The 56,390-nt window shown below is 47.0% G+C and overlaps 118 non-coding genes across 118 annotated transcripts; 47 read left to right on the top strand and 71 right to left on the bottom strand.

The window, feature by feature from the left end:
* Positions 1-11,218: 11,218 nt before the first annotated feature.
* Trnaq-uug (transfer RNA glutamine (anticodon UUG)) lies at positions 11,219-11,290 on the bottom strand. The gene has a single exon. It is a non-coding gene; the product is annotated as a tRNA-Gln (tRNA).
* Positions 11,291-11,452: 162 nt separating this feature from the next.
* On the bottom strand, positions 11,453-11,524 carry Trnaq-uug (transfer RNA glutamine (anticodon UUG)). Its single transcript has one exon. It is a non-coding gene; the product is annotated as a tRNA-Gln (tRNA).
* A 5-nt stretch (positions 11,525-11,529) lies between these two features.
* Positions 11,530-11,601, bottom strand: Trnae-cuc (transfer RNA glutamic acid (anticodon CUC)). Its single transcript has one exon. It is a non-coding gene; the product is annotated as a tRNA-Glu (tRNA).
* Positions 11,602-11,763: 162 nt separating this feature from the next.
* Positions 11,764-11,835, bottom strand: Trnae-cuc (transfer RNA glutamic acid (anticodon CUC)). The gene has a single exon. It is a non-coding gene; the product is annotated as a tRNA-Glu (tRNA).
* Positions 11,836-11,920: 85 nt separating this feature from the next.
* Trnaq-uug (transfer RNA glutamine (anticodon UUG)) lies at positions 11,921-11,992 on the bottom strand. Its single transcript has one exon. It is a non-coding gene; the product is annotated as a tRNA-Gln (tRNA).
* Positions 11,993-12,154: 162 nt separating this feature from the next.
* Positions 12,155-12,226, bottom strand: Trnaq-uug (transfer RNA glutamine (anticodon UUG)). Its single transcript has one exon. It is a non-coding gene; the product is annotated as a tRNA-Gln (tRNA).
* A 5,027-nt stretch (positions 12,227-17,253) lies between these two features.
* Positions 17,254-17,325, bottom strand: Trnae-cuc (transfer RNA glutamic acid (anticodon CUC)). The gene has a single exon. It is a non-coding gene; the product is annotated as a tRNA-Glu (tRNA).
* An 85-nt stretch (positions 17,326-17,410) lies between these two features.
* Trnaq-uug (transfer RNA glutamine (anticodon UUG)) lies at positions 17,411-17,482 on the bottom strand. Its single transcript has one exon. It is a non-coding gene; the product is annotated as a tRNA-Gln (tRNA).
* A 5-nt stretch (positions 17,483-17,487) lies between these two features.
* Positions 17,488-17,559, bottom strand: Trnae-cuc (transfer RNA glutamic acid (anticodon CUC)). Its single transcript has one exon. It is a non-coding gene; the product is annotated as a tRNA-Glu (tRNA).
* Positions 17,560-17,643: 84 nt separating this feature from the next.
* Positions 17,644-17,715, bottom strand: Trnaq-uug (transfer RNA glutamine (anticodon UUG)). The gene has a single exon. It is a non-coding gene; the product is annotated as a tRNA-Gln (tRNA).
* Positions 17,716-17,720: 5 nt separating this feature from the next.
* Trnae-cuc (transfer RNA glutamic acid (anticodon CUC)) lies at positions 17,721-17,792 on the bottom strand. Its single transcript has one exon. It is a non-coding gene; the product is annotated as a tRNA-Glu (tRNA).
* Positions 17,793-17,877: 85 nt separating this feature from the next.
* Trnaq-uug (transfer RNA glutamine (anticodon UUG)) lies at positions 17,878-17,949 on the bottom strand. The gene has a single exon. It is a non-coding gene; the product is annotated as a tRNA-Gln (tRNA).
* Positions 17,950-17,954: 5 nt separating this feature from the next.
* Trnae-cuc (transfer RNA glutamic acid (anticodon CUC)) lies at positions 17,955-18,026 on the bottom strand. The gene has a single exon. It is a non-coding gene; the product is annotated as a tRNA-Glu (tRNA).
* Positions 18,027-18,111: 85 nt separating this feature from the next.
* Positions 18,112-18,183, bottom strand: Trnaq-uug (transfer RNA glutamine (anticodon UUG)). Its single transcript has one exon. It is a non-coding gene; the product is annotated as a tRNA-Gln (tRNA).
* A 5-nt stretch (positions 18,184-18,188) lies between these two features.
* Trnae-cuc (transfer RNA glutamic acid (anticodon CUC)) lies at positions 18,189-18,260 on the bottom strand. The gene has a single exon. It is a non-coding gene; the product is annotated as a tRNA-Glu (tRNA).
* An 85-nt stretch (positions 18,261-18,345) lies between these two features.
* Positions 18,346-18,417, bottom strand: Trnaq-uug (transfer RNA glutamine (anticodon UUG)). The gene has a single exon. It is a non-coding gene; the product is annotated as a tRNA-Gln (tRNA).
* A 5-nt stretch (positions 18,418-18,422) lies between these two features.
* Positions 18,423-18,494, bottom strand: Trnae-cuc (transfer RNA glutamic acid (anticodon CUC)). The gene has a single exon. It is a non-coding gene; the product is annotated as a tRNA-Glu (tRNA).
* Positions 18,495-18,579: 85 nt separating this feature from the next.
* Trnaq-uug (transfer RNA glutamine (anticodon UUG)) lies at positions 18,580-18,651 on the bottom strand. The gene has a single exon. It is a non-coding gene; the product is annotated as a tRNA-Gln (tRNA).
* Positions 18,652-18,656: 5 nt separating this feature from the next.
* Trnae-cuc (transfer RNA glutamic acid (anticodon CUC)) lies at positions 18,657-18,728 on the bottom strand. The gene has a single exon. It is a non-coding gene; the product is annotated as a tRNA-Glu (tRNA).
* Positions 18,729-18,813: 85 nt separating this feature from the next.
* On the bottom strand, positions 18,814-18,885 carry Trnaq-uug (transfer RNA glutamine (anticodon UUG)). The gene has a single exon. It is a non-coding gene; the product is annotated as a tRNA-Gln (tRNA).
* A 5-nt stretch (positions 18,886-18,890) lies between these two features.
* Positions 18,891-18,962, bottom strand: Trnae-cuc (transfer RNA glutamic acid (anticodon CUC)). The gene has a single exon. It is a non-coding gene; the product is annotated as a tRNA-Glu (tRNA).
* Positions 18,963-19,046: 84 nt separating this feature from the next.
* Trnaq-uug (transfer RNA glutamine (anticodon UUG)) lies at positions 19,047-19,118 on the bottom strand. Its single transcript has one exon. It is a non-coding gene; the product is annotated as a tRNA-Gln (tRNA).
* A 5-nt stretch (positions 19,119-19,123) lies between these two features.
* Positions 19,124-19,195, bottom strand: Trnae-cuc (transfer RNA glutamic acid (anticodon CUC)). Its single transcript has one exon. It is a non-coding gene; the product is annotated as a tRNA-Glu (tRNA).
* Positions 19,196-19,280: 85 nt separating this feature from the next.
* On the bottom strand, positions 19,281-19,352 carry Trnaq-uug (transfer RNA glutamine (anticodon UUG)). The gene has a single exon. It is a non-coding gene; the product is annotated as a tRNA-Gln (tRNA).
* A 5-nt stretch (positions 19,353-19,357) lies between these two features.
* Positions 19,358-19,429, bottom strand: Trnae-cuc (transfer RNA glutamic acid (anticodon CUC)). The gene has a single exon. It is a non-coding gene; the product is annotated as a tRNA-Glu (tRNA).
* Positions 19,430-19,514: 85 nt separating this feature from the next.
* Positions 19,515-19,586, bottom strand: Trnaq-uug (transfer RNA glutamine (anticodon UUG)). The gene has a single exon. It is a non-coding gene; the product is annotated as a tRNA-Gln (tRNA).
* A 5-nt stretch (positions 19,587-19,591) lies between these two features.
* On the bottom strand, positions 19,592-19,663 carry Trnae-cuc (transfer RNA glutamic acid (anticodon CUC)). The gene has a single exon. It is a non-coding gene; the product is annotated as a tRNA-Glu (tRNA).
* An 84-nt stretch (positions 19,664-19,747) lies between these two features.
* On the bottom strand, positions 19,748-19,819 carry Trnaq-uug (transfer RNA glutamine (anticodon UUG)). The gene has a single exon. It is a non-coding gene; the product is annotated as a tRNA-Gln (tRNA).
* A 5-nt stretch (positions 19,820-19,824) lies between these two features.
* Trnae-cuc (transfer RNA glutamic acid (anticodon CUC)) lies at positions 19,825-19,896 on the bottom strand. Its single transcript has one exon. It is a non-coding gene; the product is annotated as a tRNA-Glu (tRNA).
* A 162-nt stretch (positions 19,897-20,058) lies between these two features.
* Positions 20,059-20,130, bottom strand: Trnae-cuc (transfer RNA glutamic acid (anticodon CUC)). Its single transcript has one exon. It is a non-coding gene; the product is annotated as a tRNA-Glu (tRNA).
* Positions 20,131-20,215: 85 nt separating this feature from the next.
* Positions 20,216-20,287, bottom strand: Trnaq-uug (transfer RNA glutamine (anticodon UUG)). Its single transcript has one exon. It is a non-coding gene; the product is annotated as a tRNA-Gln (tRNA).
* Positions 20,288-20,292: 5 nt separating this feature from the next.
* On the bottom strand, positions 20,293-20,364 carry Trnae-cuc (transfer RNA glutamic acid (anticodon CUC)). Its single transcript has one exon. It is a non-coding gene; the product is annotated as a tRNA-Glu (tRNA).
* An 85-nt stretch (positions 20,365-20,449) lies between these two features.
* On the bottom strand, positions 20,450-20,521 carry Trnaq-uug (transfer RNA glutamine (anticodon UUG)). The gene has a single exon. It is a non-coding gene; the product is annotated as a tRNA-Gln (tRNA).
* Positions 20,522-20,526: 5 nt separating this feature from the next.
* Trnae-cuc (transfer RNA glutamic acid (anticodon CUC)) lies at positions 20,527-20,598 on the bottom strand. The gene has a single exon. It is a non-coding gene; the product is annotated as a tRNA-Glu (tRNA).
* Positions 20,599-20,682: 84 nt separating this feature from the next.
* Trnaq-uug (transfer RNA glutamine (anticodon UUG)) lies at positions 20,683-20,754 on the bottom strand. Its single transcript has one exon. It is a non-coding gene; the product is annotated as a tRNA-Gln (tRNA).
* Positions 20,755-20,759: 5 nt separating this feature from the next.
* On the bottom strand, positions 20,760-20,831 carry Trnae-cuc (transfer RNA glutamic acid (anticodon CUC)). Its single transcript has one exon. It is a non-coding gene; the product is annotated as a tRNA-Glu (tRNA).
* A 319-nt stretch (positions 20,832-21,150) lies between these two features.
* On the bottom strand, positions 21,151-21,222 carry Trnaq-uug (transfer RNA glutamine (anticodon UUG)). Its single transcript has one exon. It is a non-coding gene; the product is annotated as a tRNA-Gln (tRNA).
* Positions 21,223-21,227: 5 nt separating this feature from the next.
* Positions 21,228-21,299, bottom strand: Trnae-cuc (transfer RNA glutamic acid (anticodon CUC)). Its single transcript has one exon. It is a non-coding gene; the product is annotated as a tRNA-Glu (tRNA).
* An 85-nt stretch (positions 21,300-21,384) lies between these two features.
* Positions 21,385-21,456, bottom strand: Trnaq-uug (transfer RNA glutamine (anticodon UUG)). Its single transcript has one exon. It is a non-coding gene; the product is annotated as a tRNA-Gln (tRNA).
* A 5-nt stretch (positions 21,457-21,461) lies between these two features.
* Trnae-cuc (transfer RNA glutamic acid (anticodon CUC)) lies at positions 21,462-21,533 on the bottom strand. Its single transcript has one exon. It is a non-coding gene; the product is annotated as a tRNA-Glu (tRNA).
* Positions 21,534-21,618: 85 nt separating this feature from the next.
* Trnaq-uug (transfer RNA glutamine (anticodon UUG)) lies at positions 21,619-21,690 on the bottom strand. Its single transcript has one exon. It is a non-coding gene; the product is annotated as a tRNA-Gln (tRNA).
* Positions 21,691-21,695: 5 nt separating this feature from the next.
* On the bottom strand, positions 21,696-21,767 carry Trnae-cuc (transfer RNA glutamic acid (anticodon CUC)). Its single transcript has one exon. It is a non-coding gene; the product is annotated as a tRNA-Glu (tRNA).
* Positions 21,768-21,852: 85 nt separating this feature from the next.
* On the bottom strand, positions 21,853-21,924 carry Trnaq-uug (transfer RNA glutamine (anticodon UUG)). The gene has a single exon. It is a non-coding gene; the product is annotated as a tRNA-Gln (tRNA).
* Positions 21,925-22,163: 239 nt separating this feature from the next.
* On the bottom strand, positions 22,164-22,235 carry Trnae-cuc (transfer RNA glutamic acid (anticodon CUC)). Its single transcript has one exon. It is a non-coding gene; the product is annotated as a tRNA-Glu (tRNA).
* Positions 22,236-22,320: 85 nt separating this feature from the next.
* Trnaq-uug (transfer RNA glutamine (anticodon UUG)) lies at positions 22,321-22,392 on the bottom strand. The gene has a single exon. It is a non-coding gene; the product is annotated as a tRNA-Gln (tRNA).
* A 162-nt stretch (positions 22,393-22,554) lies between these two features.
* Trnaq-uug (transfer RNA glutamine (anticodon UUG)) lies at positions 22,555-22,626 on the bottom strand. Its single transcript has one exon. It is a non-coding gene; the product is annotated as a tRNA-Gln (tRNA).
* A 5-nt stretch (positions 22,627-22,631) lies between these two features.
* On the bottom strand, positions 22,632-22,703 carry Trnae-cuc (transfer RNA glutamic acid (anticodon CUC)). Its single transcript has one exon. It is a non-coding gene; the product is annotated as a tRNA-Glu (tRNA).
* Positions 22,704-22,857: 154 nt separating this feature from the next.
* Trnae-cuc (transfer RNA glutamic acid (anticodon CUC)) lies at positions 22,858-22,929 on the bottom strand. Its single transcript has one exon. It is a non-coding gene; the product is annotated as a tRNA-Glu (tRNA).
* Positions 22,930-23,014: 85 nt separating this feature from the next.
* Positions 23,015-23,086, bottom strand: Trnaq-uug (transfer RNA glutamine (anticodon UUG)). Its single transcript has one exon. It is a non-coding gene; the product is annotated as a tRNA-Gln (tRNA).
* Positions 23,087-23,248: 162 nt separating this feature from the next.
* Positions 23,249-23,320, bottom strand: Trnaq-uug (transfer RNA glutamine (anticodon UUG)). The gene has a single exon. It is a non-coding gene; the product is annotated as a tRNA-Gln (tRNA).
* Position 23,321: 1 nt separating this feature from the next.
* On the bottom strand, positions 23,322-23,393 carry Trnae-cuc (transfer RNA glutamic acid (anticodon CUC)). The gene has a single exon. It is a non-coding gene; the product is annotated as a tRNA-Glu (tRNA).
* Positions 23,394-23,548: 155 nt separating this feature from the next.
* Trnae-cuc (transfer RNA glutamic acid (anticodon CUC)) lies at positions 23,549-23,620 on the bottom strand. Its single transcript has one exon. It is a non-coding gene; the product is annotated as a tRNA-Glu (tRNA).
* Positions 23,621-23,773: 153 nt separating this feature from the next.
* On the bottom strand, positions 23,774-23,845 carry Trnae-cuc (transfer RNA glutamic acid (anticodon CUC)). Its single transcript has one exon. It is a non-coding gene; the product is annotated as a tRNA-Glu (tRNA).
* Positions 23,846-23,929: 84 nt separating this feature from the next.
* Positions 23,930-24,001, bottom strand: Trnaq-uug (transfer RNA glutamine (anticodon UUG)). Its single transcript has one exon. It is a non-coding gene; the product is annotated as a tRNA-Gln (tRNA).
* A 4-nt stretch (positions 24,002-24,005) lies between these two features.
* On the bottom strand, positions 24,006-24,077 carry Trnae-cuc (transfer RNA glutamic acid (anticodon CUC)). Its single transcript has one exon. It is a non-coding gene; the product is annotated as a tRNA-Glu (tRNA).
* Positions 24,078-24,162: 85 nt separating this feature from the next.
* On the bottom strand, positions 24,163-24,234 carry Trnaq-uug (transfer RNA glutamine (anticodon UUG)). The gene has a single exon. It is a non-coding gene; the product is annotated as a tRNA-Gln (tRNA).
* A 3,469-nt stretch (positions 24,235-27,703) lies between these two features.
* Trnae-cuc (transfer RNA glutamic acid (anticodon CUC)) lies at positions 27,704-27,775 on the bottom strand. The gene has a single exon. It is a non-coding gene; the product is annotated as a tRNA-Glu (tRNA).
* Positions 27,776-27,914: 139 nt separating this feature from the next.
* Positions 27,915-27,986, bottom strand: Trnae-cuc (transfer RNA glutamic acid (anticodon CUC)). The gene has a single exon. It is a non-coding gene; the product is annotated as a tRNA-Glu (tRNA).
* Positions 27,987-28,125: 139 nt separating this feature from the next.
* Trnae-cuc (transfer RNA glutamic acid (anticodon CUC)) lies at positions 28,126-28,197 on the bottom strand. The gene has a single exon. It is a non-coding gene; the product is annotated as a tRNA-Glu (tRNA).
* Positions 28,198-28,336: 139 nt separating this feature from the next.
* Trnae-cuc (transfer RNA glutamic acid (anticodon CUC)) lies at positions 28,337-28,407 on the bottom strand. The gene has a single exon. It is a non-coding gene; the product is annotated as a tRNA-Glu (tRNA).
* A 139-nt stretch (positions 28,408-28,546) lies between these two features.
* On the bottom strand, positions 28,547-28,618 carry Trnae-cuc (transfer RNA glutamic acid (anticodon CUC)). The gene has a single exon. It is a non-coding gene; the product is annotated as a tRNA-Glu (tRNA).
* Positions 28,619-28,757: 139 nt separating this feature from the next.
* On the bottom strand, positions 28,758-28,829 carry Trnae-cuc (transfer RNA glutamic acid (anticodon CUC)). Its single transcript has one exon. It is a non-coding gene; the product is annotated as a tRNA-Glu (tRNA).
* Positions 28,830-29,179: 350 nt separating this feature from the next.
* Trnae-cuc (transfer RNA glutamic acid (anticodon CUC)) lies at positions 29,180-29,251 on the bottom strand. The gene has a single exon. It is a non-coding gene; the product is annotated as a tRNA-Glu (tRNA).
* Positions 29,252-29,390: 139 nt separating this feature from the next.
* Positions 29,391-29,462, bottom strand: Trnae-cuc (transfer RNA glutamic acid (anticodon CUC)). The gene has a single exon. It is a non-coding gene; the product is annotated as a tRNA-Glu (tRNA).
* A 139-nt stretch (positions 29,463-29,601) lies between these two features.
* Trnae-cuc (transfer RNA glutamic acid (anticodon CUC)) lies at positions 29,602-29,673 on the bottom strand. The gene has a single exon. It is a non-coding gene; the product is annotated as a tRNA-Glu (tRNA).
* A 139-nt stretch (positions 29,674-29,812) lies between these two features.
* Trnae-cuc (transfer RNA glutamic acid (anticodon CUC)) lies at positions 29,813-29,884 on the bottom strand. The gene has a single exon. It is a non-coding gene; the product is annotated as a tRNA-Glu (tRNA).
* A 139-nt stretch (positions 29,885-30,023) lies between these two features.
* On the bottom strand, positions 30,024-30,095 carry Trnae-cuc (transfer RNA glutamic acid (anticodon CUC)). The gene has a single exon. It is a non-coding gene; the product is annotated as a tRNA-Glu (tRNA).
* Positions 30,096-30,234: 139 nt separating this feature from the next.
* Positions 30,235-30,306, bottom strand: Trnae-cuc (transfer RNA glutamic acid (anticodon CUC)). Its single transcript has one exon. It is a non-coding gene; the product is annotated as a tRNA-Glu (tRNA).
* Positions 30,307-30,445: 139 nt separating this feature from the next.
* Positions 30,446-30,517, bottom strand: Trnae-cuc (transfer RNA glutamic acid (anticodon CUC)). Its single transcript has one exon. It is a non-coding gene; the product is annotated as a tRNA-Glu (tRNA).
* Positions 30,518-30,656: 139 nt separating this feature from the next.
* Trnae-cuc (transfer RNA glutamic acid (anticodon CUC)) lies at positions 30,657-30,728 on the bottom strand. Its single transcript has one exon. It is a non-coding gene; the product is annotated as a tRNA-Glu (tRNA).
* A 139-nt stretch (positions 30,729-30,867) lies between these two features.
* Trnae-cuc (transfer RNA glutamic acid (anticodon CUC)) lies at positions 30,868-30,939 on the bottom strand. Its single transcript has one exon. It is a non-coding gene; the product is annotated as a tRNA-Glu (tRNA).
* A 933-nt stretch (positions 30,940-31,872) lies between these two features.
* Trnae-cuc (transfer RNA glutamic acid (anticodon CUC)) lies at positions 31,873-31,944 on the top strand. The gene has a single exon. It is a non-coding gene; the product is annotated as a tRNA-Glu (tRNA).
* A 160-nt stretch (positions 31,945-32,104) lies between these two features.
* Positions 32,105-32,176, top strand: Trnae-cuc (transfer RNA glutamic acid (anticodon CUC)). Its single transcript has one exon. It is a non-coding gene; the product is annotated as a tRNA-Glu (tRNA).
* A 160-nt stretch (positions 32,177-32,336) lies between these two features.
* On the top strand, positions 32,337-32,408 carry Trnae-cuc (transfer RNA glutamic acid (anticodon CUC)). The gene has a single exon. It is a non-coding gene; the product is annotated as a tRNA-Glu (tRNA).
* Positions 32,409-32,413: 5 nt separating this feature from the next.
* Trnaq-uug (transfer RNA glutamine (anticodon UUG)) lies at positions 32,414-32,485 on the top strand. The gene has a single exon. It is a non-coding gene; the product is annotated as a tRNA-Gln (tRNA).
* Positions 32,486-32,570: 85 nt separating this feature from the next.
* Positions 32,571-32,642, top strand: Trnae-cuc (transfer RNA glutamic acid (anticodon CUC)). Its single transcript has one exon. It is a non-coding gene; the product is annotated as a tRNA-Glu (tRNA).
* Positions 32,643-32,647: 5 nt separating this feature from the next.
* Trnaq-uug (transfer RNA glutamine (anticodon UUG)) lies at positions 32,648-32,719 on the top strand. The gene has a single exon. It is a non-coding gene; the product is annotated as a tRNA-Gln (tRNA).
* An 84-nt stretch (positions 32,720-32,803) lies between these two features.
* On the top strand, positions 32,804-32,875 carry Trnae-cuc (transfer RNA glutamic acid (anticodon CUC)). The gene has a single exon. It is a non-coding gene; the product is annotated as a tRNA-Glu (tRNA).
* Positions 32,876-33,036: 161 nt separating this feature from the next.
* Positions 33,037-33,108, top strand: Trnae-cuc (transfer RNA glutamic acid (anticodon CUC)). Its single transcript has one exon. It is a non-coding gene; the product is annotated as a tRNA-Glu (tRNA).
* A 5-nt stretch (positions 33,109-33,113) lies between these two features.
* Trnaq-uug (transfer RNA glutamine (anticodon UUG)) lies at positions 33,114-33,185 on the top strand. The gene has a single exon. It is a non-coding gene; the product is annotated as a tRNA-Gln (tRNA).
* An 84-nt stretch (positions 33,186-33,269) lies between these two features.
* On the top strand, positions 33,270-33,341 carry Trnae-cuc (transfer RNA glutamic acid (anticodon CUC)). The gene has a single exon. It is a non-coding gene; the product is annotated as a tRNA-Glu (tRNA).
* A 160-nt stretch (positions 33,342-33,501) lies between these two features.
* On the top strand, positions 33,502-33,573 carry Trnae-cuc (transfer RNA glutamic acid (anticodon CUC)). Its single transcript has one exon. It is a non-coding gene; the product is annotated as a tRNA-Glu (tRNA).
* Positions 33,574-33,578: 5 nt separating this feature from the next.
* Positions 33,579-33,650, top strand: Trnaq-uug (transfer RNA glutamine (anticodon UUG)). The gene has a single exon. It is a non-coding gene; the product is annotated as a tRNA-Gln (tRNA).
* Positions 33,651-35,740: 2,090 nt separating this feature from the next.
* Positions 35,741-35,812, top strand: Trnae-cuc (transfer RNA glutamic acid (anticodon CUC)). The gene has a single exon. It is a non-coding gene; the product is annotated as a tRNA-Glu (tRNA).
* Positions 35,813-35,951: 139 nt separating this feature from the next.
* On the top strand, positions 35,952-36,023 carry Trnae-cuc (transfer RNA glutamic acid (anticodon CUC)). Its single transcript has one exon. It is a non-coding gene; the product is annotated as a tRNA-Glu (tRNA).
* A 139-nt stretch (positions 36,024-36,162) lies between these two features.
* Positions 36,163-36,234, top strand: Trnae-cuc (transfer RNA glutamic acid (anticodon CUC)). The gene has a single exon. It is a non-coding gene; the product is annotated as a tRNA-Glu (tRNA).
* A 139-nt stretch (positions 36,235-36,373) lies between these two features.
* Positions 36,374-36,445, top strand: Trnae-cuc (transfer RNA glutamic acid (anticodon CUC)). The gene has a single exon. It is a non-coding gene; the product is annotated as a tRNA-Glu (tRNA).
* A 139-nt stretch (positions 36,446-36,584) lies between these two features.
* Positions 36,585-36,656, top strand: Trnae-cuc (transfer RNA glutamic acid (anticodon CUC)). The gene has a single exon. It is a non-coding gene; the product is annotated as a tRNA-Glu (tRNA).
* A 139-nt stretch (positions 36,657-36,795) lies between these two features.
* On the top strand, positions 36,796-36,867 carry Trnae-cuc (transfer RNA glutamic acid (anticodon CUC)). The gene has a single exon. It is a non-coding gene; the product is annotated as a tRNA-Glu (tRNA).
* Positions 36,868-37,006: 139 nt separating this feature from the next.
* On the top strand, positions 37,007-37,078 carry Trnae-cuc (transfer RNA glutamic acid (anticodon CUC)). The gene has a single exon. It is a non-coding gene; the product is annotated as a tRNA-Glu (tRNA).
* Positions 37,079-37,217: 139 nt separating this feature from the next.
* On the top strand, positions 37,218-37,289 carry Trnae-cuc (transfer RNA glutamic acid (anticodon CUC)). Its single transcript has one exon. It is a non-coding gene; the product is annotated as a tRNA-Glu (tRNA).
* A 139-nt stretch (positions 37,290-37,428) lies between these two features.
* On the top strand, positions 37,429-37,500 carry Trnae-cuc (transfer RNA glutamic acid (anticodon CUC)). Its single transcript has one exon. It is a non-coding gene; the product is annotated as a tRNA-Glu (tRNA).
* Positions 37,501-37,639: 139 nt separating this feature from the next.
* Trnae-cuc (transfer RNA glutamic acid (anticodon CUC)) lies at positions 37,640-37,711 on the top strand. Its single transcript has one exon. It is a non-coding gene; the product is annotated as a tRNA-Glu (tRNA).
* A 139-nt stretch (positions 37,712-37,850) lies between these two features.
* Trnae-cuc (transfer RNA glutamic acid (anticodon CUC)) lies at positions 37,851-37,922 on the top strand. Its single transcript has one exon. It is a non-coding gene; the product is annotated as a tRNA-Glu (tRNA).
* A 139-nt stretch (positions 37,923-38,061) lies between these two features.
* On the top strand, positions 38,062-38,133 carry Trnae-cuc (transfer RNA glutamic acid (anticodon CUC)). The gene has a single exon. It is a non-coding gene; the product is annotated as a tRNA-Glu (tRNA).
* A 139-nt stretch (positions 38,134-38,272) lies between these two features.
* Positions 38,273-38,344, top strand: Trnae-cuc (transfer RNA glutamic acid (anticodon CUC)). The gene has a single exon. It is a non-coding gene; the product is annotated as a tRNA-Glu (tRNA).
* Positions 38,345-38,483: 139 nt separating this feature from the next.
* Positions 38,484-38,555, top strand: Trnae-cuc (transfer RNA glutamic acid (anticodon CUC)). The gene has a single exon. It is a non-coding gene; the product is annotated as a tRNA-Glu (tRNA).
* Positions 38,556-38,694: 139 nt separating this feature from the next.
* Trnae-cuc (transfer RNA glutamic acid (anticodon CUC)) lies at positions 38,695-38,766 on the top strand. Its single transcript has one exon. It is a non-coding gene; the product is annotated as a tRNA-Glu (tRNA).
* Positions 38,767-38,905: 139 nt separating this feature from the next.
* Trnae-cuc (transfer RNA glutamic acid (anticodon CUC)) lies at positions 38,906-38,977 on the top strand. The gene has a single exon. It is a non-coding gene; the product is annotated as a tRNA-Glu (tRNA).
* A 139-nt stretch (positions 38,978-39,116) lies between these two features.
* On the top strand, positions 39,117-39,188 carry Trnae-cuc (transfer RNA glutamic acid (anticodon CUC)). Its single transcript has one exon. It is a non-coding gene; the product is annotated as a tRNA-Glu (tRNA).
* Positions 39,189-39,327: 139 nt separating this feature from the next.
* On the top strand, positions 39,328-39,399 carry Trnae-cuc (transfer RNA glutamic acid (anticodon CUC)). Its single transcript has one exon. It is a non-coding gene; the product is annotated as a tRNA-Glu (tRNA).
* A 139-nt stretch (positions 39,400-39,538) lies between these two features.
* Trnae-cuc (transfer RNA glutamic acid (anticodon CUC)) lies at positions 39,539-39,610 on the top strand. Its single transcript has one exon. It is a non-coding gene; the product is annotated as a tRNA-Glu (tRNA).
* Positions 39,611-39,749: 139 nt separating this feature from the next.
* Trnae-cuc (transfer RNA glutamic acid (anticodon CUC)) lies at positions 39,750-39,821 on the top strand. The gene has a single exon. It is a non-coding gene; the product is annotated as a tRNA-Glu (tRNA).
* Positions 39,822-39,960: 139 nt separating this feature from the next.
* Positions 39,961-40,032, top strand: Trnae-cuc (transfer RNA glutamic acid (anticodon CUC)). Its single transcript has one exon. It is a non-coding gene; the product is annotated as a tRNA-Glu (tRNA).
* A 139-nt stretch (positions 40,033-40,171) lies between these two features.
* Positions 40,172-40,243, top strand: Trnae-cuc (transfer RNA glutamic acid (anticodon CUC)). The gene has a single exon. It is a non-coding gene; the product is annotated as a tRNA-Glu (tRNA).
* A 139-nt stretch (positions 40,244-40,382) lies between these two features.
* Trnae-cuc (transfer RNA glutamic acid (anticodon CUC)) lies at positions 40,383-40,454 on the top strand. Its single transcript has one exon. It is a non-coding gene; the product is annotated as a tRNA-Glu (tRNA).
* Positions 40,455-40,593: 139 nt separating this feature from the next.
* Trnae-cuc (transfer RNA glutamic acid (anticodon CUC)) lies at positions 40,594-40,665 on the top strand. Its single transcript has one exon. It is a non-coding gene; the product is annotated as a tRNA-Glu (tRNA).
* Positions 40,666-40,804: 139 nt separating this feature from the next.
* On the top strand, positions 40,805-40,876 carry Trnae-cuc (transfer RNA glutamic acid (anticodon CUC)). The gene has a single exon. It is a non-coding gene; the product is annotated as a tRNA-Glu (tRNA).
* A 139-nt stretch (positions 40,877-41,015) lies between these two features.
* Trnae-cuc (transfer RNA glutamic acid (anticodon CUC)) lies at positions 41,016-41,087 on the top strand. Its single transcript has one exon. It is a non-coding gene; the product is annotated as a tRNA-Glu (tRNA).
* A 139-nt stretch (positions 41,088-41,226) lies between these two features.
* On the top strand, positions 41,227-41,298 carry Trnae-cuc (transfer RNA glutamic acid (anticodon CUC)). The gene has a single exon. It is a non-coding gene; the product is annotated as a tRNA-Glu (tRNA).
* A 140-nt stretch (positions 41,299-41,438) lies between these two features.
* Trnae-cuc (transfer RNA glutamic acid (anticodon CUC)) lies at positions 41,439-41,510 on the top strand. The gene has a single exon. It is a non-coding gene; the product is annotated as a tRNA-Glu (tRNA).
* Positions 41,511-41,650: 140 nt separating this feature from the next.
* Trnae-cuc (transfer RNA glutamic acid (anticodon CUC)) lies at positions 41,651-41,722 on the top strand. The gene has a single exon. It is a non-coding gene; the product is annotated as a tRNA-Glu (tRNA).
* A 140-nt stretch (positions 41,723-41,862) lies between these two features.
* Trnae-cuc (transfer RNA glutamic acid (anticodon CUC)) lies at positions 41,863-41,934 on the top strand. The gene has a single exon. It is a non-coding gene; the product is annotated as a tRNA-Glu (tRNA).
* A 139-nt stretch (positions 41,935-42,073) lies between these two features.
* Trnae-cuc (transfer RNA glutamic acid (anticodon CUC)) lies at positions 42,074-42,145 on the top strand. The gene has a single exon. It is a non-coding gene; the product is annotated as a tRNA-Glu (tRNA).
* A 4,877-nt stretch (positions 42,146-47,022) lies between these two features.
* Positions 47,023-47,094, top strand: Trnae-cuc (transfer RNA glutamic acid (anticodon CUC)). Its single transcript has one exon. It is a non-coding gene; the product is annotated as a tRNA-Glu (tRNA).
* A 139-nt stretch (positions 47,095-47,233) lies between these two features.
* Trnae-cuc (transfer RNA glutamic acid (anticodon CUC)) lies at positions 47,234-47,305 on the top strand. The gene has a single exon. It is a non-coding gene; the product is annotated as a tRNA-Glu (tRNA).
* Positions 47,306-47,445: 140 nt separating this feature from the next.
* On the top strand, positions 47,446-47,517 carry Trnae-cuc (transfer RNA glutamic acid (anticodon CUC)). Its single transcript has one exon. It is a non-coding gene; the product is annotated as a tRNA-Glu (tRNA).
* Positions 47,518-47,657: 140 nt separating this feature from the next.
* Trnae-cuc (transfer RNA glutamic acid (anticodon CUC)) lies at positions 47,658-47,729 on the top strand. Its single transcript has one exon. It is a non-coding gene; the product is annotated as a tRNA-Glu (tRNA).
* The last annotated feature ends 8,661 nt before the right edge of the window (positions 47,730-56,390 follow it).

Here is a 56,390-nt window from a genome sequence, read left to right as displayed (position 1 = left end):
GTATGCTAGAAAATGCGGCTTTGCCCTCCTTGCGACGGTTGCAAAAAGGAACATTGCATACAAAGACTCTCTATGACTTACAGGAACGAAAACAAGTACCTGTGGCCCAACGTCACCCCCCCCCCCCACCATTAATGATGAGCGTAGGCATATGAGCTCTAATGCTCTAAAGCCTGGAAAACACCTGAAATGGCGACCCGATCACATTCCCCGGAAGTATTTTGCATGTGGACTCGAGAAGTGGCGCTTTCATATTCCATAGCGCCTATTTTCATTTCTTTGCTCCTTTGGGGTAGCATTCTGCTCAATGAGCGGAAGTCATCCCCATATTATCGTCATCATGTATTTCTCTCTCTCTCTCTCTCTCTTTGCTCCTTTAAATAACCTTCAGCACGTCAGGTCAAATTGGCGAGTCTTCGAGAACCGGCGCGGTGCGTACGATCGGTCTGTCGGTTGCTGCGTGGTACAGTACCGGCAAAGTACCGGTCGTTATCGTTACAGTTAAAGTAGCACAGAAGTCATTTTTAACACCCTGTTTTCTTTCTATAAAACTATTAAGTAGGCCAGTAAAATACACCACGCGAAGTAATTCACACCACAGAGTCATGGTTATCGCAGAAATTGAATTTAAAGCACGCCGCACAAAGCGACCGTGCGCAATATGGTGGTGAAGAGCAGTACCAGACTGTGATCTGCCGGGAACCTGGCGTTGACGCTATAAGGAGAACACTCGCTGTTTGGTCCAGAGAAATGTTGTCTGCTACTCGGCTGCTCGGGGATCTGAAAAGAGCCTTTCTACTGGCTCGGTAATGATTCAGCCGCTCCTTCTATCCCCTGTTCTCCGGGAGAACTGGCAAAACGGGTTTACGGCGGCAAAGAGACAAGGCGGGGGCTAACCCCCACTAACCGGCGAACGAGAACGAGTTCTCCTTATAACGTCGTCGGTGACGTGGCATCATACCATCTCATCCTCGTTATACCTGGAGTGGCGAGTTAAGGGTGAACGCGCGGAGCCATATTTATGTGAGTTTTTTTTCTGGGAAACAAATTGCACACATCAAAACCTTTCACGCAATCTGGTAAAATGACACACACACTTTCATGAAACGTCTTAATCTGATTTTTTAAATATTTTTTGATAGCCTTCCGTCCTTTTTTAAAGTTCGCGCGCTCCATAACCATTGTGGTTGTCTCGTGGAAGAGTTCGTGGCGAATCACGCGTCGAAGTGATGCACTAGCTCGCGAAGTTAAGAGGGCATACCAGCTCTCCGTCCCAATGTATTTCCTATGGAACAGTTTTTATGCTATCTCTCGGTAACCGCCGCGCAGATTTTGACGCGGGTGCTTTTATCATAAAGAGGAAGACGAGATGAAACTAGTTACGCTACAGGATTTCTCATATATGTCGTATGTATTTTACGGCGACGTCACGAATGCGAAAAAATACACAATTTTTCTCCTCCCTCTTTGAACAGGTTTTATTAAACTTCTATAGCCATTTCGAAAAAAAAACTTTGCATTTACTTTCTCTGGGATTATTTCAGGAATCGATAGACATCAAATTTATATGTCTACCACTTTCCGTTTTTATAAAAAAGCATGAAACGTGAGTACGGATAAATACCGTCTCAGAGCCCCGTAAACCGCGTCAGTCTGTGTCGCCCTCTAGCCGTAGCACAGGAAAAACCGCGCGGAACATTTTGACCGTATCCATCTGCCGACCATGCGGCGCGCACGCGCACTGTAGTGCTCCCTCTCTCCTCTTTACTTTCATGGACAGCGGACTTAGAGCATGGTCTTGGAGACCAGAACAAAAGCTTACGTAGCTGCTCGTAAAGGGATTATCGTCAGCCAGCATTGTCGGGGGGGGGGGGGGGACGTTGGGTAGACGAGCCAGCATTATCGCGGCCCGTGTAAGAGACCACCGAGACCAATAAACCTCTTCTTTTTTTCGGTGCGCTTATAGAGAAGTGAGATGAGTTTATTAGCTTGACATGAAACGTCAATTTGCTCGATTTTGCCGTTTCGGGTTTGTGCTTACTCAGTCAACTGTCTCATAAGGCCAACGAGAATCCCTCGTATTTACGGTTAGTGGAAGGCCGACTTCACAAACATTCCAGTAACGCTCAACAGGACTGGCCTGTAATGTTCGTAATGTTGAAACAGTCAGCAAGCGGATTACACACAGATAAATGTTTCTTAGGACAACGGTACTTAGAACTGCAGCTTTATTTGTTGTTTCTCTTTCTTTTATTGATCGATATATTTTTATTTTTATCTTTATTATTTTCTTTCTTTTTTTTCATGAACGTTCCACGTGAACCAATAAGAAAAATCGATCAAGCGGTCGCTGCACAGTTATTTCCGCCCACGCAATGAGCAACAGTCTTTTCCCGAATCCGAATTCACGTTCGCGAAGCAAGGAAAACCAACGACAACCAGCGACAGCGACGGGAGAGGGGGGATATATTTATTAGACGAAAAAAAAAAACAGGCTAAAGGTCAGCCAAACGGGACGTCGGCTTGCTATTCCAGAAATACATAAATAAATAAATAAAATCAAGAAATATGAGATAAATGAAACGAACGCGACGGAACAGCACGTTCGTTAGTTGATTATAAGGTTAGTAAAAGTTCGGTGTTTGCATTTTCATGCTACATCCACAGACGTAGAAAAGTGTGGGACAGTGGTTCCAATACCAGCGCAAAGAACGCAGGTGTCGCTGAATATAGACGCCTGTGTCAAACCTAGACGCCAACGCGGTACCTCACGGGTACTTCTTTGAATAGGAAAAAAATAACTAAATGAAAAGAAGTGATCTGTAATACGGATTAACATTGATTTGTTCATAGACAGCTGCTATATTGGTACAACCACAAATCGTTAGGGTATGAAGCATGTTGCTGAGTTCCCTATTTCTCTCTATTATTTTTTTCGTCAACATCAACATCAATTAGTTCTAAGCAATGCGCATGTGTGGAGCAACGCGCATATTAATAAAATGTTAGGTGTACAGCAGATGTTTTTTTTTTGTATTGTCAACAGACAGCACTTTGAAAATAGAAAAAATCGCAATGCTGCGTCTGCATTCCGGGAAGTTATCTTTGTCGCTGCTTTGTTGTCACTTTTATCATTGGCTGCCTTCGCGCCATTCGTTGTCGTAAAGCCGTGTTGGTGCTTTCTTACTTATGCCCAGTCCGGCCGTGCTGCCAGGACGTTTTGCCTGGGTTTTCCCCGACGATCACATGACGGTACGGTTTGCTTGGAAGTCGGCCTAGGACGCGCGCTGTTGCGTTGGTCGTGACGAGCGGCCCGCCCTTAGCGAGGCCAAGTACGTACAGCAAGCAGAACATGACACACACGACCAGCAGCTTTTTTACCTAATGCGCTTTTGCCTTTTTTACCTAATACTATATTTTTTCGTGAATGTTTTGAGATTTGGGGATTTCAACTTGTGGACCAACCTCGTAATTTAGAACCTGACTAATTTATTCTCTCACGACAGCAACTCTGTCCGTAACTTGTGAACATATCAAATCATAAAACATCGTAATTTGACGGACTCTCACGAAAACAAAAATCATCATCTCTGTTTTTCATCACTCTCATCATGTGTTTGTATAAGAGTACTGGGGTAGCCAGTTCGACGTCGTCGAAACTCGCATCCCCATTTTTTTCCTTATCACATCACATCACATCACGAAAACAAACAAACAAAAACGTTCCGAGGATACGCCGCGAAATATGTGTTATGGAGTGGCTGATTCAAAAAAAAAAAAAAAAAAAAATCGGTGCCACATTAGTTCACGGCCGACATATCCTGAAGCCGCTTATCCATCGAGCATTTACATCCAAAAGATCACCATGTCCACCGTGCGGTTACATCCAACGTGTCGGTACATCCATACCGTGCCGTTATAGCCAACGAGCCGTTGCATCCAATGCGCCGTTAAGGCGGGGCCCCATAACAAGCGATAAGCGACACGCTACAGATTTTGCCGCTGTCGCGGATGCTGGGTCTGCTATTCCCCTACTCATTTGACAGGCGACAGGGACGTCCGTCGAAAGATCGTTTCGGAGTACAAATATATATTCTCAAGTATAAAACATACAAAAGTCGAGTAGTTTTTGTTTATGAACATCACAAAAGTAAATGGGAACGAATTACGGCTCCCATACTCATATATACTCATGTGTATAATTTTAGGTTTCACCGATTTCTCGCAGATGGTGGCGCTGCGGTTTGCGCGGTTGTCTTGACGGCTGCTCCGAAATGGCGAAAGCGCGCGCGTTGTCCGTTAAACGGTTCCGCGACCGGCAGATAAATATTTTGAGAAGAAAGCAACTGATTCTTCGGTTGCTCATATACCTGCTTTTGTGGCGGAAGACTAGCGAGCCGTCTGCGCGGCGATGGTGGGTTCGAGAAGAGTGGCGGAACCGAGAGACCGAAGGAGCCTATGGCACGATGGTTAGCTGCTGTTTTCAATCAAATTCACGAACTTACGAACATATTCAATGATTAAGGTGAGAAGAATGCAGTCCAGCGGTTCCGAGCTGCACTACACCGTCCTCAGGATGTCCCCTGAGAGGTTCAACCACCTGTTGGGACTCGTGAGGGAGAAGCTGACAAAATGTCCGTGGGGACGGAAGGCAATTTCACCAGAGCAAAGGCTTGCCATTACACTGAGGTATGTCGACTGGCATGAGCTTCTTGCGGATATTCGGCGTATATGTATGCACATCTGTAGCTCTGGCCACGGCGCAGGTACCTGGCTACTGGGGACAGCGTAAAGTCGATGGCCTTTTTGTTCCGCGTTGGTTTCGAGACTGCGAGGCGCATCATCCTGGAGACTTGCAATGCTCTGTGGGAGACTCTGCAGCCAGTGTACATGCCTGTATGAAGTTTACCCAGATTCAGCTAACACAGATTGCAAGAGGCATGATGCTGATCCCTCTTAATTCATGTTGCACATTTTGACGGAATTGCTTATGCCTGCTCTTGTAGGAACCTACTCGGCAATTGTGGGAAGGCTCTGCACGGGATTTTGCAACTAGGTGGCAATTCCCCAACTGCATTGGAGCCGTTGATGGCAAACATGTAAATATCCAGGCGCCACCACTTAGCGGATCAATGTACTATAACTACAAGGTGAATGATCAAACAATCAAAACAATCAAATCATCAAACAATCCCCATTTCTTTTTCCTTGGGTTGGTACTCGTCGTGCCCCGTGAGGTACTTGGTTCACTGGCGACGTGGTTGCTTTCAGTACACTGTAAACTTTTTAACACCTTTAAAGGTGTGCGCTATGAAGGTGTGGTTGCGTAACATTGCGTCTCCAGGATGATATTTTACAAACTTTGGAAAGCATTGCTAAAGATCAAGTGTCAGTGCAAATCTTGCTTTCATTATGTCTTGGATATCGTAGGTACGAGCTAATGCATATATGCATCGCTATCGATAATCGAGCACGCGCAAGTGTCTACAATATTGTTGAACAAGGTTGAGATGTTGCAAGACTGAATTTTTGGAAGACAGACAACACTCGAGTAAAGAAAATGTGTGCGAAATCGTGCTCCATTATGATGTTACCAAAATTACACCTAAAGAGGCGTGCGCCATGCACGTTGTTACACCTTTAAAGGTGTGAAAAGATTTAGAGTGTAGTCTCGTCGTTTGCAGTGTCAGTGACAGATACTGCGCTGAGGACGTCCAGGTCTTCTTGCTCAGCAACCTGAGTACTGGCAACAGAAACTGCAGGTGCAGACTGTGGCACTGTTTTCCTTTGGGCCATGTTGCAGTGTCCCCTACAGGAAGTCCACCACATGAAATTCATGCAAATGAACCAAAACATCTGGGATCATGTCACATCTGGAATGTATCGTGAGGTACAGTCAGGGATTTTCAAACCGTTGTTATTGAACCTGCAAAATCTCATCCGTTTGAATCTCACAAAACTTTCATCTGAATTCGTTAACTGTGGCCTCGAGAAATTTCAATGTCTCATCAATTTGCAACAAGGTTTAAATGAAAAACCCCTGTGTCTAGCTACAATTTGCAGCAAAGCTGGGTGCTACCTACACGTTGTGATCAACGCTGGGCTTCACAAACATCATCAGTTGAAAGTATTTCCACTTGATCGCTGCCAATGATGATGCGATATCAGCCTCACCAGCACCACTTTTCTGTCTGTTCGCCTCTTTAAGGCATCTTCTGAATTGGTCGACAAGTGCTTTCCACATCTGTCGGCATTTACTATCTTTGTTGCACATGCAAAGAAATCAAGAAATGAAAGAAGATACAATGAAGGTAAAAAGGTCGTACGTGGATATACAAGCAGTGCTCAAGTTGTACCGTTTCGTGCACGAGCAATACATACAGTTTTAAGTAACTCGCAGATCATCTTCACTCACCTTCCGCCTGCATGGCGTCCGCTATTTCGGCCCACAGCCCAGCAAACCAGAGACGTCCCCTGAACATCCATGTCATATCCTGACTCGGAGGTTGGAACGTCCCTGGGAACACGCCACAAATCCCATAGACATCATCTGTACGTCCAGGGGACAATAAAATCTTCCCCTGTTGCACATTCCACGAACATCCCACAAACGTACAGTAGACGTCCGTGGGATATTGACAGCTTTGAGATCGAGACGACGCATGGATGTTTATTGGGAGCTTGAAGTTGCTTTTATCATCTTCAAATCATATTTTGAAACATTTTGCGAGAGTTGTGTGCAGGGGACTGGTGTCGGCACCATTAACGGACCCGTAACTATAGAGAGTGGCCACCACATAACTATTTCATTCCCTGTTGCCCCACTGTACCCGTTTCTGGTAATTCCCATAACGGACACAGAGCGCGGCGATTTAAATAAAGCAAACAGAGAAATGGAAAAGCTCACAGTCCAAAAAGCTTCAAAAGGTACTAGCATTCCCTTTCCAAGAGAAAACAAATACTATATTGCTTGTCGCGCGAACTTCCGCGAATTCGAGGGTACTCCTCGCCTCTGAAACAAAACGGATGGTGAGCTGTCTAAGTATAATCCGATTATGCACAAAAACAACAGTCAAGTGACGAGTTGCGTGGTGTATTAACTCTGCAACAAGGTAACGCCTGTATTTCTTACTGCTCTTGGTCTGAGACACTCAGTATAGGTTCATCGAAAGTCAAATTTGAGAGTGCCACAGAATTCCGCATCTCTGCCTCTTTCGCAATAAGTGCTCAATGTAACATAGACAGTCAGTTTTGGAAGGAGCAAAATCTTGCAATCTTGCACAGGACCGGCCTTTGTTTCTGAGAAACGTCATTCAGCCCCTGTTTGCACGTACTTTTTGGTTCGTGATGCGATCACCTCAGAATATCCAAATCTCGATGTACCCAAGATATTCGCTTTAGGACGTACAGGGGCTGTACAGAATTGGATATCCCCAAGAACTAAAATATTTTGAGGAGACAGACTGGACGTCCGTGTGACGTCCATGCAACATAGCTACCGTTGTGACATCTGCAGCATATATAGTTTGGATCCAATCACGAATATCCCTGGGACGTACATAGGATGTCTCGACATATCTTGGACGTCTGCGACACATTTTGGACGTCTCCAGGATATTCGTGGTTTACTGGGAGTGCACGGTTAATGTTCCTGTTTTTATGCTCACGATGGGCCTTGTTCCATAGAGGCTCCCTACGTTCGACGAGGTTGATCAAAAACTCCCTTTCGTCCAAAGATTCGCCTGCAGGCTGGCTGTCTGGCGGCGCAGCAGACATGTTTCACAACGAACTACTTTCGATTTCAGTCCTCCCGCGTAAATAGCGCCTCCTCGCGATCCTCCTCCCCCCCTCACCCACGCCCTTTCCATCTGCCGTCAGATCTGACGGATTTCAGCAAACGACGGGCAACAGTTTCTGGCGACACGCGACAAATATCTACTTCCAGTAGATGCAAAATTTTGAAGCCGCGACAGAGCTTTTTTGCCGCTGGACAGGGGGCGCAGACGTCGATTTTGTCATTTGTAGCGTGTTGCCGCCGCTTGTCGCTTGTTATGGGGTCCCGCCTTTATGTCCACCGATGGATGTAACGGCGCGTCGGATGTAACGTCTCGTTGGACGTAGCGTCCCCAGACCGGTTAGAGCCGGGTCCTAGGTTAGTTTCCAGGGTAGGTTAGTTTAGGCTTGCTTTTTACAGTTCACCGTCCACAGTTCATCGCATCTTCCTCATCACATTATAATTGGATATTCTGAAATCCTAAGCTGTTTGGAGAAGGATCGAAGACCGCTTGGTCGAGAGCCGTTCGATCGAAAGGCGGTTGATCGACGCCGTTTATTCGAAAGACGTTTTCTCGAAGGGAGTTCGAAGGTCGCAGCGTGTCCTTAGCACCTCTTTTTCTGTAACTTTTGACTCGAGCATATGGGGCATGAGGCAATCAGTGTCCTCTCCTTTTTGTTTGTTTGTTTGTTTCTTGCTTTTTTTTTCAGAGAAAGGAGGCCACTGGTTATTTGCAGACCTTTGTCATTCACGAACATCACAGCCGTTTCGGATTTGTGCTTACTCAGTCAACTGTCTCATAAGGCTAACGAGAATCTCTCGTATTTACGATTAGTGGAAGGCCGACTTCACAAACATTCCAGTAACGTTCAACAGGACTGCCCTGTAACGTTCGTAATGTTGAAACAGCCAGCAAGCGGATTACACACAGGTAAACATTTCTTAGGATAACGGCACCTAGAACTGCAGCTTTATTTGTTGTTTCTCTTTCTTTCTTTTATTGATCGATTTATTTTTATTTTTATCTTTATTATTTTATTTATTTATTTTCATGAACGCTCCACGTGAACCAATACGAAAAATCGATCAAGCGACCGCTGCTTTGACAGTTTCCGCGCAGAAACAGCCAGATAACATTTATTTACAGTAGTTTATTTTGCAACGGGGACTTCGATCACGTTATTTTGAGATACGACCAATTTTTCGAGACCGGTTCCCTGGATTTTCCATCTTTCGACAATCCTTGCTAGTTGCACGTTGGATTACCCAAAACCTATACCCGTCTGTCTTTGGACGGCGAACAAACGGAGGCCTTCTGAGGAAGATAAGGAAAAGCTCCGGGTCACTGGGGATTCTCCGCTGAACTAGTGTCTACGCTGAACGAAAGGTCTGGTGTAATGTGTAGTACCCTGTGAAAACCAAGGAGTGTCTAAAAATATAGTACTGAAGTTTCCGGGTAATAATCAGAGCGTTATGACACGGAAATCGTGCTCTGAGACCTCGTCACGCGTCAAGTTCCTTTCATTTTATCTTGTCCATTTATCCATAAAGATTGAGTTCAAGGAGTTATTCCGAAATCCTAAGCTGTTTGGAGAAGGCGTTTGATCGAAGACCGCTTGGTCGCAAGCCGTTCGATCTAAAGCCAGTTGATCGATGCCGTTTGTTCGAACGACGTTTTTTTCGAAGGGAGTTCAAAGCTCGCAGCGTGTCCTTAGCACCTCTTTTTCTGTAACTTTTGATTCGAGCATATGGAGCCTGAGGCAATCAGTGTCCTCTCCTTTTTTGTTTGTTTCTTCTTTTTTTTTCAGCTAAAGAGGGGAGACCACTGGTCATTTGCAGAAACGTTTTATTGGTCATTCACGAACACCACAGCCTTCCGGCTTTTTACTTTCTCCCATCCGAAAGGAAATAAAATTGAATAAAACTGAATTGAATTGAATAGAACAATGCGGTAGCATCCCCCGTAGCTGTAGGATACATACCGAAGAAAATGTCCAAGTTGGGAGCAGCCAATAGTCTGTGCTTCTTCTGGGCACCCTTTTCATTGCTGGGATCCGAAATGGGATAGTGATATGTGCACGAAAGGCACTCGAAGTCTGAATGCTAAGAAGGAAATTTCGCCATAGTATAAAATACAGATATTGTATTAACAGCCATATAAAACTTTACGTCAATCTTGTTTAGAGTATGCATCTGCTCCAAACAAAGCAATAAAAAAAAATCTACCAACCGACCGCTGCCGTTTCGATCAAACAGTGTTCGATCGAATGACTTTCGACCAAATGTCCTGCGTTCGATCAAATGGCTTTCGTTCTTGCGGAGACGATTTCTCCGGGGGTCATTTTTCCCTGGGGCGGTTCTGCCTGGGGACATTTTCTTCCGGGGAAGAAAATCTGGCATCTCGTGCGAGCTTTGATGATATGAAACGACTTCTCCGTGATCATTCCTTCATTTGGCAACTAGCGCTCATATTCATCTCTGGAAACCCCAATTTTGTAATTGCATCTGTGTTGCCCTTCAAGAATAGTGATTTTCCTAAAATACGCATAAATTTGGCTCACATGGTGTCCAGTTCTTCAGCTTTTCCATGACCGAATTTCACGTTTTCAAGTTTGGATTGAATTAACTGAGACCTCAGCATTCAACACAACGAAATCTGGAGTAAAACTTTACGCTTCAGAAATTATTCTAAAAAAAAGAAAAGAAGGCATATATTATCCTGTCCCACATAATAAGGAGGCCGAACTGTACTTTTTTGCCACAGTCAAACAAGAACCGGTTATGTTGTCAGGTGACCATAGTTATTATTTTTCTACAATGTGTCCTTTTATTTTTTGTGAAATCGTTCCTCTTGGCGTTCAGGAAAAAAAAAAAAAGAGACTGTGTTGGGAATATCGCGACTCCCGCTGCAAGGCCTTGCCGATCGACCTTCCCATATTTTTTTTTGGTTTGTTTCCGTGTGTCGACCCGAAGCCTTTATCGCCCTTCACCTCGAGGTGAAGGCGAGGTGTGTGATGACAAAGTGGTGTACCACATTTTCTCGCTGACTGGACCGAACTGGATGTCTGACTGATGCTCTCTCGGTAGTGTTGAAGCCACACGCACAGATTGTCCACGGCATAAAACCTCAACACTTTGTACGGTTTTGCAAACTCGTACACCAGAAGACAGGGAGTCCCCTGTCACTGGGGTTGTCGACTGCATCATTTTTCTGAGCGGGTATAAGGTGAAAGAAAAAGAAGGGAGAACATGGAGGAAAGGAGCCTTTCAAATATGTTACTGAGGTTTTCGGATAATAATAAGAAGTCTGAGCCAGACTGGGTGAGAGCCAGATATCCTAGCCACTAGACCACACCGGAGATACTTCTAAGCGAATGATCGATAGAAAAAAAGTGATTGTATCTAACAGAAGCAGTCACATATAAAAAAGCAATATCAGCAGAGAGGTCCCACCGAGATTCGAACTCGGATCGCTGGATTCAAAGTCCAGAGTGCTGACCATTACAACCTGGGACCTCATATTCCGATGCATGGAATCGAACCCGGGCCGTCTGGGTGAGAGCAAGATATCCTAGCCACTAGACCACACCGGAGATACTTCAACGCAAATGATCGATAGAAAAAAAGTGATTGAATCTAACAGAAGCAGTCACATATCAAAAAGCAATATGAGCAGACAGGTCCCACCGAGATTCGAACTCGGATCGCTGGATTCAAAGTCCAGAGTGCTGACCATTACACCATGGGACCTCATATTCCGATGCCGGCAATCGAACCCGGCCCTTCTGGGTGAGAGCCAGATATCCTAGCCACTAGACCACACCGGAGATACTTCAAAGCGAATGATCGATAGAAAAAAAGTGATTGTATCTAACAGAAGCAGTCACGTATCAAAAAGCAATATCAGCAGAGAGGTCCCACCGAGATTCGAATTGGGATCGCTGGATTCAAAGTCCGGAGTGCTGACCATTACACCATGGGACCTCATATTCCGATGCCGGCAATCGAACCCGGGCCTTCTGGGTGAGAGCCAGATATCCTAGCCACTAGACCACACCGGAGATACTTCTAACCGAATGATCGATAGAAAAAAAGTGATTGTATCTAACAGAAGCAGTCACATATCAAAAAGCAATATCAGCAGAGAGGTCCCACCGAGATTCGAACTCGGATCGCTAGATTCAAAGTCCAGAGTGCTGACCATTACACCATGGGACCTCATATTCCGATGCATGGAATCGAACCCGGGCCGTCTGGGTGAGAGCCAGATATCCTAGCCACTAGACCACACCGGAGATACTTCAACGCAAATGATCGATAGAAAAAAAGTGATTGTATCTAACAGAAGCAGTCACATATCAAAAAGCAATATCAGCAGAGAGGTCCCACCGAGATTCGAACTCGGATCGCTGGATTCAAAGTCCAGAGTGCTAACCATTACACCATGGGACCTCATATTCCGATGCCGGGAATCGAACCCGGGCCTTCTGGGTGAGAGCCAGATATCCTAGCCACTTTTTTTTTTTTATTAAAATCTTACATCGAAAAGTCTATACATATAAAACACTTCAACATGACTGCCTTGTCATGCTACTCTCATGTTGCTCTGTACCGCCTCCGTATGACGCAGCCAAACGTTTTTGGGTCCATGTTCTCAATTACTGCGGCTAACCTCTTCCATTCGAGCTTTTCCCTCAACCTGTTCTGTCCAACCAGGGACAATGTCCACATCAATTTCGATTTCAGGTATGCCACCGGCGATAGTGCTCGCACGTCGCACTCTACGCGCGCAGTTCGGCTTTTCCATAGAGCATGCAAGCCCGCTGTGGCAACCACACTGACGAGTTCAGGGAACCTGGCCCGTGGGAAAAAGAGGAACTTGAGTTCCTCGTATGAGAAGTCGATCGACAACTCCAGCGTTGCACGAAGGTCGCTCCAAAACAGCACGGCTGACCTGCAATCGAAGAGTGCATGCCGGAGAGTCTCTTCTTGGCCGCATACATGGCACATACCAGCTCGTGGCACGTCGAAGCCTTTGCCTAAGAGCCATTGCTGCACCGGAACCACTTCGACATGAAAGCGTACAAAGAAGTCCTTTGTGCTGGTCGGAATGGGGAGTCTTCGCACGCGTCTTAACACATCCTGCCCATGCTCTCCGGGTGTTTCATTGTAGCTGCGGCGATAAAGGGGAGGAGGGAAGGAGCTGGATACCGTATCCCAGTATAGCTTCTTCTTCTTCACCTTGGACAGGTAGTCCCAGGAAAACTTCTCGCAGAAAAAGGTGATGCTTTTCTGAATCTCCCTGTAGAAGCCAAGCACCTTGGTGTTGGGCACGCCGCCTTTCGTGCTAACGATCCACTGCAGAAGATGGTGGGTTCCTAGGGTCTGAATAGCAGTTCGAAGCTGGGGTCTTGCTTCGTCTCGGAAATATATGAAGCGTAACACTTTTATTTTGATCTCAAGGTTGACGACACCGAGCCCTCCCGCTTGTAGTGGCCAGAAGATGTTGGTTCGCCGCATTCTTTCGAATTTGGACTGCCACAAGAATACGGCACATGTCCTTTCAAAGCGATGTGCTGTCGCTGCGTCAATGGGCGTTGCCTGGGCCGGGTACAAGATTACTGGGAAGAGCACCGTGTTGCATATGTAGCTCCGGCTTATCAGTGACAGTTTTCTGCCTTGGTACGGTTTTAGCTTCGCCTGAAGTGCGTTGATTTTTGGCTCCCATTTTGCAGTGTCGGCAGTTTCCCAGTCTAGGCTTACTCCCAGGTACCTTCCAACTTCTGAGGTCCACTGTGTCTCGAGATATTGCGTAGGCTTCTCTTCCCAGTCTCCTATCCACGCTCCTTTCGATTTGTTAATGTTGAGGCGGGCTCCAGACGCATCACAGAAAGCTTCAATAATCGCAAGGGCGACCTTCACTTGTTCCTTACTTGAACAGATTACCGTGACGTCGTCCGCATACGCTACAAGTTTAACCTCTTGATAAGGCACCCTCAGCCCACTTATTAGGACGTTGTCAATTATCGCACGGCACAGCGGCTCCAGGTAGAGTGCGAACAAAATTGGTGACAGGGGACATCCTTGCCGCACTGACCTCGAAACTGAGAAGCGTGGACTCAGACAGCCGTTAACCACTAGCTGCGCCGAGATTTCCTTGTAACATATTTCCACCCATACTTCCATGTCCTCCCCGACTTCGATCCATCGCAGAAGGTCGAAAAGGAAGCCGTGGGATACCCTGTCGAAGGCCTGGTTCAGATCCGCTTGAAATACTGCTAGTGGAGGGCCAACTGTTTTTGCCACCTCGCATACTGTCCTTATCAGGTGAATATTACTTGAGATTTTCCTCCCTTTGATTCCATAGGTCTGATGGGTGCCAATGATTTTCCAGAGCACGCTGTCCAGTCGTCGTGCTAGTATCTTTGCTAGTATTTTATAATCACTGCAGAGGAGGCTTATTGGGCGGAAATCAGACACGGTTGGGACTCCCTTCTGCTTCATCTTCTTCGGAATGAGAACTGTGTTGCATTTCCTCATTGTCGGAGTCATCAGTCCACGATTTCTAATATCCTCAAAAACCACTTCTAGAACGGGAGACAAATCGTCCACAAAGGTTTTGTAGAAAGCTGAACCGAGGCCGTCGGGTCCAGGTGCCTTGTTCCTGGATAGCTTCTTGATTGCCGCCCGAATTTCTTGCTGAGTGATTGTTACACGGCCTTGTTGCCTGTCTTCGGGGTTCACCTTTGGCACTCCTTCGCAAATATCCGCGCATTTCGCACGTGTGTTTTCTTCCGCGCTGAAATGTTTTTTGTAGTGCTTCTAAAGCTCTTCCTCTACAGCCTCCGTCCCCTCCACGTCGGTGGCGTCACTTCGTATCCTTGATATGAATTTCTGTTCCTTTCTTTCTCTTTCCCGCACCAGGAAAACTTTCACCATGGTCTCGTCTCTCTCAATGGCTTCTACCCTGCTGCGCACTTGTGCGCCACGGTACCTCTCTCGCATAATTTCCAGTATCTTCTTCTTTATTCCTTTTATGTCTTGTGTGAAACACCCGGGTGTTTTCTCCTCTGCCGTAATTATGGTACTCAAGCTTCCCATTAGCACCTTCATCTCTTTCTTTTTTTCCGCTGCCATTTTCAGCCCGTACTCGATTGCACTGGCTCGTACTTCCTCTTTGAAACGTTCCCACGCTGGGGCGTCTATTCCTTCCTTATTAAGCTCCGCAAGCATCTTTTTTATCAGTGACACGAATGCTTCGTCGTTCAAAAAGCTCTCGTTCATCTTCCATGGGACCACCCCTTTTTGCTTCTGTGGCACCTTCGACGGCTTAAACTGCGCAATGACAAGTGCGTGATCAGTGAAAGCCACAGGCTTAACTTGGTATTCTGCTCTGCTAGGGCTCAACTCCCCCGAAACGTAAATCCGATCTAATCTGGCATGTGACGTGCCCTGCCAGTGCGTAAATGTGACCGGCAAATCGTCGTTGCCTGTTGAAACATCTTCTAAGTCATTTCCCACCAGTATATGTTTTAGTGCTGTTACACCGCTATCTTTGCTTTGCTTCTTATATGTGCAATCACGTTGGTGTTCCACGCAGTTAAAATCGCCGGCCACTATCACCTTGCTATCTGTACTCACGAAGTGCGCTAAGCTGCTTTCAAAAAACAATTTGCGTTCTGAAGACTCGTTCGGGGCGTACACGCTTATCACCCTCACGATTTCGCCTTGCCATATCATATCAACACTGGCAATGCGGCCGTTTTGTTCCAAATCACAGTCAATAACTTTCATCTTGCTGCTCTTTCTTATCATGACGGCAGTTCCTGCACTTCTGTTCACCCCGGATGCGTGGTATACGAAAAACCATTTGCTGAAAGCATTAACCAGTTCAATTTCATCTTCAACAGATGAAATCTTCGTTTCCTGTATGCATATTACGTCAATGTGTTCATCAAGAAGTATAGTCAGGAGCCAATCTTTCCTTTCTCGTCGAAGTAAACTGTTTGCGTTCAATGTAGCGACTTTTAAGTGGATTCTTCTCATTGTGATGTATCAGTACAGCACTTACGACTTGTGATCTTTCTTGAGGCGCCGTCTTCGTTCTTCAGGTGTTATGAAAGGCGCTGGGGTATAACGGGACTTTTTGTGACCTGGACCAACTTCTTTCCATTTGCCTCTGTCAGAAATGTTTCCAGTTCCATCGGTGGCAGCAGTAGGTGGCATCCCCAGTATATCTTCGGTGGTGCTCATCCTGGTTTTGTCGTTGTCTTCGTTGTCAACGTTCATTTCAGAAGCGCTGCTGGTGGTCGCCGTGGCTGGATCCACAGTATAGGCAGCTTCTGCAACGGAGTGGTGGTGCCCTTCTGCCTGTATGTCCGTCGCTTCGTTGGCTTGAGGTTGTTTGGCCTGAGCTTCGTTGCTCCCTCCGGACCTCTCCTCCCCAGTCGCTCCTTGTTTCAATGCTTCCCCCTCAGCACCAGAGCTCAGCTGGGCCGGGGCTGTATCAACGCTTCCAGGCACTTCGCTCATCGCCTTTGATATCTCGGCCACGTCCATGAGTTCGTCAACCACTGTTTGTTCCATTCTGGCTTTGGTCTTAGACGCGTATGTGGTGATGCAATCTTCGGTTTCATGACCGAAGCTTCTGCACGACCGGCACCATGGGGACCTGCACTGTTTCCTGATGTGCCCCACTTTTTTACACCGCAGGCACAATGGTGGCCTTCCGGGTATGTCAACGAGCACTTGCCCGCCCAGGACGTTTATGATGTGCGGAATGCCGTCCACCGTTACTCCCCCATGGAGTTCTATGGTTACTTTCCGAGTCGTCGTCTCAACGCCTGCGAAAGCCGTTGCCTTCCACTTCTCTCTTTGGACGTCTTTGACCTTTCCGAACGTACTCAGCACGTTTATCAGGGCAAGGTCAGGAACATGCATCGGCAACCAGTGCACCGATAATTCCACCTCCTTCTTATTGGGATCCAAAATGACGCATTTTTTCCCCTTCACCAGAAATTCTTTCTTTTCCACGAGTTTCCCTTTCGCTAGCCTCGTGTGCAGTGTCAAGGCCCATACGTGGTTGTACAAATAGGTTCCTAGCTGAGCCACATCTTCTTTTTCGATGACTGATAGCACTCCGTCCGCAAAATCGTCAGCCTTGTAAGGCCTGCCGGATGGGTCCGCATGCAGGAAAATAGTATTGAAAACAGTACTACCTGTCGGCAACGTAGGCAAAAGAAGCCGGTAACTGTTTGTAGACCCACTCAAAGATTCAGTGACATTCTCCCGGCTAGAGATATCCTAGCCACTAGACCACACCGGAGGTACTTCAAAGCAAATGATCGATAGAAAAAAAGTGATTGTATCTAACAGAAGCAGTCACATATCAAAAAGCAATATCAGCAGAGAGGTCCCACCGAGATTCGAACTCGGATCGCTGGATTCAAAGTCCAGAGTGCTGACCATTACACCTCATATTCCGATGCCGGGAATCGAACCCGGGCCTTCTGGGTGAGAGCCAGATATCCTAGCCACTAGACCACACCGGAGATACTTCAAAGCGAATGGTCGATAGAAAAAAAGTGATTGTATCTAACAGAAGCAGTCACATATCAAAAAGCAATATCAGCAGAGAGGTCCCACCGAGATTCGAACTCGGATCGCTGGATTCAAAGTCCAGAGTGCTGACCATTACACCATGGGACCTCATATTCCGATGCCGGCAATCGAACCCGGGCCTTCTGGGTGAGAGCCAGATATCCTAGCCACTAGACCACACCGGAGATGCTTCACAACGAATGATCGAAAGAAAAAAGTGATTGTATCTAACAGAAGCAGTCACGTATCAAAAAGCAATATCAGCAGTCAGGTCCCACCGAGATTCGAACTCGGATCGCTGGATTCAAAGTCCAGAGTGCTGACCATTACACCATGGGACCTCATATTCCGATGCCTGGAATCGAACCCGGGCCTTCTGGATGAGAGCCAGATATCCTAGCCACTAGACCACACCGGAGATACTTCTAAGCGAATGATCGATAAAAAAAAAGTGATTGTATCTAACAGAAGCAGTCACATATCAAAAAGCAATATCAGCAGAGAGGTCCCACCGAGATTCGAACTCGGATCGCTGGATTCAAAGTCCAGAGTGCTGACCATTACACCATGGGACCTCATATTCCGATGCCTGGAATCGAACCCGGGCCTTCTGGATGAGAGCCAGATATCCTAGCCACTAGACCACACCAGAGATACTTCAAAGCGAATGATCGATAAAAAAAAAGTGATTGTATCTAACAGAAGCAGTCACATATCAAAAAGCAATATCAGCAGAGAGGTCCCACCGAGATTCGAACTCGGATCGCTGGATTCAAAGTCCAGAGTGCTGACCATTACACCATGGGACCTCATATTCCGATGCCTGGAATCGAACCCGGGCCTTCTGGGTGAGAGCCAGATATCCTAGCCACTAGACCACACCGGAGATACTTCTAAGCGAATGATCGATAAAAAAAAAGTGATTGTATCTAACAGAAGCAGTCACATATCAAAAAGCAATATCAGCAGAGAGGTCCCAGCGAGATTCGAACTCGGATCGCTGGATTCAAAGTCCAGAGTGCTGACCATTACACCATGGGACCTCATATTCCGATGCCGGGAATCGAACCCGGGCCTTCTGGGTGAGAGCCAGATATCCTAGCCACTAGACCACACCGGAGGTACTTCAAAGCAAATGATCGATAGAAAAAAAGTGATTGTATCTAACAGAAGCAGTCACATATCAAAAAGCAATATCAGCAGAGAGGTCCCACCGAGATTCGAACTCGGATCGCTGGATTCAAAGTCCAGAGTGCTAACCATTACACCATGGGACCTCATATTCCGATGCCGGGAATCGAACCCGGGCCTTCTGGGTGAGAGCCAGATATCCTAGCCACTAGACCACACCGGAGATACTTCAAAGCGAATGGTCGATAGAAAAAAAGTGATTGTATCTAACAGAAGCAGTCACATATCAAAAAGCAATATCAGCAGAGAGGTCCCACCGAGATTCGAACTCGGATCGCTGGATTCAAAGTCCAGAGTGCTGACCATTACACCATGGGACCTCATATTCCGATGCCGGCAATCGAACCCGGGCCATCTGGGTGAGAGCCAGATATCCTAGCCACTAGACTACACCGGAGATGCTTCACAACGAATGATCGATAGAAAAAAGTGATTGTATCTAACAGAAGCAGTCACATATCAAAAAGCAATACCAGCAGTCAGGTCCCACCGAGATTCGAACTCGGATCGCTGGATTCAAAGTCCAGAGTGCTGACCATTACACCACGGGACCTCATATTCCGATGCCGGGAATCGAACCCGGGCCTTCTGGGTGAGAGCCAGATATCCTAGCCACTAGACCACACCGGAGGTACTTCAAAGCAAATGATCGATAGAAAAAAAGTGATTGTATCTAACAGAAGCAGTCACATATCAAAAAGCAATATCAGCAGAGAGGTCCCACCGAGATTCGAACTCGGATCGCTGGATTCAAAGTCCAGAGTGCTAACCATTACACCATGGGACCTCATATTCCGATGCCGGGAATCGAACCCGGGCCTTCTGGGTGAGAGCCAGATATCCTAGCCACTAGACCACACCGGAGATACTTCAAAGCGAATGGTCGATAGAAAAAAAGTGATTGTATCTAACAGAAGCAGTCACATATCAAAAAGCAATATCAGCAGAGAGGTCCCACCGAGATTCGAACTCGGATCGCTGGATTCAAAGTCCAGAGTGCTGACCATTACACCATGGGACCTCATATTCCGATGCCGGCAATCGAACCCGGGCCTTCTGGGTGAGAGCCAGATATCCTAGCCACTAGACTACACCGGAGATGCTTCACAACGAATGATCGATAGAAAAAAGTGATTGTATCTAACAGAAGCAGTCACATATCAAAAAGCAATACCAGCAGTCAGGTCCCACCGAGATTCGAACTCGGATCGCTGGATTCAAAGTCCAGAGTGCTGACCATTACACCACGGGACCTCATATTCCGATGCCGGGAATCGAACCCGGGCCTTCTGGGTGAGAGCCAGATATCCTAGCCACTAGACCACACCGGAGATACTTCAAAGCGAATGATCGATAGAAAAAAAGTGATTGTATCTAACAGAAGCAGTCACATATCAAAAAGCAATATCAGCAGAGAGGTCCCACCGAGATTCGAATTGGGATCGCTGGATTCAAAGTCCGGAGTGCTGACCATTACACCATGGGACCTCATATTCCGATGCCGGCAATCGAACCCGGGCCTTCTGGGTGAGAGCCAGATATCCTAGCCACTAGACCACACCGGAGATACTTCTAACCGAATGATCGATAGAAAAAAAGTGATTGTATCTAACAGAAGCAGTCACATATCAAAAAGCAATATCAGCAGAGAGGTCCCACCGAGATTCGAACTCGGATCGCTGGATTCAAAGTCCAGAGTGCTGACCATTACACCATGGGACCTCATATTCCGATGCCGGCAATCGAACCCGGGCCTTCTGGGTGAGAGCCAGATATCCTAGCCACTAGACCACACCGGAGGTACTTCAAAGCGAATGGTCGATAGAAAAAAAGTGATTGTATCTAACAGAAGCAGTCACATATCAAAAAGCAATATCAGCAGAGAGGTCCCACCGAGATTCGAACTCGGATCGCTGGATTCAAAGTCCAGAGTGCTGACCATTACACCATGGGACCTCATATTCCGATGCCGGCAATCGAACCCGGGCCTTCTGGGTGAGAGCCAGATATCCTAGCCACTAGACTACACCGGAGATGCTTCACAACGAATGATCGATAGAAAAAAGTGATTGTATCTAACAGAAGCAGTCACATATCAAAAAGCAATACCAGCAGTCAGGTCCCACCGAGATTCGAACTCGGATCGCTGGATTCAAAGTCCAGAGTGCTGACCATTACACCATGGGACCTCATATTCCGATACCGGGAATCGAACCCGGGCCTTCTGGGTGAGAGCCAGATATCCTAGCCACTAGACCACACCGGAGATACTTCAAAGCGAATGATCGATAGAAAAAAAGTGATTGTATCTAACAGAAGCAGTCACATATCAAAAAGCAATATCAGCAGAGAGGTCCCACCGAGATTCGAATTGGGATCGCTGGATTCAAAGTCCGGAGTGCTGACCATTACACCATGGGACCTCATATTCCGATGCCGGCAATCGAGCCCGGGCCTTCAGGGTGAGAGCCAGATATCCTAGCCACTAGACCACACCGGAGATACTTCTAACCGAATGATCGATAGAAAAAAAGTGATTGTATCTAACAGAAGCAGTCACATATCAAAAAGCAATATCAGCAGAGAGGTCCCACCGAGATTCGAACTCGGATCGCTGGATTCAAAGTCCAGAGTGCTGACCATTACACCATGGGACCTCATATTCCGATGCCGGGAATCGAACCCGGGCTTTCTGGGTGAGAGCCAGATATCCTAGCCACTAGACCACACCGGACATACTTCAAAGCGAATGATCGATAGAAAAAAAGTGATTGTATCTAACAGAAGCAGTCACATATCAAAAAGCAATATCAGCAGAGAGGTCCCACCGAGATTCGAACTCGGATCGCTGGATTCAAAGTCCAGAGTGCGGACCATTACACCATGGGACCTCATATTCCGATGCCTGGAATCGAACCCGGGCCTTCTGGGTGAGAGCCAGATATCCTAGCCACTAGACCACACCGGAGATACTTCTAAGCGAATGATCGATAGAAAAAAAGTGATTGTATCTAACTGAAGCAGTCACATATCAAAAAGCAATATCAGCAGAGAGGTCCCAGCGAGATTCGAACTCGGATCGCTGGATTCAAAGTCCAGAGTGCTGACCATTACACCATGGGACCTCATATTCCGATGCCGGCAATCGAACCCGGGCCTTCTGGGTGAGAGCCAGATATCCTAGCCACTAGACCACACCGGAGATGCTTCACAACGAACGATCGATAGAAAAAAAGTGATTGTATCTAACAGAAGCAGTCACATATCAAAAAGCAATATCAGCAGAGAGGTCCCACCGAGATTCGAACTCGGATCGCTGGATTCAAAGTCCAGAGTGCTGACCATTACACCATGGGACCTCATATTCCGATGCCGGGAATCGAACCCGGGCCTTCTGGGTGAGAGCCAGATATCCTAGCCACAAAACCACACAGGAGATACTTCAAAGCGAATGATCGATAGAAAAAAAGTGATTGTATCTAACAGAAGCAGTCACATATCAAAAAGCAATATCAGCAGAGAGGTCCCACCGAGATTCGAATTGGGATCGCTGGATTCAAAGTCCGGAGTGCTGACCATTACACCATGGGACCTCATATTCCGATGCCGGCAATCGAACCCGGGCCTTCTGGGTGAGAGCCAGATATCCTAGCCACTAGACCACACCGGAGATACTTCTAACCGAATGATCGATAGAAAAAAAGTGATTGTATCTAACAGAAGCAGTCACATATCAAAAAGCAATATCAGCAGAGAGGTCCCACCGAGATTCGAACTCAGATCGCTGGATTCAAAGTCCAGAGTGCTGACCATTACACCATGGGACCTCATATTCCGATGCATGGAATCGAACCCGGGCCGTCTGGGTGAGAGCCAGATATCCTAGCCACTAGACCACACCGGAGATACTTCAACGCAAATGATCGATAGAAAAAAAGTGATTGTATCTAACAGAAGCAGTCACATATCAAAAAGCAATATCAGCAGAGAGGTCCCACCGAGATTCGAACTCGGATCGCTGGATTCAAAGTCCAGAGTGCTGACCATTACACCATGGGACCTCATATTCCGATGCCGGGAATCGAACCCGAGCCTTCTGGGTGAGAGCCAGATATCCTAGCCACTAGACCACACCGGAGGTACTTCAAAGCAAATGATCGATAGAAAAAAAGTGATTGTATCTAACAGAAGCAGTCACATATCAAAAAGCAATATCAGCAGAGAGGTCCCACCGAGATTCGAACTCGGATCGCTGGATTCAAAGTCCAGAGTGCTGACCATTACACCTCATATTCCGATGCCGGGAATCGAACCCGGGCCTTCTGGGTGAGAGCCAGATATCCTAGCCACTAGACCACACCGGAGATACTTCAAAGCGAATGGTCGATAGAAAAAAAGTGATTGTATCTAACAGAAGCAGTCACATATCAAAAAGCAATATCAGCAGAGAGGTCCCACCGAGATTCGAACTCGGATCGCTGGATTCAAAGTCCAGAGTGCTGACCATTACACCATGGGACCTCATATTCCGATGCCTCGAATCGAACACGGGCCTTCTGGGTGAGAGCCAGATATCCTAGCCACTAGACCACACCTGAGATACTTCAACGCAAATGATCGATAGAAAAAAAGTGATTGTATCTAACAGAAGCAGTCACATATCAAAAAGCAATATCAGCAGAGAGGTCCCACCGAGATTCGAACTCGGATCGCTGGATTCAAAGTCCAGAGTGCTGACCATTACACCATGGGACCTTTCCGATGCCGGGAATCGAACCTGGGCCTTCTGGGTGAGAGCCAGATATCCTAGCCACTAGACCACACCGGAGATACTTCAAAGCAAATGATCGATAGAAAAAAAGTGATTGTATCTAACAGAAGCAGTCACATATCAAAAAGCAATATCAGCAGAGAGGTCCCACCGAGATTCGGACTCTGATCGCTGGATTCAAAGCCCAGACCATTACACCATGGGACCTCAGATTCCGATGCCGGTAATCGAACCCGGGCCTTCTGGGTGAGTGCCAGATATCCTAGCCACTAGACCACACCGGAGATCCTTCTGAACGAATGATCGATATAAAAAAGTGATTGTTACTAACAGAAGCAGTCACATATGAAAAAGCAATATAAGCAGACATGTCCCACCGAGATCGAACTCCGATCGCAGGATTCAAAGTCCAGACCATTACACCATGGGACCTCAGATTCCGATGCCGGTAATCGAACCCGGGCCTTCTGGGTGAGTGCCAGATATCCTAGCCACTAGACCACACCGGAGATCCTTCTGAACGAATGATCGATATAAAAAAGTGATTGTTACTAACAGAAGCAGTCACATATCAAAAAGCAATATAAGCAGACAGGTCCCACCGAGATTCGAACTCGGATCGCTGGATTCAAAGTCCAGAGTGCTGACCATTACACCATGGGACCTCAGATTCAATGCCGGGAATCGAACCCGGGCCTTCCGGGTGAGAGCCAGATATCCTAGCCACTAGACCACACCGGAGATACTTCAACGCAAATGATCGATAGAAAAAAAGTGATTGTATCTAACAGAAGCAGTCACATATCAAAAAGCAATATCAGCAGAGAGGTCCCACCGAAATTCGAACTCGAATCGCTGGATTCAAAGTCCAGAGTGCTGACCATTACACCATGGGACCTCATATTCCGATGCCGGGAATCGAACCCGGGCCTTCTGGGTGAGAGCCAGATATTTTTTTTTTTTTTTACCAACTGAGCTTTTATTGTGTTAAAAGTGGATTATTTACAGATCACGTCACGACAACGCTTTGCTGGCGCCTACTTTGGCACCACGTCATCCTTGAGTGTAAACCTTCACGAGATCTACCAAAGCAAGGTGTCACCGGCACTGACTGGGTGTATGGAGAAGTATACAGGATGTACGGCAACTTCAGCAGGACATACAGGGCACATGTAACATCTACAAAAGTCACACGGCTTGTGACTAAAACAAGGAAGAATAACCAACATATACGATAAACAGTCACGTCTGACAGTGAATGTGGGCCCACATCAGAAAATCGTTACTAGCTGTTGAAGCAATCTAAACTGAACACAAAGACAGCATGATTTCAGTCCTCGCATCACCTCCACCGCATATAGTGATCTAGGTGTCCTCGTACAGCGACCAAGTTAGACCGCGTAGTTGACTATGCAAGAACCATCACTACCTCAGGAAGGATTGTTGCATGCACTCTCAAAGAACGTTGTCCAAAACACCTCTTACGGTGCTGGCAGCATGTTGTGCAGCGCATACGAAGCACTTTGATGAAACGACACTGGCTTTAGATATTTTTCTAGCTCCTTGGCGAAAGCGTTCCTCAATGTATCCCACGTATTCGTTGTTCTTCGCAACAGCTCACCGTCTGGCGCACCTTGCTCTTTGAGGGCACTGACCGACCAATCCAATTTCGCAGCAAGTAAAACTAGAGGAATCCGTGGTGGTGTCTTGCAGGCGGCAACATCCATCCTGTGTTGCCACAAAGCATGTAGCCCACAGATATAGAGGAGCCTCAAGGAAGGACCCTTGTCCTCACGGACGTCCAAGAACTTCAAACGGATCCAAGTTATGTCTTCTTCGATGTCAAACACTGCCCTGAGAAATCCCCAAAACTGTATTGCATTCCTGCATCCGATGAAGGTGTGGATCAAGGTTTCTTGCCCTGCGAAGCACATGTCACAGGTACTGCCGCGTGGTACCGGGAAGCCTTTACCTGCGAGCCAGGTTTTCACTGGTAGTGTCTCCGTGTGAAACAACGTGAAGAACCTTTGCGTACCAGTAGGAACAGGTAGTGTCTTCATCACTTTCAGAACCTTGTCATTCCCTCGTCCTGGGGATAGACTTCGATATAATGGCACCGGAAATAAGATGCTGATAAGGTCCCAGTACAATGTGCGCCTCTTAACTGTGATTAGGTAGTCCCAGGAGAACCTGCTCGTCAGGAATGTCACGGATTCAGCCACTTCCTTGTAGAATGTAAGGGTCCTCTTGCGCATAGGTGACATCCCTGTCGTTACTGTGAAGGCTGGCATGAAAACGGAACCCAGCACTTGTAGGGCCCATTCCAAGACATTGTGCTTTCTCTGGCGAAAGTAGAAAAAACGGTGAACGACTACTTTAACTGCCACGTTGATCAGTCCGAATCCGCCGTTCTCAACACTATGAAAGATGTTCGTTCTTCTCATTCTTTCCAATGGCGAGTTCCAGATAAAAGTAGCAAAAATCCTATGTACTCGGTGCGCGCTGGAAGCAGGGCATGGGGTAACCTGTGCACGGTAGAAGAAAATGGGGTACACAGAAGTATTACAAACGTATGCTCTCGTTAAGTAAGATATGTTCCTGCCGGACCACTTGAAGATCGGGCCTCGAAGATGATCCACATGAGGACGCCACTGCTCGGTGATTGGCTTAGCTGACGCGAAGGCAATGCCGAGGTATCTGCTCACCATCTTGTCCCACTTGATCCCGAGAAACCACTCTGGTGTGACATCCCAAGGCCCCAACCAGGAACCAGACGTCTTATCTAAGTTAATGGAGGCACCAGATTCTTTGCAGAACATTTCGACGTGTTTCAGTATGACAGGCACTTGCTCTATTGCAGAGAAGATGATCGCAATATCGTCCGCGTAGGCCAGTACACCCAGATTCCCGTTAGGCGTTTCGAGCCCTGTTAGCAGTCCATCAGCGATGAGGTTCTTGCACAGAGGTTCCAAATACAATGCAAAAAGTATAGGAGAGAGAGGACACCCTTGCCTGACTGAGCTTAACACGGGAATAGGTTCACTTGGGCTACCATTTACCAGAAGCGTAGCTGATAAGTCCCGGTAGCATAGCCTAACCCAGCCTTCCAGGTAATCGCCGACATCACACCAATGTAGAAGCGCAAACAGGAAGTCGTGTCGAACCTTGTCAAAAGCGCGCCTTAGGTCTATTTGAAGTACTCCCAAATGTTTCTCAAAGCCTCAGCCACTTCGTACACGGTACGCATCAGGTGTAGGTTGTTTACAAGCGATCGGCCCTTGAATCCGTAAGGCTGATGCACACCGACTACCGAACTTAGAGCCAGCTCAAGTCTTCGCGCCAATATCTTTGCAAGGATCTTATAGTCGGTGCACAAAAGACTAATCGGTCGGAAATCGCCGATTTCGTAAACGCCGCTGTTCTTTGCCTTTTTCCTGATGAAGATCACGTGTGCTCGTCTCATCGAAGGAGGAAGGACCTCCCTTTCATGGATGTCCTTGAAGACAAGTTGTAGAATGGGCGCGAGGCGTTCAGAGAAAACCTTGTAAAAGGCGGTGCCGAAGCCATCTGGCCCCGGAGACTTCCTCGGTTGCAGCTTTTTAATGGCCCAAGCCACTTCTTCTACAGTGATTTCTTCTTGCATCCTCTCCTTTAACTGCACAGGGACTTTGGGTATATGTTCGAACACAGTTGTAGACGAGACGCTCATCGATCGCCCAGATGGCGCAAAAAGCGCCTTACACTCTTGTACAAAAGACTCCTCTATCCTTTTCCTACTACGTATTATGCTGTCTCCAATGTTTATAACAGTGATGGCATTATCCGCAACGTGCTTCCTTTCCAGTGCAGCAAACACTTTTGCTGGACGTTCTTCTGTCTGGATAACTTTTACTCTACTCCGTATCATAGCACCAGCGTATTCTCTGTTCAACAAGGCTTGCAGTTGTTCCTTGCATCGTCGAATATCGTCTATAAAGATGCCGGGAGTCCGCTCCTCTTCGCGAATTAAAATCTGGAGGGTACTGACCAGCTGTTTCTTCTCTTGCTTGGTCCTAGAACTCAATAGTTGGCCAGCCTTAATCGCAGCTGCCTTAAGGCGGCACTTGAGAAACTCCCAGGAAACGGCGTCAACTTTCTCCTGTGCGACATATTCGTTCAGCATATTGGCGGTCTGCATGCGAAACTCTTCTGTATCCAAAAGGGCTTCATTGAATCTCCAGGGTGTATCTCTCTTAAAAGACTTGTTGTTTCCAGCTGTCCAGGCACACGTAAAGAGCACCAGAGCGTGGTCCGAGAAGCTACTTGGCTCGACCACATATCGGCCCCTTGAGGTGTCGATCTCAGCAGAAACATATGGAGCCTAAAAATTCCGATGCCGGGAATCGAACCCGGGCCTCCTGGGTGAGAGCCAGGTATCCTAGCCACTAGACCACACCGGAGATGCTAGGACGGAAATGATCGGTTGAAAAATGAATGCATTCCAAACAACCTGTGAAAAAGCAAGGCTTAGATCAACCAGCACTCCAGCTATAACTGCTCGATGTAGAGTTCTAACGACATACCATAGGAGCCTAAAAATTCCGATGCCGGGAATCGAACCCGGGCCTCCTGGGTGAGAGCCAGGTATCCTAGCCACTAGACCACACCGGAGATGCTAGGACGGAAATGATCGGTTGAAAAATGAATGCATTCCAAACAACCTGTGAAAAAGCAAGGCTTAGATCAACCAGCACTCCAGCTATAACTGCTCGATGTAGAGTTCTAACGACATACCATAGGAGCCTAAAAATTCCGATGCCGGGAATCGAACCCGGGCCTCCTGGGTGAGAGCCAGGTATCCTAGCCACTAGACCACACCGGAGATGCTAGGACGGAAATGATCGGTTGAAAAATGAATGCATTCCAAACAACCTGTGAAAGAGCAAGGCTTAGATCAACCAGCACTCCAGCTATAACTGCTCGATGTAGAGTTCTAACGACATACCATAGGAGCCTAAAAATTCCGATGCCGGGAATCGAACCCGTGATCCAGGGTGAGAGCCAGGTATCCTAGCCACTAGACCACACCGGAGATGCTAGGACGGAAATGATCGGTTGAAAAATGAATGCATTCCAAACAACCTGTGAAAGAGCAAGGCTTAGATCAACCAGCACTCCAGCTATAACTGCTCGATGTAGAGTTCTAACGACATACCATAGGAGCCTAAAAATTCCGATGCCGGGAATCAAACCCGGGCCTCCTGGGTGAGAGCCAGGTATCCTAGCCACTAGACCACACCGGAGATGCTAGGACGGAAATGATCGGTTGAAAAATGAATGCATTCCAAACAACCTGTGAAAAAGCAAGGCTTAGATCAACCAGCACTCCAGCTATAACTGCTCGATGTAGAGTTCTAACGACATACCATAGGAGCCTAAAAATTCCGATGCTGGGAATCGAACCCGGGCCTCCTGGGTGAGAGCCAGGTATCCTAGCCACTAGACCACACCGGAGATGCTAGGACGGAAATGATCGGTTGAAAAATGAATGCATTCCAAACAACCTGTGAAAGAGCAAGGCTTAGATCAACCAGCACTCCAGCTATAACTGCTCGATGTAGAGTTCTAACGACATACCATAGGAGCCTAAAAATTCCGATGCCGGGAATCGAACCCGGGCCTCCTGGGTAAGAGCCAGGTATCCTAGCCACTAGACCACACCGGAGATGCTAGGACGGAAATGATCGGTTGAAAAATGAATGCATTCCAAACAACCTGTGAAAAAGCAAGGCTTAGATCAACCAGCACTCCAGCTATAACTGCTCGATGTAGAGTTCTAACGACATACCATAGGAGCCTAAAAATTCCGATGCCGGGAATCGAACCCGGGCCTCCTGGGTGAGAGCCAGGTATCCTAGCCACTAGACCACACCGGAGATGCTAGGACGGAAATGATCGGTTGAAAAATGAATGCATTCCAAAAAACCTGTGAAAAAGCAAGGCTTAGATCAACCAGCACTCCAGCTATAACTGCTCGATGTAGAGTTCTAACGACATACCATAGGAGCCTAAAAATTCCGATGCCGGGAATCGAACCCGGGCCTCCTGGGTGAGAGCCAGGTATCCTAGCCACTAGACCACACCGGAGATGCTAGGACGGAAATGATCGGTTGAAAAATGAATGCATTCCAAACAACCTGTGAAAAAGCAAGGCTTAGATCAACCAGCACTCCAGCTATAACTGCTCGATGTAGAGTTCTAACGACATACCATAGGAGCCTAAAAATTCCGATGCCGGGAATCGAACCCGGGCCTCCTGGGTGAGAGCCAGGTATCCTAGCCACTAGACCACACCGGAGATGCTAGGACGGAAATGATCGGTTGAAAAATGAATGCATTCCAAACAACCTGTGAAAAAGCAAGGCTTAGATCAACCAGCACTCCAGCTATAACTGCTCGATGTAGAGTTCTAACGACATACCATAGGAGCCTAAAAATTCCGATGCCGGGAATCGAACCCGGGCCTCCTGGGTGAGAGCCAGGTATCCTAGCCACTAGACCACACCGGAGATGCTAGGACGGAAATGATCGGTTGAAAAATGAATGCATTCCAAACAACCTGTGAAAAAGCAAGGCTTAGGTCAACCAGCACTCCAGCTATAACTGCTCGATGTAGAGTTCTAACGACATACCATAGGACCCTAAAAATTCCGATGCCGGGAATCGAACCCGGGCCTCCTGGGTGAGAGCCAGGTATCCTAGCCACTAGACCACACCGGAGATGCTAGGACGGAAATGATCGGTTGAAAAATGAATGCATTCCAAACAACCTGTGAAAAAGCAAGGCTTAGGTCAACCAGCACTCCAGCTATAACTGCTCGATGTAGAGTTCTAACGACATACCATAGGACCCTAAAAATTCCGATGCCGGGAATCGAACCCGGGCCTCCTGGGTGAGAGCCAGGTATCCTAGCCACTAGACCACACCGGAGATGCTAGGACGGAAATGATCGGTTGAAAAATGAATGCATTCCAAACAACCTGTGAAAAAGCAAGGCTTAGGTCAACCAGCACTCCAGCTATAACTGCTCGATGTAGAGTTCTAACGACATACCATAGGAGCCTAAAAATTCCGATGCTGGGAATCGAACCCGGGCCTCCTGGGTGAGAGCCAGGTATCCTAGCCACTAGACCACACCGGAGATGCTAGGACGGAAATGATCGGTTGAAAAATGAATGCATTCCAAACAACCTGTGAAAAAGCAAGGCTTAGGTCAACCAGCACTCCAGCTATAACTGCTCGATGTAGAGTTCTAACGACATACCATAGGACCCTAAAAATTCCGATGCCGGGAATCGAACCCGGGCCTCCTGGGTGAGAGCCAGGTATCCTAGCCACTAGACCACACCGGAGATGCTAGGACGGAAATGATCGGTTGAAAAATGAATGCATTCCAAACAACCTGTGAAAAAGCAAGGCTTAGGTCAACCAGCACTCCAGCTATAACTGCTCGATGTAGAGTTCTAACGACATACCATAGGAGCCTAAAAATTCCGATGCTGGGAATCGAACCCGGGCCTCCTGGGTGAGAGCCAGGTATCCTAGCCACTAGACCACACCGGAGATGCTAGGACGGAAATGATCGGTTGAAAAATGAATGCATTCCAAACAACCTGTGAAAAAGCAAGGCTTAGGTCAACCAGCACTCCAGCTATAACTGCTCGATGTAGAGTTCTAACGACATACCATAGGACCCTAAAAATTCCGATGCCGGGAATCGAACCCGGGCCTCCTGGGTGAGAGCCAGGTATCCTTTCCGGCGTTACACCCTCCTTCAGCGTTAGCTTTAAGTTCCTAGTTGTGGATTCTATGTCCTTAAAGAAGTCGTCGCTATAAGTTTCCCGGTTCACCTTACGGGGCTCGCCATACAGGCAGAAAGCTCTCTTCACCATTTCATCTGGTATGTGGTATGGTAGCCAGTATCTCTTACGGTTATCATGCGCTGTTGCGCATCGAATATTAGGCACCTCTTACCTTTCACGGTGCACTCTTTTAACTTCACAAGTTTTTCTTTCGCCGCAGCGTCCCGTGTCGTGAGTATCCACACATGATTCATTTGATATGTCCCAAAAGATACTATGTCCTTGGCACTAACATTGTCCTTGAGCACGTCACGGAAGTCTTCCCTGCGATAGGGCCTCACAGTAACATCACCGTGGAAAATTACGGTGTTCTCCGCAAACTCTCCAACAGGCAGGGTCGGCAGGATAACCTGGTATGTGTCGTTCGCTTCCGAATTTGCTTCATCCCGGCTAGGCCTAGCCGTTGACACCTCCTTTACGGAGCTCATGTTCGTACGTCCGATCGCTTTGACAACCGGAAGCAGTGGAAAGTGGAAACAAAAAACAAAACAAAAAAGTCAGCACTCTGGACTTTGAATCCACGATCCGAGTTCGAATCTCGGTGGGACCTGTCTGCTTATATTGCTTTTTGATATGTGACTGCTTCTGTTAGATACAATCACTTTTTTCTATCGATCATTCGTTTAGAGGCATCTCCGGTGTGGTCTAGTGGCTAGGATATCTGGCTCTCACCCAGAACGCCCGGGTTCGATTCCCGGCATCGGAAACTGAGGTCGTTGGTGTAATGGTCAGCCCTCTGGACTTTGAATCCAGCGATCCGAGTTCGAATCTCGGTGGGACCTGCCTGTTCATATTGCTTTTTGATATGTGACTGCTTCTGTTTGATACAATCACTTTTTTCTATCGATCATTCGTTTAGAGGCATCTCCGGTGTGGTCTAGTGGCTAGGATATCTGGCTCTCACCCAGAAGGCCCGGGTTCGATTCCCGGCATCGGAAACTGAGGTCCTTGGTGTAATGGTCAGCCCTCTGGACTTTGAATCCAGCGATCCGAGTTCGAATCTCGGTGGGACCTGCCTGTTCATATTGCTTTTTGATATGTGACTGCTTCTGTTAGATACAACCACTTTTTTCTATCGATCATTCGTTTAGAGGAATCTCCGGTATGGTCTAGTGGCTAGGATATCTGGCTCTCACCCAGAAGGCCCGGGTTCGATTCCAGGCATCGGAATATGAGGTCCCATGGTGTAATGGTCAGCACTCTGGACTTTGAATCCAGCGATCCGAGTTCGAATCTCGGTGGGACCTCTCTGCTGATATTGCTTTTTGATATGTGACTGCTTCTGTTAGATACAATCACTTTTTTTCTATCGATCATTTGCTTTGAAGTATCTCCGGTGTGGTCTAGTGGCTAGGATATCTGGCTCTCACCCAGAAGACCCGGGTTCGATTCCCGGCATCGGAATATGAGGTCCCATGGTGTAATGGTCAGCACTCTGGACTTTGAATCCAGCGATCCGAGTTCGAATCTCGGTGGGACCTGTCTGCTCATATTGCTTTTTGATATGTGACTGCTTCTGTTAGATACAATCACTTTTTTCTATCGATCATTCGTTTAGAGGCATCTCCGGTGTGGTCTAGTGGCTAGGATATCTGGCTCTCACCCAGAAGGCCCGGGTTCGATTCCAGGCATCGGAAACTGAGGTCCTTGGTGTAATGGTCAGCCCTCTGGACTTTGAATCCAGCGATCCGAGTTCGAATCTCGGTGGGACCTCTCTGCTGATATTGCTTTTTGATATGTGACTGCTTCTGTTAGATACAATCACTTTTTTTCTATCGATCATTTGCTTTGAAGTATCTCCGGTGTGGTCTAGTGGCTAGGATATCTGGCTCTCACCCAGAAGGCCCGGGTTCGATTCCCGGCATCGGAATGTGAGGTCCCATGGTGTAATGGTCAGCACTCTGGACTTTGAATCCAGCGATCCGAGTTCGAATCTCGGTGGGACCTGTCTGCTCATATTGCTTTTTGATATGTGACTGCTTCTGTTAGATACAATCACTTTTTTCTATCGATCATGCGTTTAGAGGCTTCTCCGGTGTGGTCTAGTGGCTAGGATATCTGGCTCTCACCCAGAAGGCCCGGGTTCGATTCCCGGCATCGGAAACTGAGATCCTTGGTGTAATGGTCAGCCCTCTGGACTTTGAATCCAGCGATCCGAGTTCGAATCTCGGTGGGACCTGCCTGTTCATATTGCTTTTTGATATGTGACTGCTTCTGTTAGATACAACCACTTTTTTCTATCGATCATTCGTTTAGAGGCATCTCCGGTGTGGTCTAGTGGCTAGTATATCTGGCTCTCACCCAGAAGGCCCGGGTTCGATTTCCGGCATCGGAATATGAGGTCCCATGGTGTAATGGTCAGCACTCTGGACTTTGAATCCAGCGATCCGAGTTCGAATCTCGGTGGGACCTCTCTGCTGATATCGCTTTTTGATATGTGACTGCTTCTGTTAGATACAATCACTTTTTTTCTATCGATCATTCGCTTTGAAGTATCTCCGGTGTGGTCTAGTGGCTAGGATATCTGGCTCTCACCCGATTCTACTTCCGGCTGTCAAAGAGTGCGGACGTGGCATCATGAGCTCTCACGGAGCGGTAAACAAGGCTAACCCTAGCCTGGATAAGGACGATACAGCGGATGTCAATTTGAAACAGGACTACAGAATTGTGCTTCCCCTGCTACCCAAGGAATCTCTGGGCTGCAATGCAGTTATTCTTCACGCCGACATAACGGGTAGGCCTTACCGAATTCAAGATTTTAAACCTGCCTTGAAGTTGATGGTGAACCCAGAAGACATCGCCCAATTTGGGGCATATCAGATGAATCATGTATGGCTGATAACAACTTGCACGCAGGAAGCGAAGGAAAAATTACTCAGACAGAAGGAATGCATTGTAAAAGGGAAAAAATGCCTGGTGCTCGATGCTTCACAAAGAGAGGTGACACTGAAAGTGTTTTGGTTGCCGCATAATGTCAGCAACCAGCAAGTTCAGCTCGCGTTGGGAGGGTTTGGTAAAGTAAGGCACGTAGAACGAGAGAAGTGGAGAGATGATCTTTTCGGACATGTAGAGACCACAACCAGGCTCGTCAAGCTTACATTACACGAGGACGTGACGGCAGAAAGTATTCCGCACCTCATGAAGGTAGGAGGAAGTCAAGTATTGGTATCGGTTCCCGGCAGGCCTCGATTGTGTCTCCGTTGTCGAGAAGTGGGGCACATAAGGCAGCACTGCAAAACACCGAGGTGTACAACTTGTCGTCGTTTCGGGCACCCAGCAGAGGAATGTATCAGGTCCTATGCTCAATTGACGCGTCCAGTCAGGGAGGAATACGAGAATGTCATGGACCAACATGAGACAGACGTTGCTATGACTAACGTACCGGAACAAGCCATCGAGAATGACGGAGTTCTGTCTCACGATTCCGACTCAGCAGCCATTCTCCCCGTGCAACAAAGCTCAGCAACACTAGCAACGGATTTTAGACAGCAGGCTGATGATAAATTCATGGTACCACAGCATCAAGAAACAGAGACACGTGACGAGGTGCGGGAGCAGTCATCAGTCGTGGCAACGGATATTACAGAGCAAGAGATGTGTGACGCGGATGGTGAGACTAGCAAGATGCTATCAGACTCCGAGAAGTCCCACCGTCCTGGACTCACTATGAAACGTAAAAAGTGGGCAACCCCTAATATCCCGTATGACCCCCGTGATAAAGGTTGTCACATTCTGAAAGAACCCAAAACCACTTGATAATGGCAATTACAGTAGCAACTTTCAACGCCCGAAGCTTAGTTAGCAGGAAGAGAAAACAATGGTTACTTGACATATTGCTGGTCAAGAACATCGACATCTTATTCGTGCAGTAAACGGAAATTGATAATCCTGAGCAGGAAAAGGAGTTGTTTCTGTTTTTCAAGAACCAGTATCAAGTTTTCCACTCACAAGCCGTTCAAGGCAGTGCAGGAACCGCAGTATTTATTAAACGCTGCAACAGGATCAAGATAATCCCTGATATCGGACACGATCGCGAAGGACGCGTCAGCTTCGTGGATTGCTTAATAGAAGGAAAGTTGCTACGCGCAATCTCGGTTTATGCTCCGAATGGACCGACCGAAAGAAAAGACTTTTTCAAGTGCATGCGTGAATTTCTACAAGTGCCGGGTACAATTGTGTTAGCAGGAGATTTTAACTGTGTGCTGTCTCCAACTGATAAATCGTCGTGTACAAGTTGGAAGGATGCAAGCACAACAGAGTTGTGCAAATTGCTACACGAAAACAACTTGGTCGACGTGACCCACGGAGCGCAACATGAGAGTTTTCGATATACGCACTGGAAGGGTAGCTCTCATGCTCGGCTAGATCGTATATATATGGTATGTCGTTAGAACTCTACATCGAGCAGTTATAGCTGGAGTGCTGGTTGATCTAAGCCTTGCTTTTTCACAGGTTGTTTGGAATGCATTCATTTTTCAACCGATCATTTCCGTCCTAGCATCTCCGGTGTGGTCTAGTGGCTAGGATACCTGGCTCTCACCCAGGAGGCCCGGGTTCGATTCCCGGCATCGGATTTTTTAGGCTCCTATGGTATGTCGTTAGAACTCTACATCGAGCAGTTATAGCTGGAGTGCTGGTTGATCTAAGCCTTGCTTTTTCACAGGTTGTTTGGAATGCATTCATTTTTCAACCGATCATTTCCGTCCTAGTATCTCCGGTGTGGTCTAGTGGCTAGGATACCTGGCTCTCACCCAGGAGGCCCGGGTTCGATTCCCGGCATCGGAATTTTTAGGCTCCTATGGTATGTCGTTAGAACTCTACATCGAGAAGTTATAGCTGGAGTGCTGGTTGATCTAAGCCTTGCTTTTTCACAGGTTGTTTGGAATGCATTCATTTTTCAACCGATCATTTCCGTCTTAGCATCTCCGGTGTGGTCTAGTGGCTAGGATACCTGGCTCTCACCCAGGAGGCCCGGGTTCGATTCCCGGCATCGGAATTTTTAGGCTCCTATGGTATGTCGTTAGAACTCTACATCGAGCAGTTATAGCTGGAGTGCTGGTTGATCTAAGCCTTGCTTTTTCACAGGTTGTTTGGAATGCATTCATTTTTCAACCGATCATTTCCGTCCTAGTATCTCCGGTGTGGTCTAGTGGCTAGGATACCTGGCTCTCACCCAGGAGGCCCGGGTTCGATTCCCGGCATCGGAATTTTTAGGCTCCTATGGTATGTCGTTAGAACTCTACATCGAGAAGTTATAGCTGGAGTGCTGGTTGATCTAAGCCTTGCTTTTTCACAGGTTGTTTGGAATGCATTCATTCTTCAACCGATCATTTCCGTCCTAGCATCTCCGGTGTGGTCTAGTGGCTAGGATACCTGGCTCTCACCCAGGAGGCCCGGGTTCGATTCCCGGCATCGGATTTTTTAGGCTCCTATGGTATGTCGTTAGAACTCTACATCGAGCAGTTATAGCTGGAGTGCTGGTTGATCTAAGCCTTGCTTTTTCACAGGTTGTTTGGAATGCATTCATTTTTCAACCGATCATTTCCGTCCTAGCATCTCCGGTGTGGTCTAGTAGCTAGGATACCTGGCTCTCACCCAGGAGGCCCGGGTTCGATTCCCGGCATCGGAATTTTTAGGCTCCTATGGTATGTCGTTAGAACTCTACATCGAGCAGTTATAGCTGGAGTGCTGGTTGATCTAAGCCTTGCTTTTTCACAGGTTGTTTGGAATGCATTCATTTTTCAACCGATCATTTCCATCCTAGCATCTCCGGTGTGGTCTAGTGGCTAGGATACCTGGCTCTCACCCAGGAGGCCCGGGTTCGATTCCCGGCATCGGATTTTTTAGGCTCCTATGGTATGTCGTTAGAACTCTACATCGAGAAGTTATAGCTGGAGTGCTGGTTGATCTAAGCCTTGCTTTTTCACAGGTTGTTTGGAATGCATTCATTTTTCAACCGATCATTTCCGTCCTAGTATCTCCGGTGTGGTCTAGTGGCTAGGATACCTGGCTCTCACCCAGGAGGCCCGGGTTCGATTCCCGGCATCGGAATTTTTAGGCTCCTATGGTATGTCGTTAGAACTCTACATCGAGAAGTTATAGCTGGAGTGCTGGTTGATCTAAGCCTTGCTTTTTCACAGGTTGTTTGGAATGCATTCATTTTTCAACCGATCATTTCCGTCCTAGCATCTCCGGTGTGGTCTAGTGGCTAGGATACCTGGCTCTCACCCAGGAGGCCCGGGTTCGATTCCCGGCATCGGATTTTTTAGGCTCCTATGGTATGTCGTTAGAACTCTACATCGAGCAGTTATAGCTGGAGTGCTGGTTGATCTAAGCCTTGCTTTTTCACAGGTTGTTTGGAATGCATTCATTTTTCAACCGATCATTTCCGTCCTAGTATCTCCGGTGTGGTCTAGTGGCTAGGATACCTGGCTCTCACCCAGGAGGCCCGGGTTCGATTCCCGGCATCGGAATTTTTAGGCTCCTATGGTATGTCGTTAGAACTCTACATCGAGAAGTTATAGCTGGAGTGCTGGTTGATCTAAGCCTTGCTTTTTCACAGGTTGTTTGGAATGCATTCATTCTTCAACCGATCATTTCCGTCCCAGCATCTCCGGTGTGGTCTAGTGGCTAGGATACCTGGCTCTCACCCAGGAGGCCCGGGTTCGATTCCCGGCATCGGAATTTTTAGGCTCCTATGGTATGTCGTTAGAACTCTACATCGAGAAGTTATAGCTGGAGTGCTGGTTGATCTAAGCCTTGCTTTTTCACAGGTTGTTTGGAATGCATTCATTCTTCAACCGATCATTTCCGTCCTAGCATCTCCGGTGTGGTCTAGTGGCTAGGATACCTGGCTCTCACCCAGGAGGCCCGGGTTCGATTCCCGGCATCGGATTTTTTAGGCTCCTATGGTATGTCGTTAGAACTCTACATCGAGCAGTTATAGCTGGAGTGCTGGTTGATCTAAGCCTTGCTTTTTCACAGGTTGTTTGGAATGCATTCATTTTTCAACCGATCATTTCCGTCCTAGCATCTCCGGTGTGGTCTAGTAGCTAGGATACCTGGCTCTCACCCAGGAGGCCCGGGTTCGATTCCCGGCATCGGAATTTTTAGGCTCCTATGGTATGTCGTTAGAACTCTACATCGAGCAGTTATAGCTGGAGTGCTGGTTGATCTAAGCCTTGCTTTTTCACAGGTTGTTTGGAATGCATTCATTTTTCAACCGATCATTTCCATCCTAGCATCTCCGGTGTGGTCTAGTGGCTAGGATACCTGGCTCTCACCCAGGAGGCCCGGGTTCGATTCCCGGCATCGGATTTTTTAGGCTCCTATGGTATGTCGTTAGAACTCTACATCGAGAAGTTATAGCTGGAGTGCTGGTTGATCTAAGCCTTGCTTTTTCACAGGTTGTTTGGAATGCATTCATTTTTCAACCGATCATTTCCGTCCTAGTATCTCCGGTGTGGTCTAGTGGCTAGGATACCTGGCTCTCACCCAGGAGGCCCGGGTTCGATTCCCGGCATCGGAATTTTTAGGCTCCTATGGTATGTCGTTAGAACTCTACATCGAGAAGTTATAGCTGGAGTGCTGGTTGATCTAAGCCTTGCTTTTTCACAGGTTGTTTGGAATGCATTCATTTTTCAACCGATCATTTCCGTCCTAGCATCTCCGGTGTGGTCTAGTGGCTAGGATACCTGGCTCTCACCCAGGAGGCCCGGGTTCGATTCCCGGCATCGGATTTTTTAGGCTCCTATGGTATGTCGTTAGAACTCTACATCGAGCAGTTATAGCTGGAGTGCTGGTTGATCTAAGCCTTGCTTTTTCACAGGTTGTTTGGAATGCATTCATTTTTCAACCGATCATTTCCGTCCTAGTATCTCCGGTGTGGTCTAGTGGCTAGGATACCTGGCTCTCACCCAGGAGGCCCGGGTTCGATTCCCGGCATCGGAATTTTTAGGCTCCTATGGTATGTCGTTAGAACTCTACATCGAGAAGTTATAGCTGGAGTGCTGGTTGATCTAAGCCTTGCTTTTTCACAGGTTGTTTGGAATGCATTCATTCTTCAACCGATCATTTCCGTCCCAGCATCTCCGGTGTGGTCTAGTAGCTAGGATACCTGGCTCTCACCCAGGAGGCCCGGGTTCGATTCCCGGCATCGGAATTTTTAGGCTCCTATGGTATGTCGTTAGAACTCTACATCGAGCAGTTATAGCTGGAGTGCTGGTTGATCTAAGCCTTGCTTTTTCACAGGTTGTTTGGAATGCATTCATTTTTCAACCGATCATTTCCGTCCTAGCATCTCCGGTGTGGTCTAGTGGCTAGGATACCTGGCTCTCACCCAGGAGGCCCGGGTTCGATTCCCGGCATCGGAATTTTTAGGCTCCTATGGTATGTCGTTAGAACTCTACATCGAGAAGTTATAGCTGGAGTGCTGGTTGATCTAAGCCTTGCTTTTTCACAGGTTGTTTGGAATGCATTCATTTTTCAACCGATCATTTCCGTCCTAGCATCTCCGGTGTGGTCTAGTGGCTAGGATACCTGGCTCTCACCCAGGAGGCCCGGGTTCGATTCCCGGCATCGGATTTTTTAGGCTCCTATGGTATGTCGTTAGAACTCTACATCGAGCAGTTATAGCTGGAGTGCTGGTTGATCTAAGCCTTGCTTTTTCACAGGTTGTTTGGAATGCATTCATTTTTCAACCGATCATTTCCGTCCTAGCATCTCCGGTGTGGTCTAGTAGCTAGGATACCTGGCTCTCACCCAGGAGGCCCGGGTTCGATTCCCGGCATCGGAATTTTTAGGCTCCTATGGTATGTCGTTAGAACTCTACATCGAGCAGTTATAGCTGGAGTGCTGGTTGATCTAAGCCTTGCTTTTTCACAGGTTGTTTGGAATGCATTCATTTTTCAACCGATCATTTCCGTCCTAGCATCTCCGGTGTGGTCTAGTGGCTAGGATACCTGGCTCTCACCCAGGAGGCCCGGGTTCGATTCCCGGCATCGGATTTTTTAGGCTCCTATGGTATGTCGTTAGAACTCTACATCGAGCAGTTATAGCTGGAGTGCTGGTTGATCTAAGCCTTGCTTTTTCACAGGTTGTTTGGAATGCATTCATTTTTCAACCGATCATTTCCGTCCTAGCATCTCCGGTGTGGTCTAGTGGCTAGGATACCTGGCTCTCACCCAGGAGGCCCGGGTTCGATTCCCGGCATCGGAATTTTTAGGCTCCTATGGTATGTCGTTAGAACTCTACATCGAGCAGTTATAGCTGGAGTGTTGGTTGATCTAAGCCTTGCTTTTTCACAGGTTGTTTGGAATGCATTCATTTTTCAACCGATCATTTCCGTCCTAGCATCTCCGGTGTGGTCTAGTGGCTAGGATACCTGGCTCTCACCCATCAGGCCCGGGTTCGATTCCCGGCATCGGAATTTTTAGGCTCCTATGGTATGTCGTTAGAACTCTACATCGAGCAGTTATAGCTGGAGTGCTGGTTGATCTAAGCCTTGCTTTTTCACAGGTTGTTTGGAATGCATTCATTTTTCAACCGATCATTTCCGTCCTAGTATCTCCGGTGTGGTCTAGTGGCTAGGATACCTGGCTCTCACCCAGGAGGCCCGGGTTCGATTCCCGGCATCGGAATTTTTAGGCTCCTATGGTATGTCGTTAGAACTCTACATCGAGCAGTTATAGCTGGAGTGTTGGTTGATCTAAGCCTTGCTTTTTCACAGGTTGTTTGGAATGCATTCATTTTTCAACCGATCATTTCCGTCCTAGCATCTCCGGTGTGGTCTAGTGGCTAGGATACCTGGCTCTCACCCAGGAGGCCCGGGTTCGATTCCCGGCATCGGAATTTTTAGGCTCCTATGGTATGTCGTTAGAACTCTACATCGAGCAGTTATAGCTGGAGTGCTGGTTGATCTAAGCCTTGCTTTTTCACAGGTTGTTTGGAATGCATTCATTTTTCAACCGATCATTTCCGTCCTAGCATCTCCGGTGTGGTCTAGTGGCTAGGATACCTGGCTCTCACCCAGGAGGCCCGGGTTCGATTCCCGGCATCGGAATTTTTAGGCTCCTATGGTATGTCGTTAGAACTCTACATCGAGCAGTTATAGCTGGAGTGCTGGTTGATCTAAGCCTTGCTTTTTTCACAGGTTGTTTGGAATGCATTCATTTTTCAACCGATCATTTCCGTCCTAGCATCTCCGGTGTGGTCTAGTGGCTAGGATACCTGGCTCTCACCCAGGAGGCCCGGGTTCGATTCCCGGCATCGGAATTTTTAGGCTCCTATGGTATGTCGTTAGAACTCTACATCGAGCAGTTATAGCTGGAGTGCTGGTTGATCTAAGCCTTGCTTTTTTCACAGGTTGTTTGGAATGCATTCATTTTTCAACCGATCATTTCCGTCCTAGCATCTCCGGTGTGGTCTAGTGGCTAGGATACCTGGCTCTCACCCAGGAGGCCCGGGTTCGATTCCCGGCATCGGAATTTTTAGGCTCCTATGGTATGTCGTTAGAACTCTACATCGAGCAGTTATAGCTGGAGTGCTGGTTGATCTAAGCCTTGCTTTTTTCACAGGTTGTTTGGAATGCATTCATTTTTCAACCGATCATTTCCGTCCTAGCATCTCCGGTGTGGTCTAGTGGCTAGGATACCTGGCTCTCACCCAGGAGGCCCGGGTTCGATTCCCGGCATCGGAATTTTTAGGCTCCTATGGTATGTCGTTAGAACTCTACATCGAGCAGTTATAGCTGGAGTGCTGGTTGATCTAAGCCTTGCTTTTTCACAGGTTGTTTGGAATGCATTCATTTTTCAACCGATCATTTCCGTCCTAGCATATCCGGTGTGGTCTAGTGGCTAGGATACCTGGCTCTCACCCAGGAGGCCCGGGTTCGATTCCCGGCATCGGAATTTTTAGGCTCCTATGGTATGTCGTTAGAACTCTACATCGAGCAGTTATAGCTGGAGTGCTGGTTGATCTAAGCCTTGCTTTTTCACAGGTTGTTTGGAATGCATTCATTTTTCAACCGATCATTTCCGTCCTAGCATATCCGGTGTGGTCTAGGAGAGTTCACTTCCGGTAGCGAAAGCGAACGGTTGTGGGCGGTATGAGCTCCGGCGGAGCGACGATGAGTGCTAACCCTAACAGGGTGGAAAACAGGAATGACAGAATTGCTGGGACTACAAAGGATAACAAGATGATCATGCCTACCGTACCTACAGGTAGTGTGTCTTTAAACACACTTTTTTTGCATGCTGACCCGACTGGAAGGCCATATAACCAACATCACTTTGCTGAAGTATTCAAGACCCTTGTAAATAAGGACGATGTAGCCACGTTTGGGGTATATCAGTATAACCATGTGTGGAGCATCCGTTTTCATAGCAGCCTGGTGAAAGAAAGGATTTTAGCTCTCGGAGAACTAAGCGTAAAAGGGCGCAAATGCGTCATCATCGACCCCAACAAAAAAGACGTTGAAGTGAAAATGCACTGGGTGCCGGGTGCCCTGCCCGACGAGGAAATACGACGAGGGTTGCAGCGTTTTGGTCAGGTTAAAGAGATCAACAGAGAAAAGTGGAAAGATTCCTTCTTCGATGGTGTAGAATCCACTACGAGACAATTCAATATTGAGTTAAAAGGAGGCATGACAGTTGACGACCTGCCACACCAAATGGCGCTCTGTGGGTGTCAAGTTCTACTGGCTGTTAAAGGAATGGCTCCGTTGTGCCTTCGGTGCAAGCAACTGGGACATATTCGCAAACAGTGTCAAACACCAAGGTGTGGGAAATGCAAGCGTTATGGTCACGACGATGTTGAGTGTGTAGTCACATACGCGTCGAAGACGAAGAAGGTCGTCCTGGACGAACCTGACTTATTCCTAGCAGACGATAATGAAATGGTAGATGATGACTCGGCCGCAAAACAAAATGCGCCGCTACTGGAAACTGTGCTTAGTGGAACAAGCAGTAGCAATGCAAACGATAACGGAAATGATAATAACACGGTGGCTGATCCTATTGTGATGATGACGACTAGGAAATGGGAAATGATAAACACAAGGGGTGAGAAGAGTGGGAAGGATGTCGAACGTGAAAGCATAACCGGAAAGAAAATGAAAGGAGATCCGTTACAAAGCTTAACACCGCCATTAAGAGAAAGGGGTGCGTCGATGCTGGAAGACATGGAATTTGTGTCCAACTAAGTTCCAGATAAAGAGCCTTCCTTATGTCAATCACTTCGGAGACGGGAGCAGAATCTGATAACCGTGTTTAACTGCAGCTAATACATACATAAAATGCGTAGCGTCGTCGTGGGCACACTTAACGTAAGAGGTCTCAGTTCGAGGAAGAAGCAATACCAAGTGCGAAGGTACTTGGAGAGGTTAACACACATAGATGTCCTCGGGATCCAAGAGACAAAAATCAGTGGAGAAGCTGAAACAACTGTCCTGGTTAAGGATTTGTTTGAAAAAAGCTACGACGTCGTGGTCAGCCACGCAGTGGGACAATCAGCCGGATGCTTGTTTTTGTTGAGGAAGGTCAACAGATTTGTCCCCATTTCACACGGAGTAGATAGCGAAGGGAGGCTTGCGTACATTGACGTCGTTATCGATAAATTGGAAGTATGGAGATTCATCAACATCTACGCTCCGAACGAGAAAACTAAAAGAAAAGACTTTTTCGAGTCATTGACGGAAGTTATCGGCAATGTAAAGAATTGCGTCTTATTAGGAGACTTTAACTGTACCATGCGGGAGGAAGACAGGTCTACAGACGGAAGTTCCCGGGACATAAGTCAACCGGTTCTAGAAGGAATTATTCGTAACCATAATCTACACGACGCTGCCGACAGCTGCCATGGAAATGTCCAAATGTACACACATTCTCAACGTAATTCCCACGCAAGACTGGATCGCATATACATATCTGAATGGTGCAATTTGAGAACGGCCAAGTATGAAGTTAAACCAGCCTATTTTAGTGACCATTGTCTTGTTACTGTAACTATCGGGGAAAAAGAAAATAAAATGCCAAGAGCAAACAAATGGAAGTACTGGAAATTAAATTTGAAGCTGCTGGAGGACGAGTCCTTCGTCGACAGAGTTAAGGAGGGAATCGTAGAAATGGCTACCAGCACAGACGAATGGTCTGTGGCATGGGATCTGTTCAAGCAGAAGATACGTGCAATCGCTATAGAAAAGAGCAGTGTTAGAAGCTTCCTTCAAAAACAACGTGAAAATGAACTAAACAGACAACTCTCTGAGGTACTCGAGATGGAATCGAAAGTGCCGGGATGCTGCAAGGACATCTTGGAGAAAACAAAAATGGAACTAGACATTATAAACGAAGAAAAATACAACGGTGCAAGAATTAGATCACGGGCTAAAATATTTCTTCCCGATGAGGCACCTGGTAAGAACTTCTGTTGGAAAGAGCGACAGCGGGGGAGACGGAAAAAGATTGATGAATTAATGTATAATGGAACTGTCATTTCAACGAGCAAAGAGATACTTGACATCTTCGAGAAGTACTATAAGGATTTGATCGGCACCAAGCGCAAGCCACGCAACGTTTCCCACTCGACGACAGATGAAATAGCGTTTCAAAAGTTAACAGAGCGGCAACGTGAAGAACTTGAAGCACCCATCACATTAGAGGAAATTCGACAAAGCATAGGATCACTTCCCCGAAACCGCACTGCGGGACCTGATGGACTAAGCGGTGAATTTTTTCAAACCTTCAAGGACTGGTTGCCTGTTGTGTTGTTAAACGTATACAGAGAATCCGAGACGAAAGAAGAATTTCCCCTGTCATTCAGACGAACGCACACGGTTCTTATTCCCAAAGTGAAGGAAGAAGGAAAAATCCCGCAAGTAACTGATTTCAGGCCGATAACACTCTGTAATGTAGATTATAAGATATACGCTAAAATCCTTGCATGCAGGCTACAAAAGGTCATTACAAACATCGTGGGTGAGCATCAAACCTGTGCTATCAAAGGAAGAAACATCCAATCAAACATACATGTGACAAGAACAGTCCTTGATCTGTGCAGACACGAGGGTGAACAGGTGGCAATGCTGCAGGCTGATTTATCAAAGGCCTTTGATAGAGTGGACCATGATTTCTTGTTTTGGGTAATGTCTGAAAGTGGGGTGGGACCCTCCTTTTTATAAAAAGTGAAACTGTGTTACCAGAATGTGGAAACTACAGTGCTAGTGAACAACCTGTGCACAGCTGCAATACCGTTGATGTCATCTGTCAGACAAGGGTGTCCCTTGTCGCCTGCCTTATTCAACATATACGTGGAATACTTGTGTCAAAGTGTTATTCAGAATAATAGTATCACAGGAGTTGTGCTCGGCGACTCGCATGTGAAGGTATTAGCCTACGCTGACGATATTGCCTTTTTTGCTAGGGACAAACCGAGCGTGAAAAATGTGTTACAGTGTATAGATCAGTTTTGTGAAAGGTCTGGGGCGGATCTCAACAAGACAAAGTCGTTAGGGATATGGGTTGGTGAATGGGGGTCCACACCAGAACGGTTTGAAGGGATCAGGTGGAAGAAGATGCCTGCAGAGTATCTAGGAGTACCCTTGGATAAGACCCGGAACACAAACCAGGTGTGGGACGAACAACGAAGACAGATGGAGAAGAGGGTTCAAGGCTGGAAACAAAGAAGATCGTCAATTTTTCAAAGAGCTTCAGTGTGCAATGTGTTCCTTGTTTCTAAACTGCTGTACTTGCTTCAAGTGATACAACTTTCGCGCAAGAACATTCAGAAGTTTCATAGATTGTTTGCAACCTATGTATGGATGTCGGGGTTTGAGTGCATGCGAAGGGACAATCTGTTCCACAGTGTCATGAAAGGTGGACTCGGATTACGTCATCTATTTGTCACCAAACTAGTGATGCGATTGTTCTTCTATAAGAAATGCAATCACCCTTTGTTAAGAACAGTGTTGCAGTCTGTTGGAAGTGTGCACTTGGCCGATATAACGGTTGCCACAGTAAACTGCACATATCCTGTCACGAAATTTTACGCCGAAGTTGTAGAAAGCATTCGATTTCTTCTTGTTAGATTTTCACCGGAATACGTTTTTAGTGTACACCGCAAGAAGCTGTATCATGATTTGATTGATACACTGTTTCCCGTGCCTCTTTATAGGCTAGTATCATGTGACAGTGGAGATCAGGACATATTGTGTCGCGTCCGAAAGATGCCAATCAGACCACAAATCAAGACTTTCTTCTTCAAAGTACACACAAGAACCCTACCCGTTAAAGTATGGCTGGATCAAAAAGGGATTTTTGTACCTTGGACAACGAACTGTAGGTTCTGTAATACGCCTGAAACAATCGAACACCTTTTCTTGGATTGTACGGAAGCGCTTTTCTTTTGGGATGACCTCAGCGTTAACTTAAAACGGTACATTCGGTTGGACCCCTATACGATGAGGTTTTTACCAAATGAGCTAACAGAAAACAACCGTGATGATATTGTGTGTATCATTTCCATGTTTTGTATATGGAAGGTGAGATTACTAGACAGGAATGAGGAGCCACTTAGCCCACCAATGTGCTTTTTTAAACAGGAAATCAGTGAAATGTATGCGATGGCCCAACATAGGGGCGTTGTGCCCAAGTGGTTAAGTTCATGTGTGCAAAGGTTGCTTCCGAGCCGGGAGACCTTTCTGCAAGTGTAATCTAGCTTGTCGTCTAGCATAATATCATGTTTGTATATATCTCATAGCCATAATAAAAGAAATGTTGAAAAAAAAAAAATCTCCGGTGTGGTCTAGTGGCTAGGATACCTGGCTCTCACCCAGGAGGCCCGGGTTCGATTCCCGGCATCGGAACTTTTTGGGTCCTATGGTGTGTCTTAAGAACGCTACACCGAGCAGTTATAGCTGGAGTGTTGGTTGTTCTAAGCCATGCTTTTTCCCACGTTGTTTGAAATGCATTCTTTTTTTTATCGACCATTCCCGTCCTAACATCTCCGGTGTGGTCTAGTGGCTAGGATACCTGGCTCTCACCCAGGAGGCCCGGGTTCGATTCCCGGCATCGGAACTTTTTGGGTCCTATGGTGTGTCGTTAGAACGCTATGTCGAGCAGTTACAGCTGGAGTGTTGGTTGATCTAAGCCATGCTTTTTTCCCCACGTTGTTTGAAATGCATTCTATTTTTTATCGACCATTCCGTCCTAACATCTCCGGTGTGGTCTAGTGGCTAGGATACCTGGCTCTCACCCAGGAGGCCCGGGTTCGATTCCCGGCATCGGAACTTTTTGGGTCCTATGGTGTGTCTTAAGAACGCTACACCGAGCAGTTATAGCTGGAGTGTTGGTTGTTCTAAGCCATGCTTTTTCCCACGTTGTTTGAAATGCATTCTTTTTTTTTATCGACCATTCCTGTCCTAACATCTCCGGTGTGGTCTAGTGGCTAGGATACCTGGCTCTCACCCAGGAGGCCCGGGTTCGATTCCCGGCATCGGAACTTTTTGGGTCCTATGGTGTGTCTTAAGAACGCTATACCGAGCAGTTATAGCTGGAGTGTTGGTTGTTCTAAGCCATGCTTTTTCCCACGTTGTTTGAAATGCATTCTTTTTTCTATCGATCATTTCCGTCCTAACATCTCCGGTGTGGTCTGGTCTGCATTCTGGCCGCGATTGCGAGCGGACGCAGGCATCGTGAGCTCTTCATGCGCAGATCGAACGGCTAGGCCTAGCCGGGCTAATACAGTACGTTACAGATTCAACGGACACAAGGGATTACCGTATTATTATGCCTTGAATGCCTTCTGGGAAACTTTCGTACAACTCGTTATTCCTGTACGCGGACCCCACTGGACTACCGTACAACGTGCATCACTTCGACTTAGGCATCACGTGTGAGGCAACCGGAAGAGCAGGGACGAGAGATGTATGTTGAAGTCACAGAGGGCGACATGCCAACGAACAAGGAGGACGGAAAAGGGGGAGAAACAAACGGAGAGGGAGACGGAATGCTCAAGGCGAAAGGAAGCATCAGGGAGGAAAAGCAGTGGATGGAAACGGAAGATGATGATCAGAAAGCCAGTATCAGTGGCCAAAGACGGGTAGACAATGAAAATGTAGCCATAGATAAACCAGATTGCGGACATATGTCGGAACATATGCGGAATGTACTCGGCTGGCAGATGATTTCGTATACGTGCACGAGTGGGACAGCAGAAAGTTTTTTCTATATTGAAATTACGAATAACCTATTAGTGCATACAAAAGCATTGCCCATGTTGTAAAATTTGTTTGTTTACGATCGTACCTCTATACTACCAACACCCAGGATCGCGCGCGCCTCACGATGGTAGCCTTGGCGATGGGTCTGATTTGGTATTTTCGCTTTTTTTCGTTACCAGTTTAGATGTACCATGTACCCTTCTTCTCTGAAAGGCAAGTCACGCTGTTGGCCGTGAGGAACTCTGCTTTGTTTGAAGAAAAGGCAACAGATGATATCGTTCGAATATCGGACTGACAATCAAGGCAGGATAGCAAGGTTAGATGTCATTGTTGATGAAGAGATGTGGCGGTTTGTCGGTGTTTACGCCCGAACAACGTGCAAGACAGAGTGAATGTTTTCGACTCCTTGGCCAATGTCGGTGAGAAATGTGATAACACAGTACTGCTTGGCGATTTAAACTGCACTTTGAACGATGCCGATAGAAGCAATCTCAAACGATCTACAGCTGCAAGTAAAGTAACACTACAATCAATATTAACGACCAACAGCATGATAGATGCCTTCGAGGTGGTCAAAAGGAAACCGCTTGTGTTTACACATTTCTAAAAGAATGCATATGGAAGATTGGATCGTGTATGCGTAGCAACCTCAAGCTCGAAACCGGTTACGCACTACGGTGTACACGCAGCATATTTTAGTGACCGCTGTATCGTTAACATGTCCCTTGGGCAGTATAATCCTCGAATGGCGAAAGAACGGGGCTGGTCACAGTGGAAGCTGAACTTAAAGTTGCTAGAGGACCATAAATTTACTGGATTTGTGAAAGATGAGATAGTTGAGCTTAGATCAAGCAGCGAAGATTGGATACCTTCATGTGAGCAATTCAAACAGCGAGTGCGGTTTATCGCTATAGGAAGGAGGCAGCGTGCTGGCTTACGAGAAGAAATGCAAAGAGAAGGGTCTGAAGGAAAGGGTGAACTTTGGCATGAAACTAGAATCGCAAAATCCTGGAAGTTTCGAAGAAGGATACGAAGTATGCGCTCGAAGTTATGCGAAGTATGAGGGGGCAAGAGTCAGGTGCAGGTCTCAGAAGTATTTGCAAGGCGAAGTTCCCAGCATGATGTACTTTCTGCAAGAAAAGGAATACAGGAAACGAAAAGCGATGGAACAGATTCAACATGAAGGGGTGATAATAAATAATAATTGGGTGTTTTACGTCGCGAGACAACTGAGATCATGAGCGACGCCACAGCGGTCGGTCTGTGGATTGCTTTTGCCCACCTGAGGGTTCTTTAACGTGCGATGAAAGCTCATTACACGGCACCCCGTATTTAACGTCCCTCGCGGAGGACGGCGTGTCTAAGCAACTTGTACCCTGCCACCAAGTTGCGGGCGTCCTCGGCCGGGTTCGAACCCGCGATCTCGGGATCAGAAGGCGAACACGCTACCGACTGAGCCACCGAGGCCGGTGAAGGGGTGATAATAAAGAAACGGATAATAAAGAAACGGATATACCCAAAATGCTTCGAACACTGCTTTGAAAACCTCATAGACAAAGAAAGAACGTGAGACGTTGATGCTGGAAATGAAACCAAGCAGTGGAACCTGTCCGGCTTGACAGATGAGGAGCAGCAGGCATTATAGATATGCCCCTCCATTTGGGAGAAGTCCAAGACGCAATAAAGTCTCTCGCACGAAATAAAACGCCTGCGCCAGATGGCGTGGGAGGAGAGTTCTACCAAATCTTTGCGGTCTTCCTCTCGCCGGTGTTAGTACAGGTATTCCCAGAATCTGAGACACAGGGGGTTTCTTCCGCGAACTTTTCGGCGTTCCCGTCAGTGAAGGGTAACGGATGTAATTTCGTTACCGTTCCCATTTTCGTTACTGCTACATTTTCATTTCCGTTATCCGTTTCTGATACCAGCCTTTCAATTTCGTTTTCCGTTACGTTCCCGTTACCGTTTCCGGCAATGGAACGGCTGCTACAGAGCTGCTGGAGGAAAGCCAGTCTGGCTCTGTTAGCACCCTGTTTTACTCAAGTGCTGCTTCGGTGTCACGCGTACACACTACACAAGTAATTTTACGTCGTTGGGATTCGCACATCTTGCAAGATTTTTTAAAAAATGTAGGAACATGTCTTGAGTCACTCTGAGTCCAGCAACTCAAGATAGGCGTAACCTTCATCCAATGTCACATTCATAAGCGGACGCTCTCTGTAGTAAGTAATACTGCTATAGCCTCGTTGAAACGAAAAAATGCAAAAAATAAATAACTAAAAATTGTAGGCTGTCATCCTCGTGCTATGGTGCAGTATGGTCATATGGGGACGTCATTTGGGACGAGGTAAGCGAGGGATGCACCCTCGCTGCGTTTTGTTTCCATGCTCTCGTGTAGTATTTAGGGCATTACCGGGAATGCAGTTATCAAAATGCAAAAATAAAGTGAAAAGTCATTCAAATGTCATCGCACAATAGGAATAACCATTAACCGAACTCAATACCGGACGATAATTTTTGTTTTCGTTTCTGTTTCCGGTAATAGAGGACCGTGGTATGCGTTTCTGTTTCCGTTACCATTACCGTTACCCTTCCCTGGTTCCCGTAAGGTACTGATACCTAAGAAAATTGCTGAAGGGACCCGGTGCCAAGGACCACGGACCTATATCACTGTGCAATACGGATTATAAATTATACTCTCAAATACTTGCAGCTCGATTGCAGAAAAGGACTCCCAGTCTCGTTGGAGACCGTCAGTCGTGTGCTATAAAGGGCAGAAGTATCCCAATGAACATTCACGTGCTGCGCACGATGATGGACATATGTACACAAGAAGGCGACAGGCAGCAGTGCTCTAAGCCGACTTGATGAAAGCGTTTGACAGAGTCTGCTATGATTTCTTATTTTCTGTACTGCATCAGATGAACATCGGTCAAGCTTTCTCGGAACGTGTGCGAGTTTATTGCAGCGATGTAACAACAAAAATCCTTATCAACAATACGCGCACATCAGAAATTACTCTTCGTTCGTCTGTTCGTCAAGGACGCCCGCTGTCCCCCTTCTTGTTTGACCTGTACATCGAACCGTTATGCCAAAATATCATCAACGATAAGAACATTCGAGGTTTTCGACTGGGAAATAGTGAAGTCATGGTGTTGGCATATGCGGATGATGTCACATTCCTCGCTTCTGACAAGAAGAGTGCTACTCGTTTCCTCGAAGCAACTGACGAACACTGCAATCTTCTGCCCAACAAACAACAGACGTCCTGACGACGACTGCAAGATATCCCATCTTGGACAATGGGATATCCCTGGGAGCAGTCTGAGTATCCCATAGATATCCACGCGACATACAGGAGACCAGGATATGGGCACTGTTTGGACGTCGCAGATATATCCCTGCGATGTCACCTCGGGATAATGGGACAAATGTGGGACGTTTATGAACCGTTATTGTTGGCTGTTCAAATTCAATATAATGTGCACTTATTTTACTTGATGCATCAGAAGTGACGACGCCCCGGTTTTATTAAGGAAAGTAACCTACATATAGTATGTTAATTAATGAACGTAAACGTCTTTAAAGGTGCTCTCATCCTAAAAATAAGAGCAGTCCCCCAATGTGCGCCCCTACGCGGAGGGAGACCAGAGCATCCACAATAGCGTCTGTTGCCGAAGTGGCTGGAGCATATACTGAAATACAAGTTGTAGGGGCACGTTCATTATAAGAGTATTGCGGCGTAACACATTTCTAACGGTGACGGGGTGCGTCTTTGCAGTTAATTCGTGTATGTGCGGATTCAAGGTATAACCAATAAAGTTTCTGACTTTCCTTCCTGTCTAATATTGTGCTTTTAACTCAGGCTATTCTCGATAATGTGAGGAACTGCTGAGTGGAGCTGTAAAAGTGATCGAATTCTGTTGTTCGGCTAGTGTCACGCACAGATAAATACGCTGCATGGCCAGCAGCACGCGATCGATAGAGATATATAACGGTTTTACTTATTCCCCCATATCTAGTTAAGGTTCACAGAAGTTTTTGCTTGCTCTCAGCGCATGAAAAAAGTCGCTGTCCAAATAATATGTGAAACATTTATCCGTATATCTCCAGGCGACGTCCTGGCGACATCCCACTGATGTTCAATGGTTCAATCAGTGCCCAAAATCTGGTTTATACTAGATCTTGCATAGATATACCTCGGAAATGCAGGCTTTTCAAACATATCCTACAATATCCTACAGACGTCCCTGGGACATCAGTTATTTATTAAGTAAAATAAACTTGAATGCTTTTTGGGATATCCCACAGATATCGCATGGATATCCAGATATTCAGGACGTTCACGACCTTGTAGGGATATCCTATTGATATTAGTGGTTTACTGGGCAGAAGCAAGCCTTAACAAAGAAAAGTCCGTTGGAATATGGGAGGGGCAGTGGGGGTCGACGTCGACGAAGTTTCGAGGAACTGAGTGGCAATGTGCACCAACTTTACACCTAGGAGTGCCGTTACAGGAAAGTAAAAATACCAATAGGATGTGGATGGAACTGTGCAGCGAAGTACGGGCTCATGCCAACATCCTGAAAGGAAGAGAACCGTCCATCTTTCAGCGAGTGACAATGTGTAACGTCTTCCTCGTTGTGAAGCTGGTGTACTGTGTCCATGTGCCGTAGTGTTCAAGGACAAAGATTAAAAAATTCCACCGTGTTTTCGCTACGTTCACGTGGATGTCGAACTTTGCAGCAATGCGCAGTGCAGTGGTGGGGTTGGACTACAACATATGTTCGTGATGCAACTCGTTATGAGGCTTTTCTTTTCTCGTAACTCTATAGGCACCTTGTGTTAACATGTGTGCTGCAAAGTATCGGACAAGCGTACCTCCCAGAACCAGTAGTGGCAACAGTGGATCGTACATACAAGCTGTCAGGTTTTTACAGTGAGGTACTGTTATGCATGCGTTTCTTGCTGGTAAGGTTTTCGCGGGACTACCTCTTCAGCGTGCCAAAAGCGAGACTGAAAACTGATCTTATAGGTTCTCTTTTCCCAATACCTCTTTACGGAGAGATTCCCAGTAACTGGGCGGGATCCGACATCCTAAACAGAGTGAAGAGAATGTGCATCAAGCCTCGGATTTAGACTTTTTTCTTTAATGTGCATCGAATACCTTACCTCGTGAAAACAGGGTTAGCGGATACAGGTATATTTGTACCATGGTACTCTAACTGCCTATATTGTGACGAACTTGAGACCAGTGAACATTTATTCATACATTGTACTGAGGCACAATTCATGTGGGACGACTTGAGCCGGACGATTAACAAAAGTATACGATTGAACCCACACCCGTGAGATATCTGCCTGTGGTAAAAAAAAAAGAAAACAAAACGGTCAAGCGTATGACACCTTGTGTGTCCTAGCAATGTTTAGTCTATGTAAAGTTATAGTTGCCGGAAGAAATGAGGAGCCAAGGAGACCACCAATGGATTGCCGGCCCGACGAACTGTTACAAATGAGGCGCTTTGCAGAGTACAGAGGATATGTGCCAGGTTGGCTTCAGCAATTCTGTTGTAGGGTGACTTCAGGCTGGAGCACACTTCTTAATAACGTGCAGTTTTAATGTAATTACTGGGGTGATGTGATGTGCATATAGTAGAATAAAAGGTGTAAAAAAATCTCCGGTGTGGTCTAGTTTCTACCTGGGCTCTCACCCAGGAGGCCCGGGTTCGATTCCAGACATCGGAATTTTGGACCCCATGGTGTGGCGTCAGCACTCTAAATCGAGCAGATATAGCTGGAGCTGGTTGTACTGTTATCTATCGATAGCTATCGTTATACATTACGTGTGTGCAACGTGTGTCAATGTTACATTACGTGCGTGCTTACCGTCGGTAAAGTAGTTATGGACACATACAGAACAACAGAGTCAGCTTCTGGCAGTCGCGCTTTACCGCTTTCTCAAGATGTTTCTAGAGCCAGGCAGATCCAGCTCCAGCACCCATAGCATGCGTCGTCTGCTAGTTTAGACACGGAAGTCGACCCTTTTCCCATGATTCTTAGAAAGTACCGGTGACCTAAGCTTTATGTTTAAAAGCTAGAGAACATTGGTTGTGTTCTCTTGTTATTATAGCCTTTGCTTTATTCACACGCTGTGTGAAATGTTTTTTTTTTCCCCTTTGCTATCGACCATTTTCAACCTGATGATGATGATGAGTTTAACTGGATTGTGGTGTATTGGAGCTAGGTAGCTGCCGTAAGGGCGCCTGCAGCTCCAGTTCTTACGCGTTAAAATATAATAATTGGGAGTGATGGAATTTAGAAGCGGTCTTTTATACCGCTGTCTTTTAAGAAAACGCAGAGCGCTTTCAGTACTTTAGATTGTTGGTGCTTTGTGGGCCATCTTCCGGTAATCTTGCAAAAGGAGAAAGGCCTGTTGTCCAGTGCCGCTAGAGTCTGTTGGAGTTTAAGTCTGGCTTGGCTATATTCTGGGCAGTGCATGATTATGTGGTGTGTATCCTCTGGGACTTTGCATCGCTTGCAAAGGTCTTTTCATTTTCAACCTAACATCTACGGTATGGTTTAATGGCTAGGATACCTAGAAGCGGTGCATTTTCTAATCCAAAGGTTGTGGTGGGAATAGCTGAGCGTCGTCAAAAGATGTAAATTGTACGGGGACGTCACCGAGCTTCTGTTTCCACTCCCGGTTTACAAAAGCAACTCCCTGCACCAAGAAGAATCGGGCGTCTCCAAAAGACCTTTTTCACAATGGCCTACATGCATTGACGTTGAGGCGCCAGAGAGGATTATCTCCGTCTTCACTAGATGGCGCACTATGGGGAAGACACAAGTGGGGACCAGTGGGGAGACCGCACGAATGAAGCCACCTTGTCGGCCCCACTCCAGGCAGGTTTTGGTCTGTAGAGGAGGTGGTGTTCAAAAGCGATAAAAACCGGGATGTTTGGTGGTACATCCTAAAGGCGGTAAAACCCAGGTGCAAGGGACACAGAGAGACAAAACAGACGACGCACTGACTGCCAAACAACTTTAATGGCAGAGACACAGCTTAAATACACAAACTGCACACACCCGACCCCTAGTGGCAGCCAAGGCCATCATGTTCATCAGGCCTCCAATCGCCTAAAAAAGGTAGCCTGTAGGCATGATGTTGATGTGGTTTTCAAAAGGGGTTGTTGGCTCAGGTCTTTGATGGCTGTGGTTAACCGGACAAAAACTGGGCGTTGTCATGTAAAACACGTAGATCCTTATGTGACTTGCAGTGTTGGTGTTGTTTATTCAATGGATGGAACACAGAGCTTCGAGAGGCAGAAGAGGCGCGTCGTCGTCGTCGTCCACGGGCCGCCACATCACTCCCCCCTATTCAGACGCGGAGCGGTGGATGCGGTTGAGGTATGCGTCGATACCATGAAGAGGAGAATGAGGACGACTCGTGGATGGTGGACGACTGGACACACGGCTTGTGATTGTGGCTGTTGATGCAGCAGCAGCTTGATGGCGGGAATAAGAGCGCTGCGATCCGTGCGGGTTCCAGTGATGAGGTGTGAATGCTGAGTGTTTGACTCCTTGGATGCTTGAGTGGATGCTGATTGTGTTGAGCAGCTCTGATTGCGTTGTGTGGCGTTGAGTGATCTTTGCTTGTTACTGCGTGTTGCTAAATAAGTGCGTGGAGTGATCGTTGGTGAGAGCTGATTGTTGCTGGGTGAGTGCGTTGCTGCGTTTCCGAAGTAAACATCACGCTGCACGAAGACCCTCGAACATAGCACTAAGAACAACCGGCAGGGGTCGAGGCCCACAGTAAGCCTTTCATATTTCCCTCTAATCTGCATGCGTTATGCTAGCAAGAATTTGTGATATATCCAAGTAAATTTGCACCGCAAGTTCTTTGGGTATAACTTTATATTGTCTCCAGGTGGAATGCAGAGCGG

The sequence above is a fragment of the Ornithodoros turicata genome, unplaced genomic scaffold (genome assembly GCF_037126465.1).
Source record: "Ornithodoros turicata isolate Travis unplaced genomic scaffold, ASM3712646v1 ctg00000783.1, whole genome shotgun sequence".
NCBI lineage: Eukaryota > Metazoa > Arthropoda > Arachnida > Ixodida > Argasidae > Ornithodoros > Ornithodoros turicata.
The sequence above is the reverse complement of the archived record's forward strand: the minus strand, read 5'-3'. Positions and strand labels throughout refer to the sequence as shown.